General features: G+C 39.5%; 2 protein-coding genes and 1 non-coding gene across 6 annotated transcripts; 1 reads left to right on the forward strand and 2 right to left on the reverse strand.

Moving 5' to 3' along the window:
• Positions 1–17,923: 17,923 nt before the first annotated feature.
• On the reverse strand, positions 17,924–25,309 carry CLDND1 (claudin domain containing 1). Of its 4 annotated transcripts, none has more exons than XM_027556243.1 (6): positions 25,141–25,240; positions 23,966–24,016; positions 23,430–23,739; positions 20,962–21,072; positions 19,442–19,579; positions 17,924–19,321 (listed from the first exon to the last, which is right to left on the reverse strand). In XM_027556243.1, the coding sequence occupies exons 3-6, from the start codon at positions 23,719–23,721 to the stop codon at positions 19,101–19,103; spliced, it is 762 nt and encodes a 253-aa protein (XP_027412044.1). In that variant the 5' UTR covers positions 23,722–23,739; positions 23,966–24,016; positions 25,141–25,240; the 3' UTR covers positions 17,924–19,100. The 4 variants fall into 4 exon arrangements, with proteins under 4 accessions (XP_027412044.1, XP_027412321.1, XP_027412225.1 ...); XM_027556520.1 differs by having other exon boundaries at positions 23,966–24,031; positions 25,141–25,209; XM_027556424.1 differs by having other exon boundaries at positions 23,966–24,009; positions 25,141–25,192.
• Positions 25,310–34,422: 9,113 nt separating this feature from the next.
• On the forward strand, positions 34,423–37,137 carry GPR15 (G protein-coupled receptor 15). Its single transcript, XM_027556650.1, has one exon. It carries the CDS (start codon positions 34,458–34,460, stop codon positions 35,544–35,546), a length of 1,089 nt encoding a protein of 362 aa, XP_027412451.1. The 5' UTR covers positions 34,423–34,457; the 3' UTR covers positions 35,547–37,137.
• A 10,850-nt stretch (positions 37,138–47,987) lies between these two features.
• On the reverse strand, positions 47,988–48,150 carry LOC113899747. The gene has a single exon (XR_003512977.1). It is a non-coding gene; the product is annotated as a U1 spliceosomal RNA (small nuclear RNA).
• Positions 48,151–72,089: the final 23,939 nt, after the last annotated feature.

Raw genomic sequence — 72,089 nt, forward strand, 5'->3', positions numbered from 1 at the left:
TCTGATGAAGATGTCTGATGAAAGATCATCCTGAGGGCTGCACTGAATAGTTCAAGCCATGCAGTGCCGAACAGCATGGTACTTTTTATTTACTCTCCAAGATTTAAAAATCAGGAGAATATTTATGAAAGCAAAATGTAACTTTGAAAAACTGGGAGATCTGGCAATAATTATTTCTTTTTATGCCACCTGCCTTGTCTCTTTGAACATCTGAACACGTAACTTACATTACAAAATACTGCTTTTCATCATACTTCATTATTTCAATTTTGCAGTGAAAACATTCACCAACTTGCTACTATAAACTATAAAATATATTGATTTGAACAATTTCTCACTGTCTTAGTTCACCTTTTATAGTGAAAATGTTAAAAAGGAAAAAAATGAGCAAAAATGCCCAGAAGGGGTAATTTATTAGCTAATATATAGTTATATATAGTGGTTTTTTTAAAAGCAAAATAACCAACAATAAACAAGTTAAATATATTAATTCCATTTTTAAAAAGAAAATCTTACACAGTAGATGACTGCTAAGCTGTAAGTCCTTTTTTAAAAAAAGAGTTTTATTGGGCAGGATTTTAGGTATGAACTTGATAGAAATATGATGGGACAATAGTCAACATAATTCATTTTAAGCAAGTGTATGTTATCCTTTTATTAAATATGAACATACTGTTTCACTTAAATTATTTTCATGCTTTTTAAATACTTTTACGTGTTGTTTTTGCTGGTGAATCTATATCAATCCCAAGGAACTAAAGAAACAAAACTAGTTAATCCTGTTTAATGTGTTAACAAGAAAGTAAATTCTATTTTACAAAAGAAAGAAAGCCAAATGTTTATGTGGGGAAGAGTGTATTATCAAATTAGTATGCTAATTTTGGAGATATGAGTCACTGCATGCTAATATGACTTACAGATATATTTTGAAAGATTTTCTTTAGAAGATAAAGATAGAAGAATATGTATGTCATATAGAAAATTTGAAATAAAAATCCAAACCTTTTTATTAAGAGAAAAAATTACTGGGAGTTTTTTAAACTATGATTTCATGGAGAGATATGCATCTGTGTGAAACTAGTTCTTCACAAAACCAGAGATGGAAAATGAGAGGTAACACACCCTGAGACACTGATGGCCATCTTAGGGCATCTAAGCACAGGTACTTATGTCATCTACAAAGGTGGAAGTGAAGTGAAGTCGCTCAGTCGTGTCTGACTCTTTGGGACCCCATGGACTGTAGCCTACCAGGCTCCTCCGTCCATGGGATTTTCCATGCAAGAACACTGGAGTGGGTTGTCATTTCCTTCTCCAGGGGAACTTCTCGACCCAGGGATTGAACCTGGGTCTCCTGCATTGCTGGCAGATGCTTTACCCTCTAAGCCACCAGGGAAGCCCCAACAAAGGGGGAAGCTGGAGCTATATTTGGCATGTTTGCAATAAATCTGGAGATGATTATAATAAATCTTTAATAAATTAATACAATAAATTATTATAATAAATCCATAACAAGTAGACTAAAAGAGTTGCTTGACGTTATCACAGTTAGGGACGACAGGACAAATTGGTTTATCCATCTCTGGATAAAGATTAGCTGAATAGAGATTAGCTCTATGAGTAGGCAAAGAAATGTAATTTGAGGGGCTCTAAACAATTCTCCTAGTCAAAATATTTCTTCATCTCCATAGCAACGAAATATTCCACCATTAGAATGTTGAGACAAACATGGTGAATAGATTTTATCTTTCCTGACAAGTGAGCAAGTAAGAGCATGACTGAACGATTAGGGATGCTGTTCAGGGATTCAAAAATTAAATGTGTTATTCTCCCCTAGTTTAGAGGCAGCCCATGTTCCACATGACTTTCATGAAAGTAGGGGTGCAATCTGCATCCCCAGGGCCTACCTCAATGCCTAGCACCAGCTGAGGTGCTCAAACAGTATATGAAGAAAGGCAGGAAGGAAGGGAGAAAGACAAGAAGCAAAAACTTAGGATTACGGCCTTGAAAGTCCAGGTGTTAAAATGGAAATAACTTCCTCAGAAAGTGTGACTCATTTTCTCAGTAGCATAAAATCAACTCAATCTCTATTTTACCAGCTATTCAGCAGGAAACAGCCCAGAGCGGAGGAATGAGGCACAATTCTAGGAAGCGGTCAGTCCCACACACCAAGGCAAGACCGTGCCCTAAGTATGATACCTGGAAGACTGGGGCAGCCTGAGGATGCCAGGCTGCACGGGAAGAATCAGAGCTGGATGTGGCAGGGAGCAGGGCCCTGAATGCAGTTATCTTAGCTCTGTGCTGGCTGAACACAGAATGTGACTACCCAAAGAGTGCATCACCTGAGCACTCCCTTAAGAATCTCACGCTGTCACAAGAAAAAACATAAGGCTGAAATTTATCATGACAAGAAGTCTTGCAGGGCCAAGTTATGAGCACCAAGGAAATGATGTTTTTTGCATAATTTCCTCAGCAACCTGAAGGCTGTTACACTCTCCACTGTCTCCTCTTCATCTCTTCCTGTAAAGTGTGTCCTCTCTCTTCCTGTCATCATCAGGAAGGCATGCACTGAGTTTAACATTCTCTTAGTGTGGGAAATCATATAGAGCGACACACAGTGAAAAGAAATACACAGGTGCAATCTCTGCTCCTCACAAATTTACCTAATGAAGGACATTAAAATGGAGAAGGAAATGGCAACCCACTCCAGTATTCTTGCCTGGAGAATCCCATGGACAGAGGAGCCTGGCGGGCTACAGACTTTGGGGTCACAAGAGTCCAGCACAACTTAGCGACTAAGCCAGCCAGGACATTAAAAAAGAAAAGAAAATGGTATAAGCTATTTACAGTATATAAATTGAATAAAATTAACTAATGTGCATGAGTGCTGTGCTAAGTTGTTTCAGTCGTGTCCGACCCTGTGCAACCCCATGGCATGTAGCCTGCCAGGCTTCTCTAGTCATGGGATTCTCCAGACAAGAATACTGGAGTGGGTTGCCATGCCCTCCTCCAGGGGAATCTTCCCAACCCAAGCATTGAACCCCATGTCTCTTATATCTCCTGCATTAACAGGTGGGATATTTACCACTAGTGCCACCTAGGAAGCCCATAATTAACTCATATTAATTGGCTAATGTAATTGACTAATATTAAACTAAATAGTTTAATAATAGACTTTCTAAATAGATTTTCCCAGTGGCTCAAATGGTAATGCATCTGCCTACAATGTGGGAGACCCAGGTTCGATCCCTGGGTTGGGAAGGGTCCTCTGGAGAAGGAAATGGCAACCCACTCCAGTACTCCTGCCTGGAAAATCCCATGGATGGAGGAGCCCATTAGGCTACAGTCCATGGGGTCGCAAAGAGTCGGACATGACTGAGAGACTTCACTTTAAACTAAATAGGACTTCATTCTTCATAATACTTTTCCCTCTCAATTTTTTCTTCTATTTAACTAAACATATTTAAATATGTAGCCCCTACTTAGATGGAACTAATTTTTGAAATAGATTTATTACTCTCTTCCTGAGGAAATACTCACTAAGAAAATAAGTCTTATTTGAGGACTGATGAGAGGAAACGAGTCTCAAAATTTAATAATTATGTGTCCTTCTATGTACTCACATCTGAAAAAATGAGTATTGTGGTTAACCAGACTTACAAGCTTAGTTCAAATATTTCAAGAAAGATAAGACATTTATTTATTGATTCACACATCATTCAATAAATATTTGTTAAGCATTTTATTATATACTAGACACTGTGCCAAGCACTGTGTACTATGAGTTAAGTCAAACAAGACTTCTGCTCTCTTAGGTTTTAAGTAATCCAAGGAAGGAAAATGTTAAACAAAATTATTACTGTTTAATAATGCTTAAGAGGATTTAAATGTAATGTATTTTATTACTTCAGTCTCGTTTTATCAGAAGCTCCATGTTCCCTATTGAGATGTTAGACCCCTGAGCAGGATCTGCAGGGGGCAGTCTAAAAACAGATTCTTATAGCATTTAGCTCATCAGTCCCGTCAAAGATCTGTAAATGCCCTGGGGAGTCATCAGAGTATGGAGAAATAGGAAACAGACATCTCTGGGGAGATAAGCTGAAGGCTCTGGGCTTTCCCCCGTCCTACCCACTGTGGTAAGGAGGGGCTTGCCTCCCCCTCATTCTGCTTAGTCCCTTGAGAAGGGACACGTGCCCCCTGGAGCTTGAGGAACCTATGGAAGAATATCCGCTCCACCTTTGAAAAGTTAAAAGCTGTAAGGACTTGGCTAGATGAGGCTGGGCGAAGCCGCGAAAAGTTAGGTTGAGTTGGGAGAGACCTGCATTTCCACTGTCCAGGTATCCATTAGCCGTTCCTGTTACCTGAGGACTGAATGTCTTTCCCCACAGACGGAGCTGACCTGTGGTCCCAATAAAAGAGAACTCCTAAACAACCTGAGAGCACCAGGACCCCAACAGGGAGGAACCAGCCTGCCAGGAAGCCAGGCACTGAAGGGAGAGCGGTGAACAAGACAGCTGAAGGAGAGCACTGACTTCTCACGCTAAAGGAACCACACTAGAAAAGTCTGTGGAGGGCGGCGTCTGAGAAACTCCCCACAGCGGCCCTTAAAAGAGAAAGAGCAGCCCTGTGTGTGGGCCTCCATAGCCCCAAGGTCAGAGGACACCTGAGGCAGCCATACAAAACTGTACTTATTCCTAGTCTACTCTTCCCACGGTTTGACCACAGAGGAGTAGTCGACTGAGGAGGAAAAGTGACTGAGGGCAGAGAGAAGAGGCCGGTCAAGTCTCCTCCCAGCCAGAGGCAAGACTAAACCAGCAGAGCACGGAGTTTCAACTCGGAATGGTGTTTTAGTTTTAATATTTCACGGATTAGACTGATTATCAGACTGGACTGAACTTTTTTGGGTTGCTATCAAAAAGAACTACTTCATTAATTATTTGTATGTGCTCAGGTGCTTAATTAATTGTGTCCGACTCTTTGCGGCCCCATGGACTGCTGCAACACACCAGGCTCCTCTGTCCAGGCAAGAATACTTGGATTCTCCAGGCAAGAATACTGGAGTGGGTTGCCATTTCCTATTCCAAGGGATCGAACCCATGTCTCTTGCGTCTCCCGCATTGGCAGGTGGATTCTTTACCACTAGTGTCATCTGGTAACCCAAAAACCTACCCTAGACTTAATTGATGTGTGGGAAGAATGGATCAGTGGAGCTTAAACAGAGCGATGATAAATAGTCACTCTCAAACTTGGACTTTACTGCCTCCCACATTGAAGAAATTCAGAGCGCTGTGAAAACATAAGAGAGAGGATTAGCCCATGATAGATGGTCAGGAAAAACTTCGCTGAAGAAATAAATATTAAGTAAATTTTGATTAGAAAAACAAATAAGAATTCTTCTAACCAAGGCAACAAAAAATTATAAACATTTTCTAGTACAGCACTTCCCATGAAATGTGCAAAAATCACAAAAGCCTAAGTGGTTAATTTGACAAAAAAAAAAAAAAAAAACTGCCCCCTCTTCCTCTGTTAGTTCTGCTGCTGCTAAGTCGCTTCAGTCGTGTCCGACTCTGTGCGACCCCGTAGACGGCAGCCCACCAGGCTCCCCCGTCCCTGGGATTCTCCAGGCAAGAACACTGGAGTGGGTTGCCATTTCCTTCTCCAATGCAGGAAAGTGAAAAGTGAAAGTGAAGTCACTCAGTCCTGTCAGACTCTGTTAGCTCGAGGCAGGCGGGGTGGGGGGGGAGTCTCAAAGTTATCCTGAAGGATTCCTTACAGAGCTTTCTCTCCAAAGTATTGAACTTGAGCTTTTATCTATCAGTTCAATTTCTTGCATAGATAATCTAATTTCATATATACACTGTAAAGTAGGGTTTTCTAATAATTTTAAGGGTTATCCAATCAGAAACTTCCCTCTTGCTTTCTGAGGGACTGCTCTTTGCAAGGCTATGTGGGAGATGTTGGGAGATGCAAAGATTAAGTGGGCAATAAAATCAGGAGGGAAGATACTATGTATAGTAATCAATGTTAAACAAGGCAGAAAGTGACAGAAGCCACAGAAGGGGGCTACTCAGAGTGATATAAATGTTCAAAAGAATAATACATTTGAGGTGAACTTTATTCTATTTGGCAAATAAATGGTCATGATTTTTGAAATGATATAACTTCAGCAAGCCTTGAATAAGTGGAGAATTTATTCCAGAAATACAACATAACAAGAAGCACGGATCTAAGAAAGTGCAAACTGGGTACAGTTAACAGTGAGTCTTATTAAAGTAAAAGAATGGAACAGAAAATGTTTCAAAGATGGAACTAGCTAATGCTAGAGTTTGGAGGTGAGACTAAAACTAGACAACACCAGATTGCTTCTAGAGGAGTCACTTAATGTTTTCAGTAAAAGGTTGATGTGATCAAGTCTATGCTTTTGCAAATCAGACCAGCAGAATGTGTAAAATGGATTACAGGAGAGAGAGCTGGCAGAAAGGCTACTGTCACCATCCAGCAGCCTGAACCAGGGGAGGCCAGCAGGCTTCCAGTGAGACAGACATTATGTAGAATCAGAAAGCTTTGGTTAAGGCAAGGGAACAGGAAGAATCAAAGATGATGTCACCACCAAAAGTCCAGCAGATGGGGAAAACATGAAGAAAATGGGAACTGGAGAAATGATGAGAAGATGAGCTCTAATCTGGATATATTAAGTTTTAGATAGCATGAAAACTTAAATATATTACGTTTTAGATAGCATGAAAATATTCAAATGGAGCTACTTTGAAGATAGTTAGAAATTTAGACCTAAGGCACAGGACAGAAGGCAAGACTGAGGATCTGAAATCGTCTGCTGGTTAATTATGTTGTTGTTGTTCAGTCGCTCAGTTGTGTCTGACTCTGTGAGCCCATGGACTGCAGCACACCAGGCTTCCCTGTCCTTCTCTATCTCCTGGAGTTCACTCAAACTCATGTCCATCAAGTCGATGATGCCATCCAACCATCTCATCCTCTGGCATTTCCTTCTCCTCTTGCCTTGAATCTTTCCCAGCATCAGGGTTTTTCCAATGAGTCGGCTCTTCACATCAGGTGGCCAAAGTCTTAGAGCTTCTGTTTCAACATCAGTCCTTCCAATGAATATTCAGAACTGATTTCCTTTAGGATTGGCTGGTTTGATCTCTTTGCAGTCCAAGGGATTCTCAAGAGTCTTCTCCAACACCACAGTTCAAAAGCATCAATTCTTTGGTGCTCAACCTTCTTTATGGTCCAACTCTCATATCCGTACGTGACTACTAGAAAAACCATAGCTCTGAGTATACAGACTTTTGTTGACAAAGTGTTGTCTCTGGTTTTTAATAAGATGTCTCTGGTTTTGTCTAGGTTTGTCATAGCTTTTCTTCCAAGGAGCAAGTGTCTTTTGGTTTCGTGGTTGCAGTCACCATCCATAGCTAATAATGGTTACCATTTACTGAAAGTTTCAGATGTGCTAAACACCATGCTAAGTGCTTTACATGTGTTATCTTACTTAAGCCTCACAACAAACATGAAAAGTGAACCCACTGAGACGTAAGAAGTGCTATAACTTTCCCAAAATTTCTCAAGCAGTAAAAAGAAGAACTGAGGTTATGAGCAAATGTCTAAATCCAAAGCACATGGTTTAGATGTGAAAGTCATGAGTTAACTAGAGAGTAGCTCTGCTAGGGGCTTCCCTGGTGGCTCAGAAGTAAAGAATCTGCCTGCAATGCAGGAGACTTGGGTTTCATCCCTGGGTCTGGAAGATCTCCTGGAAAAGAAAATGGCATCCCATTCCAGTATTCTTGCCTGGGAAATCCCAGGGACAGAGGAGCCACATGGGGTCACAAAAGAGTCCAACATAACTTAGCAACTAAACAACAAGCTCTGCTTGTTTATCTAGAAGGTTCTCCAGTACCTGGGGTGGGGAATTCCTACCCACCTTCTGTGGTGGAAGGAGAGAGAGATCACAGCACCTTCTACTCAAAGACTCAAGGCCTTTCCCTCCCCTTCCTGCTTCCAGGCATCTTCTTACTGCAAATGGGAAGGGAGGGGCACCCCTGCCGTGGAGGTTGGTTTATAGTTAAGATAATGAAATTGGATTCTGCTGCCCCTAAATTGGTCCTGGAAGAAGTATTAATCCCAAGTGTTTGAACACCTTCTAGTTGTTTTTTAGATAATTTCCTATCGTTCGTATCTTTGAATGTGCCTTTAGGTCTTGAGCAAGAAAAATGCCACTCTGCAACTTATTTTAAGTGTTCATGAAAAACACTCATGACTGGCCCTATGGTGTGTGTCCCTGAAATCCACTGCCACCCTCAGTACTTAAAATGAACCGTCCAAACCAAATTGCATTGCATGTGGTAGCAGTTCATTTCAGGAGCCAGAGGACAAGCCACAGGAACCCAAGTTCCTCCTGTTCTCTCAAAGGACCTGGATCCACTCTAAACGAGATAAAGTCAGATTTTTTTGAGGCAGCTAATCTTAAACTGGCACCCCACTCCAGTACTCTTGCCTGGAAAATCCCATGGATGGAGGGGCCTGGTAGGCTGCAGTCCATGGGGTCGCTAAGAGTCAGGCACGACTGAGCGACTTCACTTTCACTTTTCACTTTCATGCATTGGAGAAGGAAATGGCAACCCACTCCAGTATTCTTGCCTGGAGAATCCCAGGGACAGAGGAGCCTGGTGGGCTGCCATCTATGAGGTCGCACAGAGTCGGACACGACTGAAGTGACTTAGCAGCAATCTTAAACCAACAACTGATGTTTAGCAAAATCATTGAAAGACAAAAAAAAACCCCTCAGTGGTGCAGTCTTATTTGGGAAAAAGCATAAAAACACAACTTTTTAGAAATTCTTCCATTTTGAGATGCAAGAATGGTCTATAATGAAGTGCTGTGTTTTGAAATAACCTTAACTGGAAACCAGACTTGCCCCAGCCCTCATCCCTGCTGGCATGCAGCCACAGGACAAGCCATGACAGCTCCACTCCTGCCCAGACTGGAGCCTAACCCCACAGGCCGAGCAGAGGCTGCCTCCTCCCCGTGGGCGGCCTTGTTTCCAAACAAAACCTCATAGTGTCTGAGCTCTTATGCTTTGGGAGCTATGTACCTGCTTATTAATATTTAACCTGCACAACTGTCTATTCTCATCTTTCATCCTCAAGCATTTCTGGCTTGTGTAGAGGTTAACATCAGTCTCATATCTCTGTACTTTCTGGTTCTAATCAAAAGAGAAGGAATGCAGTGAACTGACAAGCAGACAAGGATCAAAGTATTCATTTTCTCTATGGAGGCCTAACACCCTATGGGCTTCCCAGGTAGCTCAGCTGGTAAAGAATCCACCTGCAATGCGGGAGACACTGGTTTGATTCTTGGGTCCAGAAGATCCCCTGGAGAAGGGATAGGCTACCCACTCTAGTACTCTTGGGCTTCCCTGGTGGCTCAGATGATAAGGAATCCACCTGCAATGCGGGAGACCCTGGTTCGATCCCTGTGGTGGAAGATCCCCTGGAGGAAGACATAGCAACCCACTCAAGTATTCTTGCCTGGAGCATCCCCATGGACAGAGAAGCCTGGCGGGCTATAGTCCATGGGATCGCAAACTGTTGGACACGACTGAGCGACTTAGTACAGGACAGCACAATCACCCTACAGTACTTCTACTGGGGGTGGGAGTGGGGTGTGGGGGTGGGGTGGAGGGTTGTAGGTGGGGGTGGTGAAAGTACTCAATTAAAGAAACTAATTTAGAATGAAGCCAAAAGAAATGAGGCTACCTGTTAACTCCAGCCAAATCTGAACCTTAGGACCTGGACTGGAGGTCCTGGAGGTCTGAACTGGAGTGTCTTGGGCCAGCAGGCAAACCCTTTGTACATCCTTAAGCAGCAGTGGTATGATGGATGGGGGCCCATCTCAAAGAGCCCGGTTATCAGCAGAAGAGAGTGCCTGAAAGCACAGGAAAGAAATAGCTTCTAGAAGGCAGGCACCATGCCAGGTCTGTTTACAGAGCCTGTAAACACTGTCTCCTTTTAACAATCTGCCAAGAAGAGAATCTGATATCTTGCTTTTAAATATGGCTTTCAAACACAGTTTTCAAACATAGCTACTCACTGGAATCACTTGGTAGGGTTTAAAAAAATTATAGTGACCTGGCCACATCCCAGATCAACTGAATCAGAACCTCTAGAGAACAAATCTCTATTTTCTAAAGTTCTCCAGGCAATTCCAATATGCAGCCTAGGCTGAGAACCACTCCCTGGGTTGGCCAGGTCATTACTGGCAAACCCATCCAATCAATGCAGCCAGTCGTAAGCATTTTTGAGTGACTTATTTATGCTGAGAAATTTACATAATCCTCATTACAACTCTAGGAGGTAGGTCTGATAATCATAGCATTTCACAGATGGGACAAGTGGGACTTGGAAAGGCTAAGTGACAGACCTGGGATGACATTTTAGTATATTGAATCCTGAGCTGGATAGGATTCCCTGACAGCTCAGCAGTAAAGAATACATCTGCAAGGCAGGAGTTCCAGGTTCGAACCTTGGTTTGGGAAGATCCCTGGGAGAAAGAAATGTCAACCCACTCTCGTATTCTTGCCTGAGGAATCCCAGGGACAGAGGAGCCTGGAGGGCTACAGCCCACAGGGTCACAACAGTCAGACTTGGTGCCTAAACCACCAGCACTCCTAAGCTGGATATTTAAACATCATATACTTTGTTGCTATCATGCTTCCAGCAATCACTCCAATCAGAGAATACATTTTTTGTTTGTTTTTCTTTTGTAGAGAGAAGTATGCAAGTGTTGGAGAAATCGAAAGGGTTTGTTCTAATATGCTCTCCATAAAGAGAACAAAGTTGAAGAGGAAGAGTACAGGTTTCCAAAAACTAACATTTGTAGAGATTTGAAAAACATGTGTTATGGGACAATAAATAAACAGCCAGCAACAAATGTCAAATGGCAATTTTTAAAAACAGAATCAGCTTAATAGTTTTAAGCAGCCCTCCTTGGTATATTGAGACTAAGAAAACTGGATGGCATAGTTCTGCTGTGGACATAAGAGAAAGAACCATGAAGGTGCCATGAGAGATTATGCGAACAAGAGACTCAAAGCTGCTTGTGTATATCACAATGACAATACAAGCTGATCAGAGATAAACAAGAACAGAGGCAGAAAGACTGGGAGAGGCTGAAACACTGTAGAAGTGAGATAAAGTTCACATCTGAGACACTGAGTCTGAGGATGGAAGGTGATACAGCACCCCAAAACTCAAATATTTTAAAAGGTGAAGATGAGAGGGTAACAGGCAGGAAGGCCAGGGGTCTCCAAACGGAGGAAATAGCCTGCAAGTGTCTGACATTTTTATCTCTCCTAAGCAGCAGGAGGAAACAAACTAGTGATACTTTTTTCCTTCTCTATACAAATTTAAAAGGAGGTATCTCTTAAAATACTGTGTTGCCATAATGACACCTGGTTTCACCTGAAGTTAACTATTCTCAAACCTTGAAATAAACAATGCATTTTTCTTATGGAAATGTTTGCCTTAAGCTATGCTAATGTGCTATGATTTACCCCAAACTTTGTCTTCAAGTCAGTTCCAGCTCATGGCTCAGAACCCACTTGACAAACCAGTGTTATACTCAGATATTGTTCCCCTAATCTATGTAAATAAAACTATTTGTATGGTTTTATTTTCTACAAGATTCAAGTTAATCATTTTATGGCCCAGGATGAACCATTTGGTGCCAATATTATCCCAAAACACATCTTATGGGTAAGAGGCCTGGTGCCATTCTGAGTTTTAAGACATTCCTTTATGAACAGACTGCTAATGACTATATAACATCCAGCTGAAGACTAGCAGGGGGGTACTCTTTCTGTCCCCTTCTGATGCCTATGTCAGAAGCTTTCTCTATCTCCTTTATACTTTAATAAAACTTTATTACACAAGAGCTCTGAGTGATCAAGCCTCGTCTCTGGCCCCAGATTAAATTCTTCTCCTCCGGGGGCCAAGAATCCTGGCGTCTTTTTTCATTCAACAACAATCTTTCATCTTGGGGGCTCGTCCGAGATCCTTCAGGACAAGGTAAGGATGCTTGGAGCTCTAGTTCTTTGTTCTCTTAGCGAACACATTTTCTGCTGTGCTTTACTAACCCTATGGTGTGCTTGTGTGAATAAATGACATGCCCTGCGCTAAACAAGTGAAGAGCCCTGCTCTGCGGTTGCACGGTGATCTCATACGGCTTATGACAAAAACCTGTTGGGGATTTACACTGACCTGCCAATCCCAAGAGGCACCCAATGTCTCCTTCGGGAACCGACCAGAAATGGGCAAAGTGTGTAGACCAAACTCTCCTTTCTTGGTCAAGCTTTTTGGTCTCTGACCATTTCATAACTCCTTGGAAATTAGAAGTACTAACCTAATCTATCGGATCATAGGCTTTCAAGGGACTTGTGATCTATACTGTTACTGTGTACTGTGGCTTAGGTCCCAAACGGATTGGCAATCAGAAAAGTGCCTAGCCTCACTAGGAATCAAAAGTTCAAAAGCTAGATAGAGCTCTACTCCAAAAACATCTCTGAGGTTAAGGGTTACTCAGATTGGGACTGCAATGGTTTTTTCCTTTGGTAACGCTGGCTCTTAGTGGACCAGAGGAGGCTCTTATACTGGTGTGGTGATGGTTGGAAGGAACATCTCAGTTTTATGTTCGTATCAGTCTTATTGTGGTCAGGAATAAACTCAGGGTCATGCACAGGTACTCAGGTGACGAATGTTTCCCCCAGAGGTCTTAACTTGGGAGGCCTTCAGGAAGGTTACTCTGATTGCACCCCGGGTGGCATCAGAGGCAAGCAAGGTTAATGGTGAAGAGCTGGACTTTAGGTAGGGATGCTATCAGATCTACCCCTGGTACATCCCCACCCCATCTCGGTGGTAGAACCGGGAGGGACAAGGATGGTGCCTGCATCGGTAAGGGACAGACTAAGTCCGACCAGGAAAGAAAAGCTTTTGGTGTAGTCTGTCTACACCCCCATCTAGAGCAGGGAGGGACACCTCCGGTAGAAAGATGGCACTGGTCGCTTTTTTTCTGTCTTATAGAAGAGAGCTAATAATTCTAGCCTCACTCCTTTGAACTGTATCTTGAAAAACTGGGATAGATTTGATCCCCAGGACTTAAAGAAGACACACCTGGTCTTCCTATGTGATACTGCATGGCCACGGTATCCACTGGAGGACGGCGAATGGTGGCCAGTTGGAGGGTCTCTTAAGTATAATACTGTTCTACAATTAGACCGGTTCTGTAAGGAACAAGGGAAAAGTTATCTTAAAGGATAGATTTCTCACTCAGTCGGCTCCAGATATCCACCATGAGCTATTAAAACGGGTGTATGGACCAAATCAGCCTTTAGATACTCTGTTACAACTGGCTCAGACAGCCTATTATGGTAGGGACTATGAGAAAAAGAAAGAAAGGCAGAAAAAGACAAAGAAAAAGGAGGAAGCCTTGGCAATGGCTATGAAAAACAGCCTGAAAAAGATGCCCAGAGGGACCCAGGTGAAAAGAGATGGGCTTGCTATTACTGTGGAAAGGAGGGACACCTCAAGCGAGATTGCCCTTAGGCATCTAAGCCTCCCTGGCTCCATGTCCAGTCTGCAAGGGACCACACTGCAGGAGAGACTGCCCCCAGAGGCGCAGGTCTCCAGGGTCAGACTCTCAAAACAATCAGGACTGAAGGCGCCGGGGGGGTCCCCACACAAGCTCCCATCCTAATTACACCTCAGGAACCCCAGGTATTAATAATTGTGGGGGGCCAATCCGTCAATTTCCTTTTAGATACTGGAGCAACTTACTTTGTGCTTACTGAAGCCCCTGGCCCACTTTATTCCCGATCTGCTTCCGTAATGGGACTGTCTGGACGAGCCAAGAGGTATTATTTCAGTTATTCTTTATCTTGCAACTGGGATTCTGTGCTATTTTCACATGAGTTTTTGATCGTGCAAGAATCTCCCTCACCACTTTTGGGAAGGGATATACTGAGCAAGGTCCATGCCTCTGTTTTCATAAATATGGAGCCCTCCCTTTCTCTCCCTTTAGTTGAACAAAATGTAAATCCTAGAGTATAGGCTGATGGAAAATCTGTGGGTCGAGCACAAAATGCTATTCCTGTAGTTGTTAAGCTCTAAGACCTGCAAGTATTTCCACATAAGAAACAGTATCCACTAAAACCTGAGGTTAAGGAACGGTTAAAACACATCATCGAAAATTTAAAGGAGCAGGGACTATTAATTTCCTGAAACAGTCCCAGCAACACTCCTATTTTGGGTATAAAGAAATCAAATGGCAAATGGAGACTAGTTCAAGATTTACAAATAATAAATGAGGCTGTAGTTCCTTTACACCCCATGGTGCCTAATCCTTATACTCTATTGTCTGAAATTCCTGAATGAGCCAAATATTTCTCAGTAATTGATTTAAAAGATGCCTTCTATTCAGTGCCTTTGGCGGAGGAAAGTCAATTTCTATTTGCCTTTGAAGACCCTACACAGCCAGCTTCTCCGTTAACTTGGACAGTTTTGCCCTGGGGATTTCGTGACAGTCCTCACTTATTTTGACAAAGTTTGTCATGGGATCTACAAAACTTTAATAGCTCTAAAGCGGTGGTGTTACAACATGTAGATGATATTTTGCTCTGTGCTGAGACAGAGGAAGCTTGTTCACAAGCCTCAAAAGGTTTCTTAAACTTTCTGGCAGACTGCGGTTACAAGGCATCAAGAGAAAAGGCTCAGCTTTGTCAACAATCAGTTAAGTATCTGGGCCTAATCATATCAGAAAGGGACTAGGGCCATTGGCCCTGAGAGAATTAAACCTATACTAAATCAAAGACAAAAGAGAATTCTCTCCTTAGTTCATATTTTTAAAATGCTGCAAAGATAGAAAATAATATAAATTGGACCTTACAAGTTTGCTGAAAGTGTGCAAACGTTAATGTCAATGCTTTAATTTTGCTAACAGAAATTTTAAGACTAAAAAGGATTTGAATGACTCTTCTTGAAGAGAGCAAATAATTATTCTAATTCTTTATGCAATTTAGAATTTTCACATAATTTGAACCAAGGGAAAAATAAATCTCTTTACAACAGTGTGTTGGAACACCTGATGAGCAAAAGAAAAAGAATTCCTATACATAACTGTGTTTTCTTGTTTTATTTCTCTTTTCAAAGTATGAATCATCACTCCTTTATGAGAAGGGGGCTGAAAGGAGGACAAGAGACTCCACCTACGTGTGCCAGGACAGAGGTGAGCGGAGTTTGTGAAATAATAATTTTCATCTTCAGAACTGTACCCATTACCTACTCCTTTAGCTGTTGGGAAACTTTTCAAAGTGTTGCAGCTGGCAAAATCAGCTTAAGACAACAGGTTGTTTTCATTTCTGGTGAAAGCTTGTTGTTCCATCACTCAGTTGTCCGATTCTTCGTGAACCCATGGACTGTAGCCTGCCAGGCTCCTCTGTTCAAGGAATTTTCCAGGCAAGAATACCAGAGTGGGTTGCCATTTCCTTCTCCAGGGGATCTTCCCAACCTAGGGACTGAATCCATGTCTGTTACACTGGCAGGCAGATTCTTTACCACTGAGCCACCAGGGAAGCCCCTTCATGAGGGTTAAATTTTAAAATGCCCTCACATTATTTTACAGTAATTGAAAATGATTGGATCTATATTATATATGTTTCAACAGTGCTAGCCTGCAATTTAGCAATATCTCTGGGATAAAGAAAAACAAACTCTATTTATTTGGTGTATAGTCATCTCATTCTCACTGGGGTCACCAATCAGTTCACCTGTGACTTAACTCCATCTATCCTCCCTGTGCAACCCCCAGCCCCATACACACACACACACACACACACACACACACAACTAATACTTAGGTCTGGTAAAACTTGAACACATTACAGTTAAATTCTCAAGACCTTAATGTATCATGACCTAGACGGTAGGCACACAATGTTAATTGAACAAATAACTTCTGCCCTTTTTATTGCATCAACTTTTAACTGTGTTTATGTCTATCCTTAAAAATTTTTCTAAAATGAGTTTTTGCTCTAAAGGATATAGAAGACATTATTCATATCATGAAATGAGGTTAGGAACCATAAAATTAAGATCTTAAAACATGTTTCTTAATTCTTAAGTTGCCATAAAACTCACATTCTGAAAAATCTGAAAATTATTTTGCTTGGGGGTTGCTTTCAAAGATTAGCTGAAGAGATTAATAACACATTCTTTGGAGAAGGCAATGGCACCCCACTCCAGTACTCTTGCCCGGAAAATCCCATGGACGGAGGAGCCTGGTAGGCTGCAGTCCATGGGGTCCCTAAGAGTCGGACAGGACTGAGCGACTTCACTTTCACTTTTCACTCTAGTGCACTGGAGAAGGAAATGGCAACCCACTCCAGTGTTCTTGCCTGGAGAATCCCAGAGACAGGGGAGCCTGGTGGGCTGCCGTCTATGGGGTCGCACAGAGTCGGACACGACTGAAGCGACTTAGCAGCAGCAGCACCACATTCTTTGCGACTGATTTTATGTATTAGTTTAATCAAAAACGGTTAAATATCAGTAATTTCCTATAGTTCCACCTGATTAGAATCATCAGATAGCTGCTGCTGCAGCTGCAGCTGCTAAGTCGCTTCAGTCGTGTCCGACCGTGTGACCCCATAGACGGCAGCCCACCAGGCTCCTCTGTCCCTGGGATTCTCCAGGCAAGAATACTGGAGTGGGTTGCTATTTCCTTCTCCAATGCATGCATGCATGCTAAGACACTTCAGTCATGCCCAACTCTGCGCAACCCTATGGACAGCAGCCCTCAGGCTCCTCTGTCCACAGGATTCTCTAGGCAAGAATATTGGAGTGGGTTGCCATTTCCTTCTCATTAGATAGCTGAAAACCTGTAATATTTATACATCAAGTGAAACAATCCAAGCCTTTGTATTCCAAAGAAAAAAGCCTTCGAAGGAGAGAATGACCTTAGCTACTCTGAAATACACTAAAACTACAACACATATTCAGTACCGGGGTTTATTAAGGAAGGAATCTACTGGTGAGGCTCAGGAGTTGGGTTCTGACTGAGCTTCCTCAGTGCACGTGAAAGATGGGTATTAGAATAGCAGTTAGGTAACTCTGGGGTAACAAGAAGCAAAGATATTGTTTAAAATAAAAATCAAAAAATGTCATGTTGGTCATTAATTTAAAAATCCCATTCCCCAAAGAACGTTGTGCTTGTTCACCTAGCTTTTGTACCATCCACAAAACGTGCTGAAAGGCAGTGAAACTTCAAGAGTTAGGAAGAGGCAGAAAACTGAGTAATCAGCCATTTCACAGGCAATAATCTACTGAAGAGTAACATTGGGTTTAAGTCTGAAGCTAACTTAATTATTTTATATAGAACATAAACATCCACAGCCATTAAATGACTTTACGAAAACTAGCCATGTTGGGGCTTCCCTGGTGTCCAGTGGAAGTCCACTGGCTGACTTCAAGCAGCCAATCCACGGGGAAGGGGTTCGATCCCTAGCAGGGGAACTAAGACCCCACGTGCCATGTGGCACTGCCAAAAGATAAAAAACAGGAACAAAAAACTAGCCACGTTAGCAATGATACATAATATTATCATAATACATGATAAGTATCATAATACATGATACTTTGAAAACAGGTCTTAAAACTGAAACATTAAAAAATTGTCTCATTTTCTAGTGGGGGCATCCCACATTTTCTAGAAGAAAAAAAAGAGACCCAAACAATAGACATAAAGACAGGCCTTCAGAGCAACAATGCACTTCCCTCAGAAAATCACAGTAATCCTCATTCAGAATCCTGTAGTGCTTTTTATCCTAAGGTACTGAAATTTAATCAACTCAGACACTATACACAACTCTGAGTCTCTTCTCATTTTTTATTTTTTAAAAAAGACAGATTTAGGATTTCGTAAGAAATTACTGTTACATTTTTTTTAATCTGTCAAGTACTACAGTAATGGAATAAATAAATAAGATTTTTTTTAAGTTCAATGTTTATAGACATATTTATAAAAAAATGACTGAATTAGAAGACATTAAATAATGCTGACACACCAGGAGGGGTTTAGGCAAGGAAAGGCACATCATTCCACCACAAGAGATAAAGACCAGTCGGAAGTTAATGACCAGCCAAAGCTTTAGGTCTTGTGGTAGTTTTCCTAGCTCTGGAGGGTCATTACGGTGGAACCTTCTTTATGGTACTTAGCTGAAATAAACAGCAGTTGGAAAATTTTACTTGGTGACCTCAATGTATTATTTAAAAGAAAGCACTCTTGTAATATGTCTGGTGTGTGAGGAGGGAAGGAATAAAAATCCAAAAAGGTTTGCTGATACTGGAAATCCTATTGACATATTAAAGATTTTTTTTAAAAAGGTAAAATAAGGTTAATCGTCTTGACTCGCTGAACTGGAATTTTTGTAGTTAACAAAGTTAAAATTCCACGTAAACACTCCCTTTCTTTTAAACAGACAGTGTACAGATAAAAAAACTGCAGTATTTCACTTCAGATGAAACTATATGCCAATATTTAGGGAAAAGGATCTTAGATGATTTCCTTATTTTAGATAGCCTAAGTCCTTGAAGACAGCACTATATCTCTGGCTGACTGGCTGTCTACAATAGCAAAGCGAATATAAGTTTTGACAATGATAAGAGGTTTCCCAAAGAAACTGTAAACAGATACAGTTACATTACTGAAAAGTCTAATAGACGTTAGCAGAACTTGCTATGGGTCAACCTCCTACCACCAATTTTCCTCACAAATTTGTGCCAAGACTCTACCCATTTTTCTCTGTCTGGATTCTGAACCTAGATTAGTTTGACTAAAAGATGGAATCACCCAGGTTCCATTTAAATTTTAGTTGTGTTGAGAAACAACTGTCTGCATGAATAAATAAAATGGGTTTTCAGGATAAAATGGTATATCCACACAAAAAAAGTTAAATTAAAAACAATTCAGGGGGAGGTAACGGACAATATTAATATAAAAAAAAAATCATAAAAATGGCAACTGTAAAGCAGGCAGCTTCCCACTCATGCCACACGATATGCCTTCATTAAGGTGTACTCTTTCCGGTTGGTATGAGCAGCCCAGATGAAGAGAGCAGAAGCCATGAACTGTAAGGGAGCTGACACGCAAGCCAGGCAGAAGGACCATCCGAATTCACCAGACACGTCCTCAGGCAGCTCCAGTTTCTGGTGGAGTAGTTCAATTCCAGCAACGTAACAACTCACTGAGCCCAGTGTACACAGACCTTGGAGGAAAATTTAGGGGAAAAAAAACAGCATAGCTAGATAAGAGCATGATAAAAGGCAGCGACATGTGATCCCTAAGGCGACAAAGAGGTAAAACTAAGTTTGAAGAAGAGACCCACCTGCAAGGAGATGGAGAATGCCTGTGGCGATGGTGGGATACAAGCTTCGGCAGATACAAGCACAAAGTCCAATCAAAGCCCCAAAGCACATCAAACCTAGACTAACAAAAGGTAAAAGGAACTGGCAACGCCAAAGATCTGATTTCAAAAGAGAGAGAGAGACAGAAATGAAATGTTACCATTTCAGTTTTCTCACAATGGCAATTTCTTTCATATTCTATTAGAACTTTTCTCAAAAAGGTGAGAATGGGGTACTTTGATATTGAGGCTTTTTTCCTAAAGCACATTGTTCAAAACAGTGCTAACTTTCTTCTGACAAAAGCAAAAAGACACTAATAGTTAACTATTACTGAGGGCTTCCTATGTATCAGGCACTGTTCTATACATGCTTTGTGTATTAAACCTCCCAACATCCCTATGAAGAAGGTACTATTACCTCCATTTTATAAATGAGGAAACTGAAAGAAGATAACTTGTACAAGGTAACACAGTAAGTGGAAGAACCAGACTGGAAGCAAAACCTTCTGGTTCTACATACATATTTAAGTCCTTATAGGATCTCAAGGCAGGAATAACAAGTAAATGAATAGTGATTATAAAAGACCTGTTAAAAGAATATACACAAAGCACAAAGCAGAGGATCTAGTATATACCAGGCACTCAAAAAATGGCAGTTTTAATTATCATAAAGTCCCTCAACAACATTGGGAAAAAAGCTGATGACTTTCCAAAGCACCCCGTTACCTCTTCAAACTATATTAATTATTACCAATGTAGGAACATCAACTCTGAACCAAATTTTACCTTTTAGGGCTAGTTTTACTTTCTGGCACTACACCAATGTCTTTTTTCTAACTTCCCTTCAAACTCTGTTAGTAACAAACTTCCTATGCATTGACAATGCAAAATTGAATACTTGCCATTTATTCAACATCCCCTCTCATGAAACGGTCATTCTTCCGGGCACGTTCCAGTAACTCTAATAGCCTAGAGACTAGGTCCAAATCTGAAGATAGTATTTCCCAGGCAGCCTGACCATCAAGGAACAGAATGCTCTTAACAAGCACTTTCATTTTTGACATCTACACTTTTGATACCACCACCTAAGACTAGATCAATAGTTTTGGGAGGCCTGACACTTAAGTTGACTCATGTAAAGCTTGCAGTCAACTTTTTTCACATATCCCTAGCTGAACACAGAAAAAATGAAGTGTTTAACTTAAATATAGACATTTATATTTATTCCTATAAATTTCCTCTTTAAACAGGCCTATTAATAACATCTTTTTGTGAGTATAGATTCTGTCACCCAGTGTATTAGCTGCTCAACTTCTTATCTGCAATTTGTTAAGTACATATCTAACTTCTAAAATATATTATCAAGAAGACAGAGTTTGTTGGGATAACATTAAAGATCTTATTTCAAGTTGACACAATGTACAATGTCATCTTGTTCCAAAATCAGAGTTCAACAAAAGACATATAAAGTTATTTTCCTTTTTTCCCAACAAAGTACTCACAGGTTCGAAGCAGATCAATCCCACTATTGTGGTTTCCAGGCTCAACAAATTTCTCCATGAACTGCTCATTTAGTGTGAAACTCATGCATTTTGTGACCATATCAAATGACTCTGTAATAAGAAAAATGATTGCTTGTTGCGTTTTTGCTTGTTTTAATTTTAAACATTTAACAAAAATCTGTAATTATTCTCTGAAATAAAAGGTGACGTGGAAAAATGTTCTCAGGAGAGCACCCTCTTTGGCCCTGAGTGACACACAGGACGGACTAATGCCCAAGAGACCAACAGTTCTCAGCCGCAGGTGTGACATAGGTACAGGAAGGCAAAAAAAAAAAAAAAAAGGAGTAAAATGAATGAGAATAGACAGTAAGATGACTATGAAGGAGGAGGGGACAAAGAATAAAATAAACTTTGATCCTTCTCCCCCAAACCTATTCCATCAGTCTTGTTCCCCATCTCAGGTAAACAATAATTTCATCCTTCTCATTCCTCAGACCAGAAACTTTATAGAGTCATTCTTGCCCATAAGCATTTCATCAGGAAATCCCACAGGCTCTACCTTCAACATTTATCTAGGATCAGGCACTGCGCTCAGTACTACCACCCTGATCTGAGGCGTAACCATCTTTCACATGAACTGGTTCAACAGCCTCTTAAGTCTCCTGGCTTCCGTCTTGCCCAGCCACCTGTCTGTTTTCAACACATCTGCCTAGGTGACCAGATTATCTTTGCTCTGCACAAAGCCCCACAATGGCTCCATCACACTCAGAGTAATATCCAAAGTCCTCATCACACCTACAGAATCCTGCCTGATTTGCCCTACTCCCACTCCCAGAATACATCTCTGACAGTCTACCCAACTCTCCCCAGCCCCCTCCCTTCCAGCCTAGGGAATTCCATGCTGGTTCTTGAGTATTTCAGGCATGCTCCCACCACAGGGCCCTTAGAGTTGTTCCGTCCCTTCTAAATTAGTCTCCTTATTTCCACAATTACCCACAGGGTCAACTCCTTCACCTTTATCAAGTCTTTACTCAAGTGGTGTTTTCCTGCTGCAGCCTATCCTGCCTTTACTATTGAAGAACATAACTTATATGCCCACCAACATCCCCTTCCCTATGTACTTTCAAATCCCCTTTATTTTACTCTATTTTTCATAGCACATCACCTTCTACTACATAATTATTTATTCTGTTGATACTGTTACACCTATTTGTTGTTTATTGCCAGTCAGCTATTAGAATGTTAGCTCCCCAGGACTAGGGATTTTTGTTTTTTTCCTAACGTACACCTAGCTCCTAGGCCCTGAACATGAAAGTGTGCAATAAATATTTGTTGACTGAATAATAAATGATTGCTAAGATTCAAGTATCAAGTGTTCCTATGCTCTCATAAATAGAACTGAACATTTTAAATAAAATTCAACCAACTTTCTCTCTTTCCGATCACTTTCTTTTTTGTATAAAATCACACTATCATCCTTCTGATGTACAGTATTTTGAGCCTGTTGTGCTGTGATTTGAATACAATGCTCCCCACCAACAGGCCACCAGAACTAGTCATAAATGGAAACAAATTTATAAAGCTGTTACTTGCAAAGAACTCTAAAGCTTCCATCTTAACAACTAGAAATTAAAAATTTTCAATGCTAAGAATGCTTACAAAATAAACCTGAGAGGTAGTTTCTTAATTTTTTTTTATTCTCATAATGCATATTTTTAACCTAAAAACTCCATCAAGATTGTTGTAAACAGGTCTTAAACAAGGAGATTTAAACAGAGTTGGCCAAATTAAATCCTCAAGATTTAGAGGGCAAATGATAATATCTACTAAAACACAACTACATATAAATGACTATTAATTCATATGTGTTGACTTGATTTTGGATACTAGTACTTTTAACAATTACCAAGTATTTAAAATCTTCCAAAGTACTTTACTAATTATTTTCTCATGACATGTGTGAGATTAATACAACTATTTCAATGTGTGGTTAAATAAGTACAAAGATTAAAAATGGCTTTCTCCAAGATAAGGACAGTTACTCATTCAACCAATATTAATGAGTACAATATTAATGAGTACAATTAATTAATGGAAACTGAGGAGAGAAGGTGATAGGGAAAAAGAAATACATAAGATTTATTTCTTTGGGAAGAGAAAGAACCCACAGACATTCTTGTACATAACTGGCCATCATCGTATCACTTTCTCTATTATTGAGTAGCCATTGCAGAAGACGCAAGAGATGTGAGCTCAATTCCTGGGTAGCGAAGAACACCTAGAGTAGGAAATGGGAACCCCCTCCAGTATTCTTGCCCAGAAAATACTATGGAGAGAGGAGCATGGCGGGCTACAGTCCACGGGGTCACAAAGAGTCGCCCACAATGCAGTGTGTGCGCGTGCACGCGCACACACACGCAAACACACACACACACAAAGGAGACAAAAAGTTAAAATAAGACAAATACCTGTCCTTTCTGGCGGGCTATACCAGTACGTGTTTTGGGGTATAGTGATACACCGTCTCCACAATCCCACTGTGCCATTATATCGGAAAAGTGCATCACTGTAAGTCTTTTCATCTGCCTCATCACTAGCAAAGTCATTCCAGATGCTTTTGTTCAAATCGCTGGAATTTTCTTGAACTGGACTCCGATACTCATACCAGAAGTCTGTGCCAATTGAGGCTGCCATGTAGATGGTAGAAATGAGGCTAAGTACACAAGCAATTACAAACGCTGTAGCAAAACGGTTATCCATTCTGGCATTCAGACTGCTCTGTTTAGAAGTTGAAAGAGAAGAAAAGTTAGACTTCAAGGACAAGTACAGATTTTGAAAGGAATTACGTCAAAATCACCCTTTACCCTATTCCCCATCCCATGGCTCTTTAAAGTAATGTATAATCATTAATGAATTAAAAAAAAAAAAAAGAAGCAAGCATGTTTTAAATTAAGTTCAAAACAAAACTCATTATCATGAAAGTACTTATTGAATGCTCACATACCCAGGATGCTACGGAGACAGAAGTCTTGTTCTCTAGTCTATCACCTGCACACTAAAACAGACAACACTGAAATGGACATACACATTACAGATACAAACAGCAGACATGCCCAAAGTCAGCAATGTACCTTGCATACATTTTTAATGACAGACTGCAGAGCATTAAGTGTTCTGGGTCTGAGTGTGAAAAAGGCATAGGAAAAGGAAGCAGAGGAAATCGGCTCCTCCCAGTTTCCTCTGAACAGGGAAACCTTTTAAAACAAGGTAAAGAAAAGAGTAAGGAACTATTTAGAAGACAGCTGAAAATGTCTGTTAGCCCAGAGAGAAAGGTTGTTTCAGGCGCACGGAGGAGCAAAGAGAATAATAATATGCAGTAATGCTAGATACCAATCTGCCCCTAATCCATTAAAGCTAAGCCAAGCTCCCTTCCGCTGTCAAAGTCTTCACTCCTTCCTACCTACTCGCCCCGTTCCTTATACTTTTGAACCTTCTTATCTGCAAACTAAAAGATCCTCAGCCGGAAGGAAAACTCTGAATTAGGCAAATATTAACACTCCAAAGGCGTGGACTGGGCTGAATGGCAATAGTAAATGGCCGCAACACAATGACTCAAGGCGGATCAAGCTGAGTCAAATACTGCAAATATATACCATGAACCGCGCCAAACACCTTAAAAAGGAGCTCGAAAACAAGCTCGCAAACTGGGGTTGCTGAGTTTGGAAAATGGCAAGTGACTCAGGAGAGATCAGAGCAACCACAATCGTTAACGATGATAACTCCAGAAGTTGGGTTTGTATTTTTATTTTTTTAATTATTTTTCATCCTGATGCTCTCAAATGACCTTAAAAGGTCCCGAGCACCAGCAGCGGCGGTTCTCCCAGGCCGGACGCCTGGAGCTGTCACCTCGCGGGTCGCACCCTGGGGCTGGGGGTGGTCGAGACGAGCGGGCGGACTCTGGGGCGGGGCAGCCCTGAGCGGTCCCCGGCCAGGGGCCCCAGATACCCGAGAAGGCCCCTCCCCGGAACAATCAGCCAAGGGAAAAGCCCGGCGATAACCCCCCACTCAGGACCCACACGGTCCGGGCCGCGCCCAGGGAGGGGGCCCCCTCTTCAAACTGCTGGAAACCTCGAACGACTACACGACCCCCGCCCAGCGACGTCGGCCCCGCTCACTCACCGCCCATCCTCCTGCTCCGCCAGCTTCGCCCTCAAGCTCAAACCACAGCACCCTACTCTCTCCGCGCCTCCTCTGACGCACTTCCCTGCAGAGCCCGCCCCCTCCATAACTCCCGCGCCTCCGCCTCCGCCTCCACCCCGGGCCGGGCCTGGCCCCGGAGCCGAGGGGACTTGTGGGAGTTGTAGGAGGGACAGATGAAAAGCTGCGGGGGGCGGCAGACGGCATTCCTGGCGCTGGGCGCGGCGCATTGTGGGAGATGTAGTTCAGCTTCCGAGGTGCGCAGAAGGGAGGTCTGAGCTGATTGTTTCTTATATTTTACTACGAAGGTCCACCGAGTAAGGCGAGGTGTTTCGGGTCACTACGGATCATTAATTGTGACTAATGTGACTCAGATTTTTCCAGTTGTGCTTTCCCTACCACCACCCTAATTGTGAAACAACAATGCGATTATCCTTTTAAAATATTAACCCAATAATTTTAAAACTCTCCTACAGGCTCATTCCCATTGCACCAGGTAGTCTTTCTGGTTTTATGGCTTAAGTTTAGACTAAGAAGGATGTAACCTGACAGAGTCCCTTGGACTGCAAGGAGATCCATCCAACCAGTCAATCCTAAAGGAAATCAATCCTGAATATTCTTTGGAAGGACTGATGCTGAGCTTGAATCTCCAATACTTTAGCCACCTGATGTGAAGAACTGACTCATTTCCAAAGACCCTGATGCTGGGAAATATTGAAGGCGGGAGGAAAAGGGGAAGACAGAGGATGAGATGGTTGGATGGCATCACCGACTCAATGGACATGAGGTTAGTAAACTCAGGGAGTTGGTGCAATGGCACCCCACTCCAGTACTCTTGCCTGGAAAATCCCATGGACGGAGCAGCCTAGTAGGCTGCTGTCTGTGGGGTCACACAGAGTCGGACACTACTGAAGTGACTTAGCAGCAGCAGCAGCAGCAGCAGGGAATTGGTGATGGACAGGGAGGCCTGGCATGCTGCAGTCCATGGGGGTCGCAAAGAGTCTGACATAACTGAGAGACTGAACTGAACTGAACCTGACAGAAGGCATCCAAATAGAATGTAATGACATTCTTCAGGTTTCACATGATTTTTGGCTGCTTTCTCTTAAAGGCAAATGATGTTTTCTCTTTATTGTAGTAAAGCTTCCTTTTTAAATAAATTGGTTAAAATATTAATACTAAGCATCTCAGATATGTCAAAAAAGTGAATACTTTTTAAATTTAGTATGAAAAAGACTGAATTTTGGAGAACATTGCATTAAGTGGATAAGGTCATGAATGACCTCAGAGATTGCAGGTGACTTTACCACAAGGGGCAGCAGAGGATGAGGTGTTTGGTTGGCATCATCTGCTCAATGGACATGAATTTGAGCAAACTGGAGGAGATAGTGAAAAACAGGGAAGCCTGATGCTGAAGTCCATTGAGTCCAAAGAGTTGGACACAACTTAAGCGACTGAACAACAAGAAGTAGGGCACAGAGGCAACGAAAGGATTCTAAGCCTTCAAGTACTGCATAGAAATCCACAAACAAGAAACAGCGACGTCTCTTTAGTGACCCATGTGCACCCAAGAATGTGCTCTGAGAACAGCAAAATGTCAGATTTCTCAACAGATACCTACAGAGACTGGACTTGCCAGGTGGCTCAATGGTAAAGAATCTGCATGCAATGCAGGAAATGTAGGTTCAATCCCTGGGTTGGGAACATACCCTAGAGAAGGAAATGGCAATCCATTCCAGTATTCATACCTGGGAAACCTCATGGACAGAGGAGCCTGACAAGCTACAGACCATGGAGTCTCAAAAGAGTCAGACTCAGCCTATGTACCAAACAACAATCTACAGAAACAGCCAACTCAAGGACCAGCAGGACTCTCAAACACTTCCTCATCCCCCAAATCCCTTTGAATTTGGCCACAGCACAGGGAAAAGGTAGGAGCCCCAATCTGATACTAAATTTCTACCACCCTGATAGACTGAAGGTGTATCATTTGTTTTTCTATTTTTAGCCTTATTTCTTTTGCCAGAATTGGTGAACTGATATTCACATCCAGTACATAATTAAAATAAGGTAATAGCCAAATATAATATTCAAAATTACCGGATTTTCATGTAGGATATCGGATCAAAGGAGAAGTTTGTTAGAGGTACCAACTAGAGAAAATGGTGGAGGTGCTCAGGCAAATTGTTAATGCATAATAAAACTCCTCAATGCATTTTTTCACCAGGAAATGTTTTCATCCACTGGCTTCATTAGAAATTCCCTACCTTCTTTCTCCAGTGAAATGGAACTATCTCTCTAGAGAAGTTACATGGTAAATAAAACCAGGTCAAAGAGAAGTTTGAAAAAGGAAAAGGAAGACACTGCCTCAGTTCACAAACAAGGAAACTGAGCCCAGGGAACAACTGACTTCAAGCTTGAATACTGGGGTGAGCTGACTAGTTTTGTGACATTAGAGAATTTACTTAATCTCTTTAAGTCTCAGTTTATTTTTATCTAAATTATGATGTTGACAATAGCACCTATTCCATGTGATCATTGTGAGAATTAAATGAGAAAATACATATAAAATACCCAGTCTAGAGCCTGGGGCATACTAGACAATTGCTAAACTATTAGTATTTGCAAATATTTGTTCAACACCTATAATCTTTGAATAGGGGCAATATAAACACCTCTTTAAAGCTCTCAGTTCCCCTGGAGGCCGGAAGTAAGCCGTTTGTGTTGGTCCCTGCTCACTTCAGAAGGTTTAGCAACACTGTTTGTTGTTGTTTGTTGTTTAGTTGCTCAGTCGTGTCTGACTCTTTGTGACCCTAGCCCACCAGCTCCTGTGTCCATGGGATTTCCCAGGCAAGACCATTTCCAACCTCTGGACCAACTTCCAAATGGCTAAGAAGGATGCCAGGACCAGATTTTAGGCATCCTCGCTCAGCTTCACTCAGGAGATTCCCAGGCTGGGCTCATGGCATATGAAAGTCCTCATGATTCAGGAGATGGATGTATCTGGAGAGACCTTCAAAGGAGGATGACGCTTTCATCTATCAAATCTGCAGAATGCCTAGAAAACACAACACATTTCAGTCAGCAGTTTAGCATGGACCTGGGAGTGTCTGCACACTTGAGGTTGTGACCTTCCTGCCCACTCAGCCCAGAGGACTTGAACCACTCCATCACACCCAGTACCACCAAGCACACAACCATGTTTCTGGCCTATCTTTACATCTTGGGGTTTCTGTCTTCTATCTGTGCTTGCTGCTCATGTGAATAAGCAAAATAAATACTTAATAAATTCATGCAGTTAAATTTGTTTTCATTTCATACCGCACTGTTTGGGAAACGGTAGCTTGCCTGATGTATTTTCACATAAAGATGATTTAGTGCAACCAAGTACAGATTATGAAATTTAGATTTAAAAGCAAAGTTGGGCTAGTCCTCTGGCTTAATTTGTTAAGGATGGTTCTAGTTTCAGCAAGAAGATATTGTAATTACACTCTACTTTAAATAAACCAAAAATCTAGTTATGTAGATATTATAACTTGTTTTTATTATGTGCTTACAAAAACAACTCTTTATGTGAGAATTCCCTCCAATACAAAACTCCCTAATACACTTAAATATTACTTTTAATTGTACTTTTTTAAGGAATTAAAAACTATATTAAGCAAAATATACATTCCTTGTATTTTTCTCATATAGTTTTGTCCTGATTGTTTTCATTATGAACTTTGGAGTGCAGAAATAAGGAAAATAGAAAAATATCAAGTTCTGGGCTCTAATCAATAATGATCCTCAAACAGATGTATCAATCTTTGAATTTCTTTGTACCAATTCACTATAGAACAATGCAAAGTTAATCAAGGACAAGGCAAATAAAAAGTATGTCCAAAATAGCTCTTTCCTTTTAGTAATTCCTGTCAGATGTTACACAGAAGAACAAAACAAACTATAGCTGTTCAGATATCCATGTTTCTGAAGGACAGAGAATGGACCATGTGTAAATGAGAAGTTTAATTTGTCCTTTATTTTAAAATCATCAATGTGAATCTTTGGTAGATAACCTCTTTCTGGGCCCCAGTGTCCTCATTAGTTAAATGGTTGTACTAGATGATCACTAATGTCACTTAAAGCTGTATAATTTATGAATCATAATTCTGCTAGAAGAAAATGGTTGCTATAGGTCCACAGAAGTGCAGTTTCACTGGAAAATGCATGTATTCTATACCTCCAGCTAAAGTAAAATACAAGACAGAGAGAGTGGGAAATGTAGATGGACAAAGAAAAAGGATGAAAGCTGCATGCATGCTGATTAGAAAAGATACAGCAGTTCAGACCTTTGCTATTTCAACAAAATCAGTAATGATGGAAAATGGAAGCTGTTGGAGAAGTTTGTGAAAAATACTTATTCATCGCAGATGATTCAAAACTCAAGCTAATTCAGTCAAGTTCTACAAACACTTATCGACCACCAATTGTATGCTTGGTACCAGAGACACCAGTGTAAATAAATACAGTTTTTGCTGTACACAGCCTAAACCCAGATTAAATCAACAATTATGAAGAAGCCTGAAGTGTAGGTGCCTAGAATACTAAGGTACTACTGTTTAGGTAAATATGAGATACCAAGAGAGAAAAAAATCCAACAAATGAAGTTGGGGATAATAGCAAATAGGTGCCACTTAATTTGCACTAAATATTGCACTAAACTCTCCTGTCAGAATAAAAATAAATAAATAACTCAGTATAAACAGAGATTTTAAACTGGACTATTTAAATGGTCATACATGTTATGATACTCAAATAAGAAATGGACAAGCAAGTGTTTCTAACAAATGAATATACAATCACTTTATCTGATAAGATTTATCAAAAACAAATAGTTTGCTTCATGATCTTTGCCATTTACCCTGGGACAAATCAGTACAGCATATATGAAGAGATTTCTTTCTACTAGACCATCTGCTACGTAATCTAGTGAATCCTAACTAATATGGGGGTCAGAATGGTTGATAGAGAAGAAACAGAAGTAATATATCACAGTGCCAGTTGGGGTGGCTGTATTCACACAAAACCTCCAATCCACCCGTGAAGCAGTCTGTAAGTCACAGGTATGGCTGAATGATGATAGTAGATCCACTCGGGCAGATGCCTCAGTGACAAAAACTTACTCTCTCTCCATTTTTAACATTTAAGTCAGTTCTGAACATATCTCAGGAATTAGGACACAGAGTAAGGGAGGGTTTAGAAGTCTAAATTAATTCCTAAAAATTTCTGAGATCCAGGCCAGAAGACTTCTAAGAAGTTCAAACTAAGAGGTGATTTTTAAACTTTTTAAAAAAATTAGCCAAAATAATAACAAACATAATGTATAAAGATGGTTAAGATCTGTGAATTACAACAGTGGCCCTAAACTTTAGTGTATTTAAGAATCACTGCTGCTGCAGCTGCTAAGTCACTTCAGTCATGTCCAACTCTGTGCGACCCCGTAGATGGCAGCCCACCAGGCTCCCCCGTCCCTGGGATTCTCCAGGCAAGAACACTGGAGTGGGTTACCATTTCCATCTCCAATGCAGGAAAGTGAAAAGAGAAAGTGAAGTCGCTCAGTCATGTCCGACTCTTCACAACCCCATGGACTGTTGCCTACCAGGCTCCTCCGTTCATGGGATTTTCCAGGCAAGAGTACTGGAGTGGGGTGCCATTGCCTTCTCCGAGCCACTCCTAATGACTCTGATTCAATAGCTCTGGGACAAGGTTTAGAAAGCTACAGTTTAGTAGGTATCCCAGGGGACTCTGACATGAGTAATGTGGTCTAGCATCCACAAATTCAAAACAATGACTTTAAGGGGCCAAAAAAAAGACTACAGTTGGATAACTACTATAACCTTGAGGTAGTGGAATGATATCAGATGGTCTCTGCCTTTAAGTTGCTCATGATCAGCTCAGGAGGTCAGACACCAAAAAACTTACCATGTGAGATGAGGTAATAAGTAGTTTACAAGTAGCATTGTGAAAGGTCTTAGAACATACAAAGGTGTAGGCAATAATCTCTGTTATCAGAAAGGATGAGGGAGGGAGTATTTCTTTTCTGGAAAAATAATTCTTAAGAAGTGACATGTGTGCTGTAATTCAGTTACTGATATTTATAGCTTACTCTTTTTTATTTCTGGTCATCGCCTGTTCATACTGCCTTTTCATATGCTTATGGTGTCCAGTGTTGTTTTTGAGTTTTGGTCTATTTGGTTTCTTCATGTTTATTTCAAAGGGCGTTCAAGGTTAAAAGTGATCATCATTCAGAACTTATTTAGAACTATGACCTCCCCTACTCTATCTAGTCAGCTTTTATCGTGGGTTCTGTCTTATAACAGCTTTATACTCTTTGAGTTATTAAAAGACCAGTACTATGCTGTTTGGGCTTCCCTGGTGGCTCAGCAGTAAAGAATTTGCCTGTACTGCCGGAGCTGCAGGAGACTCAGTTAGATCTCTCTGAGTCTGGAAGATCCCCTGGATGAGGGCATGGCAACCCAATCCAGTATTTTTGTCTGGAGAATCCCATGGACAGAGGAACCTGACAGAGGAGTCCTTAGGGTCACAGTTGGACATGACTGAAGCAACTTAGCATGCATGCTCACAGTATGCAATTTGTTCCCTTTTTTGGCTCAAAACAATTTTCTAACTCAAGTTCCAAGATACTGTTGATCTGTGGTGAGTATTCTCATACTGTAGCATTCTACCACTAATTACCATAATCCAAAGTGACTATATGATAAAGCAAATCATTTTGCCTACAGGTGCTTCAAAGTTTACTGAGGAAGTCAGACTTATTTGAGATAATTGACATCAGCAGGCCAACAAATTTGGAATGCTGAAAGAAAATTTAAGGCCTGAAAAATAAATGTACAGTCAAATGTGATCCTCTGGAGTATGAGCCTAAACTCTTTTCCATTGTTATAATTGTATGCAGAATTCCTGAGATATATCTAAAATTTGTTTAACATTTTAGGCCTACAATCAACATTATCTCTTTAAATAGCAGAACTTCTGGCTGAAGAATGTGAAATTCTAATAGTACAATTAACGTACAAGTAAACTTTAAAATATATATATATATAAAATTGCTTCTTTAATGCAAACACACACACACAGTGTTTAAATACTTGAATATTTTACGTTTACCTCATCAATCCTTGTCAAGTAAACATTGTCCTACTTCAAACTCACAGACTGAGTTATTCTATTAAATATTTAAGGCTTGCCCAGTGGGAAAGATTTCTATCCCAGAAATGTCAAAAAGTTAATTAGCTATATCTCCTCTGCAGCCTATACTTAGGGAAGGATATGGCCTCCCACACTCCCTCAGGGACAACACAGAGCAGCCTAGGACACAAAAGAAAACAGACTGAGGCCCATAAATCAACTCCCTAGTGACTTTCTGGAGCTGCCCCAGATCAGGGGAGCCCTCCCCCTTCCCTGACCCAGACTACAGGTCTGAGACTGAATAGAATATGGCAATAGAACATGGCAGGAGGGAACCCAGCAGGCAGGATCGTTCTCTACAATGTGTTAATTAATTGTGGAAGAAACAAAAATTCAGTGGAAAGGACTTCGAATGTTTAGCAATTATATTTTCTTCTACGCAATAGTAATATCAACCCAAAACTGTAATTTTGAGGGTGACATGAGATGGAGGGACAGTGAGAAGGACACAAGAGTGTGAGGGAGCCTTGAGCTACTTCAGCCAGTAAAGAATTTAAACAGGAGTCAACTTCAGAATTTGTCGTGTTTTACTATGGTCTTCCTAAACAAAGGGAACAGGTGAGAGAAAAATATGATAGAATCCTTCTGCTACTAGGCTGTCCCTCAAGTGTTTTGAATGAACCTCAAATCTTCCTTTTGTAGTGCTTTCCTTTTATACTGGCCACTGTATCGTAGTGTCAACTAATATATGGTTGTCTGTTGCCAAGTCAGTCATTCCAAAAGGGAAGTTCACTGATGTGTGGAGGCACTTATTGAAAAGTCAGAGTTCAGAAGCTAAAAAATCAGTCCTATCAAAGTGAAGTGTAAAAAAGAGTAGATCAGAGGGAATCTAGAGACCGGTGGAGGATAGTTATTTGAGGGTTCATAAGGAGAATTCCTTCAAGGATATTATTCAAGGATATTAATGCTAACAAAAGGAAACCACGTTTGTTGAATTACAGTAACAGAAAACAATGGAAAAATAGCAGTTTGTGCCTTTCAAACCTGTGTTTGTAAGCTGCATAAATAACAACAGTGCCTGCAATTAAACCCCAATGAATTCATCCTTGCTAAATTATACTGGATCAAAGTAACATTTCCAAAACACCTACTAGGTGCAAGGTACTATGCTAATTGCAGTGAAAAACATTTTAAATAATAATAAAAATACGAGACGTGGTCCCAGCATTTTGGGTATTTTTTAAAACTTACTGAACAAGACAGGATCTGTTATGCATGAACTGAAAGAGCCAAATAAATGAGAAGAAATTAATTGGAATCATGTTTGCCATAGATGCAGACTGGTATGATTTGGGAAAATTTCAGTTTACTCTCCATGCAATGGAAGACTATTGAAAAGTCTTCATATTCCACCAATGATATGATTGAAAAGAGTACCTTGAGCATCACCACCTTAAAATTCTAAAAGTAACAGGAGGCTAGATCAAAAGGGTTCTCAATGTTAGAAAAGCAAAGATGTCTTTAAATTTAAGTAGGTAGGAGAAAAAAAGTTAATTCATCTCCTAACTTTTGAATTTAAAGAAATAAATTGAATACTTTGAAGAAAAAAGCCAAAGAGCACCTCAGTTTTCTGTGTGTGTATGTGTGTGTGTTAGTCGCTCACCCGTGCCTGGCTCTTGGCCGACCCCATGGGCTGTAGCCCACCAGGCTCCTCTGCCCATGGAATTCTCCAGGCAAGAGAATCCCTGGAGTGGTTGCCACGCGCTCCTCCAGGAGATATTCCTAACCCAGGTATTGAACCTGGGTCTTCTGCACTGCAGGCAGATTCTTCACCATCTGAGCCACCTCCTGGGCAAATGCAAATAAAGAAAACCATAACCACAACCACCCAACACCTATCAGGGTGGTGTTCCTTGTGGGCCCTTTCTGAGGATTGGTAGAAACTGTGTTTTTTAATCTCTGTTTTTATGCTTGTCCCAAGATCTTTTAAGGAAGGGGGTGGGGCAGGGGGAAGAGGCAGACGCTGTATAAAAGAAGCTGCCTTGAGAATATTCTAAAACACATACAAAAACTTCCTAGGTTAGGAAACTTACCAGATTTGGCAGCTGATGGACCCAGTGATGGACCCAGAAGCAACCACGGTTTATTTGGAATATCTCTTTGTTACAAGTCACAATCCTGATATTGAAGAGACCCACTCCCATGTTCCTTATACATCAGTCTTCCTTCCGGTCTTCTACACAGCTGTGTTCCTGATTGGAGTGTCTGGGAACCTCATTCTCATGAGTGCACTGCATTTCAAACGGGGCAGCCGAAGACTGATTGACATCTTTATAATCAACCTGGCTGCCTCTGACTTCATCTTCGTCATCACTTTGCCTCTCTGGGTGGATAAAGAAGCATCTCTGGGACTGTGGAGGACAGGCTCTTTCCTATGCAAAGGAAGCTCCTACGTCATCTCAGTCAACATGCACTGCAATGTCTTCTTGCTCACCTGTATGAGTGTGGACCGCTACCTGGCCATCGTGTGTCCAGCCGTATCCAGGAAAGTCAGGAGGAGAGACTGTGCCTATGCAGTCTGTGCCAGTGTCTGGTTTGTCTCCTGCCTCCTCGGGTTGCCTACCCTTCTGTCCAGGGAGCTTACCCTGATTGATGGTAAACCATACTGTGCAGAGGAGAGGGCCACTCCCGTCAAACTGACTTGGGCCCTGGTGGCCTTAATTTTTACATTTTTTGCCCCTTTGGTGAGCATTGTGTCCTGCTACTGTTGCATCACAAGGAAGCTGTGTGTCCATTACCAGCAGTCGGGAAAGCATAACAAAAAGCTGAGGAAATCCATAAAGATCATCTTTATCGTTGTGGCAGCCTTTGTTCTCTCCTGGCTGCCCTTCAATACTTTCAAACTCCTGGCTATTGTCTCTGGATTGCAGCAAGAACTCTACCTGTCCTCAGCTTTTCTCCAGCGGGGGATGGAGGTGTGCGGGCCCCTGGCATTTGCCAACAGCTGCGTCAACCCCTTCATTTACTATATCTTTGATGGCTACATCCGTCGGGCCATCGTGCGCTGCTTGTGCCCCTGCCTGAAGAACTATGACTTCGGGAGCAGCACTGAGACATCAGACCTCACGAAGGCTCTCTCCAACTTTATTCACGCAGAGGATTTTGCCAGAAAGAGGAAGAGGTCTGTGTCACTCTGAAAAGGACAGTGACATTTCAAGCTCTGTTGATGGGATTGAAGGGTTCATTTGTGCCCACGACAAAGAAAGAAGAAAAGTATTGCTAATAGTATTCATATTGCTTATGAATACAAAGAAGTGTTAATTTTTAAAGAGACATCTAGAAAGTCTCGGTGTTCATGGATATAATTAGGTTATATGCTGTTTTTTTGTTTTTTGGTTTTGTTTTTTTTTTTGGTTTGAGCTGAATAGCCTTATTTGACCCTTGCCAGTCAAGTTCACTGGGCAAAATACAACTCTCCTAAGTCTTGAACTCTGAGATAAGGCTCTTGCTTGGACCAGTTCCTTTCTTCATGGGTGTTAATGCACATTCCAGCCTTTTCCTCTCTCAGGAAACTTGATCCACACCACCCTTCATACTGGGCTCCAGAGTGGACTGCATGTAAAGGATTCCACCCAGTTGTAACTGGTGAGAAATATGGTGACAATGCAGATAGTAAAAAACTATAATATACCTGTGCTCAGTAATTACTTGTTCCTGAGTAATGAAGTCAGGTTCTGGCCTTAATCTTTGATCACGCTTAATTTGGTGATTCCATACCACCTTCCAACCTTATCTTTCACCCTATACCATTCACAGTGACTTTGGGCTGGTGAAACCTCATGGGGAAAAAATCGTTCTGTATTGTGTTTATAATTTAGGACTTACTTTACCACTTGGTCTTCAAGAATATTTTGACATAGAATAAGCTTTGACTTTTGTTTTCCTTATAAGATATATTGGTTAAAATGTATCTCATTATAATGGTATAATAACTACTTTTCAATGAGGTTTTACTGTGCTCTTGTTTTCCTTTTAGCCTTTATAAATTAGGATATGATTTTGTTTTAATTACGTTTTTAATTACCTAGTTATCTAGTTATCAAATAAAAATGTTACTACTACTATAATTGGAGGTCATCTAATGCTTAGCTACACCCTCATGCAGATTATCATTTTGTATTTTAATTAAAATGTTAATGCTGCACATTCCCTAGAGCATCATTTGCTTGGTGTATGTAATTTCACAATTTGATCTGATAATACAGGAAGACAGGATGCTCAGTATTCAGGTGAAGGGAAAAATCTGTAACAAAAATGTTACTGATATTTTATATGTAGTTTTTTGAAACTCAAAAACCTTCGAGAACTCGCTCAACTGATAAATATTTACTGAGCCAATTCATACCTATATTCCTTTCAAAACTTTGAAGTTAAAATGTAATTAGCAGCAACCACAAAAGACTTTGCAGCAGCAAGCCTACTATTGTAAATACCTTTTGATTCAAGATAAAGTAGTTTTTTTACCTCCACTGTTGACACAAATGAATTACTATTTTAGTTTTAAATGTTAGGTTTGAAAATCAGAGAAAGCTTCAAATCTTTTCAGAGACGACATAATTCAGGATCATCCTATGTACCTTAATATTAAGAGAAATCTCAAATATTGGGCATCTTCCTATAGTCTGTCTAGAAGTTTGGGTTTGATAAATTGGTTAATTTATTAATTTCTCTTAAACTTTTATTAAATAAAAATATAATTTCATTATAAAAGTGTTCATCTATGTTGTATTAATTGCTATTAACATATCAATTAACACTGATACCCTAACAGTGTTTTAACAAATTATCATAGATATAGAAATAAAAAGACTGTAAATCATAAGAAATAAATTTTCTTGGAAAACTTCAAAAGTGAATTAAATTAATTATTAATTAAAAGTATTAATTTAATTAAAAATTAAATAAGTAATTAAATAGATTGCCAAGCGTTAAGTAAAAACAAAATACCAGATATTTACTTTTCAGAAACAAATCAACAAAAGCACTGTAACTAATCAATGCCTTTGAGAAATGCTACCTTTAGAAAACAGCCCAGTCAATCAGCTGCAGTATTTGTTAGGAAATGAAAAAACCTGGGTTACTTGGTTTAACTTCACCTTTAATGTTGGGACATTGAACAAATCATTTTAATCTTTCATATCTAAATGTCCTGGGTAATATCCATGCCCATAGTATCCTTAAGTTTAAGACTAATAAATACAAGTAAAAAGTTCCTTAAATATTAAAAAGTTATGTAAAATGATTGTTTCTATCATTAATTATTGAATGTTACATAAAAATTTCCAAACTAGATTATTAAATGACTCTTAATCATTTTCATTTAACAAATATTAGAGTTTATCTTACTTCTGTATCATCCCTTTTATTTTTCCATTTTAACACTGAAGAAAATATACTGTTGTACTTTTAAATATTTTAAGTGGATATGCTGTGTGCCTTATAAAAATCTTAGCATATTTTATATTCATAAGGTACCAGTGATGGAAGGAATATAGGCATAATTCTACAGATAGCATAACTGATAGAAAACATTATAAATGTAATTAATATGTCACTATGAAAACTTACCACAGAAAAGCTCTCCATTAAAGCCTGGATAAGAAGTTGTCTGATAACTTATAATTAATTTAAAAATTAAGGCACACACAGTCACAAACACACATTTAGTCCATTTGGGCCATATAGAAAGATGAAAACTAACCTGACATTCCTGGGAGTCCCACAGTTCGTCCTCTCTAACAAGTCAAGATTACCCCAGAGTGAGAACAACACTAAGTAAGAACAGTCTTGAAGGAAGCTATGTGCGTGACTGAAAGGGGACATAAGTTACTAGGGGTCACAAGTTAATTTTTAAATAGATGCAGAAATACACAGTATGATGGGAAGCTGAGTAAAAGAAATCTTCCTCTGATTCATCTCAACTCCTCAAATCATTCTCTATCCCCCCAAGAGATATCAGAAGTGAGAAATGACTTATCAAATGTGCATGCCACAGAGAAAAGTGAGCCTCAGTTTTCCTGCACAGCTCATTCACAAAAGTCAAACAATAATAAAAGAATTACAAATTTGTTTCTCAAAGAGCCCCTGATGGAGCCTGCTATCAAGATGATGCCTCCACCATGAGAGAGAGCAGTGCCATCCAGAGGAAAAGCAGAAGGATAATTCTAACTTGTAAACAGTACTGGATTCAACTGCTTCCCACAGAGCTTGTAGGTTGGATTATCCCTTGCAAATGCCTGTTCTTATTTTCCGTTCTTTTCTTTGAGTCAACATTCTTTGCTTTTATCGATTCTGTGAGTAAGCAGTTACGACTAGACTTTACATGTCAGTAGACAGAGAAAAACTACTCCAGCTCTGACTTTTAATTGCAGATGAGTGCCTCTTGTCTCTTATCTTTGTCAGTTTCTTAACAGAACTACATTAGCAAAATGTATCTGATAAGTGGAAATTTCATCCTCAGATTGATTAAACTTCAACATTTAAACAAACCTTTAAATATCCAATGTGTCAAACTATTAGCAAAGTGAAAGTTCTTATGACAAGTTGAAATACCATAGTATATAAACTCAACTGAAATGTTCATTTATTAATCTAAAAGTGGAAGGAGATATTCTGTTACTTGACAAGCATTATTAACCTAAAAAGTTCTTGGTTTATGTATGTGAGTACCAAATTTCTAAGATTCAATGGCACTTTAAAATTACAGTGGCACCTTTTCTGAGTTGGGCACATATAACTAAGTTGAATTGTCATTGTTTTAGGCAAGTGGCCCATTTGAAGGATTCATATGATACAGTGTTCGTATTATTTTTGTAATGCTCTGCAGACCGAGTAAAGATATCATTGCAGGAGGATTCTTTACCAGCTGAGCCACAAGAGAAGCCCAAGAATACTGGAGTGGGTAGCCTATCCCTTCTCCAATGGATCTTCCCGACCCAGAGTCTCCATTGCAGGAGGATTCTTTACCAACTGAGCTATCAGTGAAGCCCTAAGATATCATCAATCTGACATTATTCAGTGATTTTTTTTCTTTTCTAATTAAGAGATTCAATAATTAGCTAGTTTACTATCACTTCCATATTAACAAGAGTTAGGCTTCCTCTATGAGTACTTCATATTTGTCAATATTGGTGGAAAATTTAGCGTTTTTATCTGCTAGCCTCTATCAACAGAGTCGGACATGACTGATGCAACTTAGCATGCATGCATGCATGCATTGGAGAAGGAAATGGCAACCCACTCCAGTGTTCTTGCCTGGAGAATCCCAGGGACAGGGGAGCCTGCTGGGCTGCCGTCTATGGGGTCGCACAGAGTCAGACATGACTGAGGTGACTTAGCAGCAGCAGCCTCTATCAATTATGATTAGAAAGATTTTATTTCCTTATTACTATTAGTTTAAATGAAATATAAAAGGTACTTTTTGCTAGAATACTTTGTATTTGCAGAAGCTATAGATATTCTTGTGATGTTCTTAGATCAAATAAAATTTTTTCATCAATAATTGTGTGAGTAAAGACTTTTAAATTTTTTTTAAAAAGTTTCTGTGGCAGAGTCTTTAGCAGACAATTCTGCTTTTTTTCCATATAGACAGTGTGTAAGAACTGTCTGTTGTAAAATGCTCACAAATTCTTAAATCTGAAAATTCCAGTATAGCATATAAAATACTCCATACAAATTTTGTAAAGTTTAACCTCTTCAGAGATACTGTATGATGTGTAGAAAATAAAGCAAAATTGAGATCTCAATTCTAAGTATTTAGCCTAAACTGCTAATTAAGTCATTACTCATCCCATCATAGGTCAGTGGTTTAATTTTATACTTTTATGCCTAGACCAGTGGAGTTTCTTGGAAAATAGTCAATATCTCAAACATCAAAGTGTGAGTGCAACGTGTCTATTGTACACAATGCATTATGACAGCCAGAAATTTGTTAATCTAACTGATGGGTTCCTCATTATAATTTATGGATTCTGAAGCAGGTGTACTGCAGTCATCCACTCACAAAACCTCTCTCTCTCTCCCCTCCCCTCAACCCCACATCTCCATCTCTCTCTCTCTCTTTCTCTGTCTCACACACACACATGCAAACACACAAACACATAATGTACAAATACAGCTGATAAATACCCACTGACTTCTGTTGCTAATATTCAGTCTAAAGTACTTGATAGAATGCAAGAAAGGGAAAAATAAGGCAAAGAAAAAATATAGTAAACATAAAATACAAAAGAAAATGTCATATATAAAAAATAAACATATCAACTAATACAATAAAATAACATAATATTATATTGTAATAAGACAATTGATATTGTAATAATACAATAAAAACACAAATGAATTAAAATTTCCTGTTAAAATTGAACCAGTAGCTCATTCTCACAGTCATCTAATATATATGTGGCACTACTAGACTCTGTAGAATGTAAAGAGATAGAGGTAAAATTTACTTCCTCATGGAGTTTACAAGCCTCTAGTTATCTTTTAAATCAAAGAATGGAGTATTACCATCCAACAAGAACTTGATATATGCAGAGAAAATGACAAGTCAAATCACTTTATATAATCTTTTCCAATGTTTAGGGAAAAACCAGTATTTGTCCATACACAAGTTTCTTCATGCAACTGCCATTTTGATATGGTTATTTCCTAAATATCATCCATATTTTCTTAAAGAAAGTGCATCCCCATCACTGGCATCCCCCAATGAAGATACTTTTACTGATCTTAAAGATTTTTAGGTGTAAAAGATTATTTTAAACATAAGAACACCTCTGGTTTCAATTTATTTTCAAACAAATTTAAAAAGTTATGTAAAGTAGATAAATCTACTCTAACCTTGCCCAAAGACCGTGATTTAATGAGATGCCCTCTCTCTTAACCCTCTGTTTAGACCAAAAACAAAACTGACAACTCAGGTGGAGAAGTGGTAAATGAGAAACGAAACTTCCCCCGTGGTTTCATGTTTAAAGCAAAAAAAAAAAAACAGATTCAGAGGAGCTGAAGGTAGATGGAAATGGCAACTCTATTTCTAGTGAAAAAGATGTTCATGCAATGCAGATCTGACTTGTATGCATTAATAAAAATAGTTTAAATTAGTAAAGAATTGAAAAATGAAGTCAATGCAGAACTGCAGAACTTACACAGACTTTAGGATTTTAAATTACAGTAGTTTCACTTAGATAATTCAAAGTACTGCCAGTAAACTTATGAAAATATTTAGCATGATAATCAAAGATGACCAAATTAAAATTAAAAAAATAATTTTACCTATTAAGTTAGCAAATATTTAAACATTAAATACTGAAGCTTACCAGAATTAAAGGTGTGGAGTGTGGGCAAGACTTCTTGGGCTATTGATTGAGTATAACTTGATTAAGATTTCTACAGGATTTAGAAAATCTATGAAAAGAAATTTCACTTCTAGGATTTTACCACGCAATGTAATTATGGCAAAATGCAAAGATATAGATTCATGCATTTTTATTGCAGCACTGTTTGCAAAAGAGACTGGTACATATTAAGAGCTTGATAAATAATAGTTGATAAATAACTCCATCTTAGATTACAGATGAAGAAAACAGAATTCAAAGAAATCAAGTTTCACATAATTCTTAAGGAACTGAATAAAAAATGAAACCTGATTTCAGTCAAACTGAAGCCTATGCAATTTCAAAGCTCATGCTTTTTCCACGATGCCATATTTTTTTCCTCTGATTCCCTTACTCTTTAATAGACTCTGTTAACAACCTTCACTTGTTTATTATTTTTTCCAATGCAAATCTCTCAAATCACCAAACCCTTTGTCTGTTCTTGACTAACATTGCCTGAGGGAGAAGGAAGTTCATTTTACTGAAAGTTTGTGTGGTTTTTTTTTTTTTCAAAAGAAAAACATTTTCTTGTAACAAGTTTCCCATGATCTCTTAATTATGACGTTTCAGAAACAGCATCTTCCATCCAACAGTCACTAAAAATCCTTATCTAGAAAAACAGATACAGGCTGCATGTAAGAAATGGACAATTATCTATTTTACTCCCCCTCCCACCCAACCCCACACTAAAGGATAGTAGCATTATGACAGAGGTTTTCACAGGAAAACACTTTTTTTAAGCGTGAATAGGTACTAAGTAAGAATCATAGTTTCATTTTCTTTATCCTTCAAATGTTTCTAGTCCCAGATTTCTGAGAATATACCCATAGCAAGAGTCTGAGTGAACTCCAGGAGTTGGTGATGGACAGGGAGGCCTGGCGTGCTGCGATTCATGGGGTCGCAGAGTCGGACACGACTGAGCGACTAATCTGATCTGATCTGACCCATAGCAAGAAAAAAAGTAAATCTAATGCCAAAGCTCACGCTATAGACAGTGTGGGCAATGCAGCCTAACCTGGTCCAGAAATTGAAGTTTCACCCATCTTTCTTATTAAGTGCTATTCATTATGCCAAGAAGCTGCCCTGATCCGTGTGCAGAAGACATTCAGTAGCCAGTGCTCCTGTCTTTCAGGAACTTTGTTTACACTTTTCAGAAGGCACATTTATATAAATGGCTTCCTGATTTCAGTAGGGACTCTCCAATGTAGCTTTGAGAAACACAGAAGTTTCTCAGATTAGGAACATTATTGTTGTTGTTCAGTCACTAAGTCATGTCTGACTCTTTGCAACCCCATGAACTGTAGCATGCCAGTCTTCTTGGTCCTTCACTGTCTCCCAGAGTTTGTTCAAACTCATGTCCATTGAATAGGTGATGTCATCCAACCATCTCATCTTCTGTCACCCCCTTCTCCTCCTGCCCTCAATCTTCCCAGCATCAGGGTCTTTTCCAATGAGTCAGCTCTTCACATCAGGAGGCCAAAGTATTAGAGCTTTAGCTTCAGCATCAGTCCTTTCAGTGAATATTCAGGGCTGGTTTCCTTTAGGATTAACTGGTTTTATCTCCTTGCTGTCCAAGGGACTCTCAAGAGTTTTCTCCAGCACCACAATTCGAAAGCATCAATTCTTCAGTGCTCAGCCTTCTTATAAACACTGTAAACTTACAAACATTATAAACTACCCCAAACATAAGGTAAAAATTTGATTTAAATTTACAATAAATAAGAAATAATATTTACCATGCAGCATTTTTAGGAAGGGGAATTAAGAATGTTACAACGTAAAATGATAATAAGGTTAATAATTACTGGCCCACAATTAAGGAAAAATAAAATATGATTTTTAAGCATAAGAGAGCATGGTACTCAAGTATTAAACCTGCTATTTATTTTTAACGCAAAGAATAATTACTTCAGCTTGCTTTATTTAGGGAATATATTAAAATGTTAATAATGGTTTTTTTATATAGTAGAACCAAGGACAGATTCACTTTTAATTTTAATTTATTTTTCTTTACATTTTATGAATATTCTATATTTCCTATAATGAATATGTATTTTCTTTTTTAAACTTTAAAATAAAAGATGCTGGAATAAATGGTCACATGTGGCATAAAATACACATTAATATTTTGGTACAACTTTGCGTCTTCCTCTACAGTCAAAAATAGGGATTTTTTAAATGTCATGTTCAATTTTAAATTCCTTATTCGTAACTGGGATGATTTGACTCTGGACAAAGTCTTACCAAATTAAAGCTCAGCCAAGTCGCATTTGTTCTCATATCAAATGCAGCAAGTAATTATTTGGGTCAAAGATTCCAATTTCCTTTCCTAAATTGACTTGCCCATTAAGTTAAATGTCAGCCTAGTTTGAGTACGTAGGTGCAGTTTTTACATTATTTTTTGCGTATTTTAACTTTTTGATTAAGTGTAAATTAGAACTGGTTCAACAGAATGATAGTTGACTATAGGTCTTGCCAATTAATTTCAAATGCTCTCTTTCAGAACATTTGCAAATAATATGATATTTCTGGAAAAAGTGAAAATATTTCCAAGTGAAAACTTTCTGAAATACAAGTAATGAACTTTTTATTTGAGCAGTCATACGAGAATGAATGGTGACTTTAGCATTTTTCTACTTCACTCGGATTTACCTACAAAGTATTGTAGCATCGTTGACATCTGAATATTGTTTACTAAGCTCTCAAGGAAGGAGAACCACTGGCCTAACATCAATTTTCCATTGTAACAGTACAGCTCTATTACCAAGAAAAATGCACAGGGAAGATGACTCATAATAAATATCTACAACTCCCAACGATCTATAAAGTGCTTCACATGTATTAACACACTTAATTTAATCCACGCCACCCTCCTCCCTTCCCCTCTTTTCTCATAGCAGTCAGACCCTCCATCTCAGTCCAAAGGTCTCTCCCTACCTTCTCTAGCTCCATCTCCAATATATCTCTTGCCTATTCTTGTCTTGAGGTCTGCTTCTCTGCAAACTAGAGCTAACATAGGAAGAAAACTTCTTTTTTCTTCTGAGAGAATAAAATTTTCTGAAGGTTCAAGAATTCTTTGGGGAAGTGCTTTCCTTACTGACATGTCAAAATAGAGCATGCTATACAATGGAATAACAAGCATTTTATGCATTTTCATACTTCATATATAAAATCATACATAAAGCAGAGAATTATAAAAGTGTGCCTCTGATAAGTATCTTGATTATCTGGCTTAAGGAAAGTCCTCAATGACACCTTAAGTAATAGGTAATAATTCTTAGTGCTATAATGATAAGTAATATTGTGGCTATTATTGGAGTTTTCTTGCACCTTTCTCCCACTTCCCTGGAAAATTCAAAAGAAGAATGCCTTAAAATAATGGCATAACTACAAAAGTATAAAGTAATATAGTTGGAAACATAAGGGCTTTAAAATCAGAAAATTTGAGTTAGAAACCATAACAACAGACCACTAGTAACATCGATATGAACTTGGACAAACTATTGACATTCTCTGCCTCAAGTTTTTACCTGTTAAATGAGGATAACACTGTTTTCCATGGAGTTGTTGAGATAGGTCACACAAATAAAGTCTATTTTGTTTTTATATTATTTATTGATCCTATATGCAGGAACATAAAAATATATATTTTAACAAATTTTAATTTTTAGTAATTTAATTATGAGGACTTAAAATGTATCAAGTTGTTGAAGTGTATATAAATGTCATGTAACATTATATATTAGTCATAGTATATACATACCTAAACAGGTAGACCCAAAAAATCAGCATCCTCATTCACAGCTAGTAAATTTATTTTCGCTCTTGGGCAACAAATTTTATCAACTATGTTTGAGAACTATTTTTATTCAAAGCATTATAATATATTTATTATTTAGTTCTTGCTAGTGCTATAACAGAAAATATCTTTAAAGCAAGAAGAGGATCAGACATAGATGTCTTTCCTTAGAAGTCTCTGTAAGTAAGGTTTTTCAGCTGGGTTAATTAACACAGTTGTATATGTATATCTATAACTCTATCAGAAATTATATATAAAGAGGGAAGGAGGAACTTAAGGATTTACAAAGCCACGGTTTTGCTCTGAAGATAGAAGAAAGTGCTAGCTACAGGCAAGAAGTTCCCTCTGTGAAAGTCAAAGCCTTTCTTGGCTTTGACATTTTTGATGAGTTAAAGTGCAGAAAAACCTACAAATGTAGATCTGCAAATGTTTAAAGTACTTCATCAAACAAAGATCAAAATATCACATATATTTTATTTATGTCTCTATGTAGAGAAAATAAGAAATATAGTAGTCTTCCCACTTGCCTATAATTGTGGTGCTTAACAACATTGCCCTCTGGGAGAAACAACTCTGTTTTGGGGCAGGGGGTGTGATTGGCAGAGGGACAAGTAAGGGAGTGGAAGATAGGGAACAGCATCATCATTGTTGCTGATTTTCCATTTATTTTAGCAAATAAGATGACTAGCCAGCTGAGAATGTACAGTGTTGGGAAGGCTTCTCAGGGAGAGTTAGAACAGACAGGTGGAGCCTAGGAGAAAAATTCACCTTCTCCAACTGCACTTCTGCTGCTGCTGCTGCCAAGTCGCTTCAGTCATGTCCGATTCTGTGCGACCCCATAGACGGCAGCCCACCAGGCTCCTCTGTCCATGGGATTCTCCAGGCAAGAACACTGGAGTGGGTTGCCATTTCCTCCTCTAATACATGAAAGTGAAAACTCAAAGTGAAGTCGCTCAGTCGTGTTCGACTCTTAGCGACCCCATGGGCTGCAACCTACCAGGCTCCTCCTTCCATGGGATTTTCCAGGCAAGAATACTGGAGTGGGGTGCCATTGCCTTCTCCAGCTCTACCCTATAAAGACACTGACCCAGTGGGAGAGGGGAATGACCTCAGAGTCATTAACCCCTCTATATCCTCCACCATTGGATAAGCCTGCCATGATTGGCTTACTTCAGCCACTGAACCATCTTCACATGAATGCATGACTTCCATCTTCAATTTTTCTTTAATCATTTCTGTTTTTGTGCTGCTCCACTTTCCGTTAAAGTAAAAACAGCACTAACTTTTTAACTAAATCAAAGATGCTTTAAATTCTATGAAGGCTTTACAATTTGCAAAAGTTTCACACACATGATTTCATATAATCCCATAATAATGTTTGTTTGTTTGTTTTCTCCTACCCTATGTTGCCACTCCCCTTTCCCTCTCCCCACTGGTAACCACTGGTTTGTTCTTTCTCTGGGTGAATCTGCTTCTTTTGTTTTATTCACTAGTTTGTTATATTTTTTAGATCCACATATGTGATACATTCAGAGAAGGCAATGGCACCCCACTCCAGTACTCTTGCCTGGAAAATCCCGTGGATGGAGGACCCTGGTGGGCCGCAGTCCATGGGGTTGCTAAGAGTTGGATACGACTGAGCGACTTCACTTTCATGCATTAGAGAAGGAAATGGCAATCCACTCCAGTGTTCTTGCCTGGAGAATCCCAGGGACGGGGGAGCCTGGTGGGCTGCCGTCTATGGGGTCCGCACAGAGTCGGATAGACTGAAGAGACTTAGCAGCGTGTGATACATTGTACTTTTCTTTGTCTGACATATTTCACCTAGTGTAATGCCCTCCACTTCCATCCACGTAGCTTCAATGGGCAAAATTTCATTCTTTTCTATGGCTGAATAATATTGTATCACGTGTGTGTGTATTCAATTGTATGTATGTATATATATACATACAATTGAATCTTCTTTAATCCATTCATCTGTCGATGGACATTGTTTCCATACCTTGGCAATTGTAAACAATCCTGTTAAGAACATTGGGTTGCATGATCTTTTCGAATTAGTGTTTCTGTGTTTTTCAGATATGTACCCAGGAGTGGAATTGCTGGGTCATATGGTAGTTCTATTTTTAATTTTTTGAGAAACCTCCATCATGGTTTCCATAGTGGCTACACCAATTTACATTCCCCCCAACAGTGTACAAGTGTTTCCTTTTCTCCACATCCTTGACAACATTTGTCATTTGTCTTCATTTTGTTAATAGCCAGTCTGACAGATGTGCAGTGACAGCTCACTGTGATTTTGACATGCACTTCCCTGATGATTAGCAATCTTTTCAAGTGCCTGTTGGCCATCTGCATTCCCTCTTTGGAAAAATATACATCCACTTCTTCTGCCCATTTTTTCCCCTTCGGGGAAAGTGTAAATGCAGTCCCCTCTACCACAAGTTATGCAGCCGAGTTTCCCATGTTTGGAGAAATCAGAGGGGTCAGCACACCCAGAGTGCAATGGGTAAGTCTCACCTGGGGCAAACCACATTCGTGATCATGGTAACTCCCCTGCCAGGTAAGTATCCCATTTTTCAATTTTTTTAAAAAATTTCTTTTTGTATGAGCTATTTATATGCATTTAATATTAACCCCTTATTTGTCATATCATTTGCAAAAATTTTCTCCCATAACCCCTCCTATTAAGTAGATGGTCTTTCTGTTTTGTTAATGGTCTCCTTTGCTGTGCAAAATCTTTGAATCTTAATTAGGTCCTATTTGTTTATTTTTGCTTTTATTTCCTTTGCTTTAGGAGAAGGATCCAAAAAACGTATTGCTGTGATTTATGTCAAAGACATAAATCTGCCTATGTTTTCCTCAAGGAGTCTTAACATGTTAAAAAAAAAATGAGTTTTTAATATGATAAATGATTGTTTTTCCCCCTTGCTTTACTATAAAACACAGAGTGAGACACAATAAGAGAATCCTCATGGCCTTTAAAAGTAATGTATTCAAAATTTTCAATGTAAAAATCTAGTTAAATTCAGATCCAAATTGTTAGATTTATTGTGCCAAATTTCAAATGGAAATGTGGTTCTCTGCATTTTAAAATGTATAACAACTGTTTATAATATTCTGTATAATACAGACATATCACTATGTGCATGACAGAGTTAAAGGCTTATTTATGCAATTTTTATAGAATACAACATAAACATTTCTGTCAAAAGGACTTGTAAAATCATCTACCTCAACCCACTCATTTTTCAAATGAAGAAACTAAGTGTAGAGTCTTATTCAGAAGCAAAAGTCCTTTGTGTTATTTTAAAAAATCATTAAGCTGATACACATGGGTACTATTATAAATGTTGTTAAGATAGTGATACATTTCTGTTGCTGGTGGTAAGTAGCCACCCCTGAGTACTCTAAGTGCTCACCTCTCCTGGCCTTCGGTCATCTTTCCTAGGAGCTCCTGGGCCCTTCAACATCAACCAACTAAAGGGTTAACCCTGTGTAAGCAGGAGGCCCGTGGGAGACAGGTTCCTCCTGAAGTGGTGCCCATGAAGATGCAGGCTGTTAAACAGTTGTGAGCATCACCCCTGCCTGCAGTCAATGACAGAAACTTAAAATTCCCAGCTGCATCGGACACCTGTCAATTGAGCCAGTGTCCATTCCGATGCTTTACCCCCACCCTCAGGCAGTCATCTGCTCCTTCCCACCCAGCTCATGTGTTTTGGTAAAAGCTGAACCTACTCTCAGGCCCATAGAAAAGCCTTAATAGACTTCAGCTCCTCGGTTCCTTCCACACCTAGGCCACAGCCACCACAGGGTGAGCATGTGACCAGTTAACTAGGCAGTTCAGAGTGTCGGGTCAGCATTGCTATCTCCCCAGCTGGGCTGCATGGAAACTTGCAACCACCTTATTAACAGCAGGGGGGCCAGTCAGAATAAAATTAACGTGGTTAACAGTTAAGAGACAAGACAGAAAAACAAAGCAACACAAAACAAAATTTTAAAACTGAGTTTTTACTGGCATGGCTGAGCTGCTAGTTCAATGAACCTAGGTCCTCCCTACATCTGGACTTTCCAGTCACCTGAACTTTACTCTGTTGGTTGTTTTCTCTTGTTGTTTAAGCCCATTTGAGTTGAGTTTTATTTCAAACCTCAAAAGACCTCAAAGTTCCTCCAGCAGTTTTGCGAGAATTCTACAGTACAGCACTTAAGTTAAATATATCACAAAGTTATAAAACAAAACAGAATTTCCCAAAATGTGTTCCAAAGAACATGAACTGTAAGAGAAGTTAATAGTTATTATGGTCCTGGAGAGGAACAGCTCAATAAAGTCAACTAAAATAGACCTGGATCATCTCACAAAGAAGATTTGTGGTGTACTCAAAATATAACTTTTATTTTTTATTCTTACCTAATCTTTTTCAAATGTATTCATTATAGTAATTGCCCCTTGCCTGAAGACCTTGGGAGATTTATTGACTTTTCTACTTATTTTGGGGGGAAGACTTTTACATCTCAAATCACAACATTAATTCAGAAAACAAAATAACTTTGTTCTTTTCTTCTCACCATTCACTTAATAGCCAGCTCTTTGGGGAAAGTTGGGGTGGGGTAAGTGCCAGATTTAATAGATTAAAATATGAGATGCCTAGTAATATTTGAAATTCAGACAAATGACATATATTTTTTAATATAAACATGTCCCAAATATTGCATGGGATATACTTATATTTATAATTAAAAGTGTTCGTTGTATACCTGAAATTCAAATTTAACTGAAGATCTTGATTTTTTTCTAGGAATGGTAAGTAAAAGCAAGGAGAAAAGGCAAGGGGAGTTATAGTTCTTTGCTGAATGACTATGTTCTTTGGGCATGGGGGATGGTGAAGGTGACTCATATGAGCCAACATTCATGTTCTTTAAATGTTTCTTCGTAGGGGAACCTCCCCAGCATCAATACTCAAGACTTGAGTGATACTCCTCATTCCCTCAGGATGTCTACGTCCCCTAGTCCATCAGCTGGGAGATATAGATTTGTCCGCACCAGATATAGATTTGTCCCCATACATCTTTGGCCCTACACAGCCTGGCCTCCAAAGTGGCAAAGCACTTGAAACAGTGCCTGACACAGAATATGTGCTCAGTAAACATCAACTGTTATTAATAGTAGGAGTTATCAGCATTAGTAGCAGTATAAGCAGTAGTACTGGGGTTGCCTAGGTGACAATTTAAAAATGGCAAACTGAGTTTTGATTACATTGAGACGTGTCATTTTGCAAATTCATGTGTTTCTGATTTTACTGGTCTAAAAAAGTAAATGTTTCCATACATTTGAGTATGGCTTAGTGAATCAAAATGCCTGTAGAGTCCTTAAATAATACTATAATTTTCGTATCCTCTTGTATTGAGTTGACCAAAAAGTTCATCTTGGTCTTTCCATAACATCTTACAAAAAACTGAAATCAAACTTTTTGGCCAACCCAATATTTTAGCCATGTAAAACCTTTTTTGAAATGTAGACATTTTCACATAGTTAGAAGATATATAATTAGAAATTATTTTGTATCTTTTATTTTTAAATAAAGTGAGATAAAGTGTTAGTCACTCAGTCATATCCAACTCTTTGTGACCCTATGGACTATAGCCCACCAGGCTCTTCTGACCATGGGTTTCTCCAGGCAAGAATACAGGAGTGGGTAACCATTCCTTTCTCCAGGGGAATCTTTTCTACCCAAGGATTAAACCCAGGTCTCCCTCATTGCAGGCAGATACTTTACCATCTGAGTCACCAGGAAAGCCCCATCCTCTTTTAAAGACAGGAGGGTGCTTAATCCAAAAGAAACAAATATTATTAGTAACTTTGGATAAAAATATAATCATTACAAAACACAACATTGTCTATCTTCTAACCAAATTTCCAAAAAAGTGCACTTTTGTTTTGTGATTTTTCAACTTTTGCAGCTCTGCCTGAAGCCACAATCTTATGACTTGGATCACAAGATAAGCATCCCGCTGTCATTAATTTTTAAGCAATGTCTCAGTTTCACATGCAACCCAGAAAGGGCAGAAAGAAAAACAGCAAGCCCCACCAGCATGTGCCTCAAGATCACTCATTTTAAACACACAGTTGTATCCTAATTTGCCATAAGCAGCACGCCAAGGAAAGGTGGGCTCTAGATGAGCTGGTGAAAAATCCCCATCAGAACGATTGGGTCTGAGTAGTTCAGCAATCTTGAGAAGCAATTCCATTCAACTTCAACAGACTATTTTGTCACGGTATGAGCTGTGTCCCCCTCAAAAAAGATGTGTTGCCGTCTTAACCCCCAGCACCTTAGAATGTGACCTTATTTAAAGAGAAGGTCTTTATAATCAAATTAAAATAGGGCAATTAGGGTAGGCTTTATTCCAGTATGACTGATGTCGGTATAAAGGGGGGAAATTTGGACACAGACCCAGAGGGCTTTCCCAGTGGCACAGCAGGAAAGAGCCTACCTGCAATGCAGAAGATGCAGGAGATACAGGCTTGAGCTCTGGTTCAGGAAGATCCCCTAGAGGAGGGCATGGCAACCCACTCCAGTATTCTTGCCTAAAGAATCCCATGGACAGAGGAACCTGGCGGGCTACAGTCCATGAGAACACAAAGAGTCGGACACAACTGAAGTGACTGAGCATGCAGATGGACTATGATGTGAAGTGACTCAAAGAGAAAATGGTCATCTACAAGCCAAGGAATGCCAGAAGCTAGGAGAGAAACCCCCAAACAGACACTTTCCTAGACCCTTCGGAAGGACCATGGCCCTGCTGACACCTTGCTTTCAAACTTCAGGTCTCCAGATCTATGAAACCACAATTTTCTGTTTCTCTAAGCCACCCAGTACTTTGTCATGCTAGACCTAGGAAACTAATACAGCGTATGAAAGTATGTCCTTCCAAACATCCAAATTACTAAAAGTAGCTGTTCTATACTTTTTTCTGCCAGCTTTTGATAGCTCATCAAATCTCAGGTTCTGCCCTTTGAAGTTAGTAGAAATGTATACACAAAAGAACCCTACAAAATGATGATACAAGGGAGATAAAATGAAAGAATGCCATTTCAGTATTTCTAATTTTTATTCAAATGGTTAAGAAAAGTATCTCTTTTACTGAAGGGGGTCACATGCATATTCTGCCTCTGAGATTGCTAGATTAAAAAAAAAGTACTCTTCACTCTTTATTTATTTGGGGGCAGGTAGGGTATTACTTTCCCAAGCAGGGAAACCTGTGCCCCATGCAGTGGAAGCATAGAGTCATAACCACTGGACCACCAGGGAAGTCCCCAGACTGCCACATTTAAAAGTAAAATATTAGTGTTAGAGACCAGGTATATTACATTAAGAATAAATTTTAATTATAATGAATAATCCTGGGATCCAAGGATTGACAGCAATTCTTGAACATTTATTGGCTCCACTCAGAGGATTATTTCCAGTAACTAACAGGTCAGAGCTTAAGTCCAGCTCAGCCTTGCACACACGGCCTCTGAGTTCCCCTGGAGCCCTCATTTACTGGGCGTGACTAAAGCAAAGCAGGGGAGGAAGTGCACAGCTTTCTTAAGCTCCCTGCCTCATGCATAACCCTGACTATTTGCTGAAAACATCCACACTATTGGAAAAAATAGCAAGAAGTTTTGTTGGCTGGATTGTGGTAGGATTCCTGGAAAAGCACAGTCCTCAAAGCTTACCTGAGAAAATTCTCACAGGAGTTAAAACAGTTTCCCTGTTTTGTGTTTTTCTCTTCTCCCTATTTATTCTGCAAAACTCCCCATGGAGGCCTTTGTCCCTCAGACCTCTAATCTGAATAGCATCACCTGTTAAGCCCAAAGTGTCTGGACAGAGAAATTAGACCAGGGAAAACAGGACTTCAGGTTTCTAAGACTGGGATAACCACAAGCTGTGGTGGGGCTTTGCACGAGCCCCTTCCGCATTGGCTACAGAAACCTCAGATTCTTATGTGTGAAATGAGGAAGTTGTACTACATGGCTTCAAATAACTCTTACAACTTAAAAACCCTTTGACTTTGATTCTTTTTTTTTGTTTTAATCTTTATAGACATATAGTTGATTTAGCTTCCATGGTGCCTCAGACTGTGGAGTCAGTCTGCAATGCAGGAGACCTGAGTTCAATCTTTGGGTTGGGAAGATCCTCTGGAGAAAGGAATGGCTACCCAGTCCAGGATTTTTCCTGGAGAATCCCATGGACAGAGAAGCCTGGCGGGCTATAGCCCATGAGGCTGGGAAGAGTCGGACACAACTGAGCGACTAAGCACACACACACACGTAGTTGACTTACAACGTTGTGTTAGTTTCTGCTGTACAGCTAAGTGAATCAGTTATACATATACATGTATGAATCTTTTTAAGTTTCTTTTCCTATATAAGTCATTACAGAGTACTGAGTGGAGTTCCCTGTGCTGTACAACAGATAACATATGATATCACTTATATGGATATCTAAAAATGGAATCCAAAAAGTGGAGTCTAAACAAATGATACAAATGAACTTATTTACAAAACAGAAATAGAGTCACAGATGTAAAAAACAAACTTGTGGTTATCAGAGGGCAAAAGGGGGAAGGAATAAATTGGGAAATTGGGAAATTGGGATTGACATATACACACTACTATATATAAAATAGATAACTAAATAAGGTCAGACAAATATCCTATGACTTTTATTCTAAACTCACAAGGGAGCAGGGCGTGGGTGCTACAATGATGCAATGACCTCACAACTTAGGCTAATTTTAAGAAGAAAAGGAAGAACCCTGACCGAAGAGATGGTGATGTTACCAAAGGAAAGTTAGAGGGGTTTGTGGTAGATTCCCAAGGAAAGTGCTACAGTATTAAATGATCCTACCTGGAAATAGAGAAGTAAGACTTCCAGCTGCAGCAGACCAAGCCATTCCCAGGGAGTGGGTCCCACTGAGCCAGCAGGAATCATCACATGTTGGGTGATCCACCAGTGAACTCTCTCTCTGTCTCTGTCTCTCCCTGTCTTTCCCAGATTGCTCTTACTTACAAAACTCTCACCTCACACTGAGAATGACTCATATTCTTTCATGAGCTCAAGTAATATATCAGGATTCCAGGAGGAAAAAGATGGTAACTTCAAATTAAGATAATTTAAGAGGGGCTTAATAAAGAAAGATCACAAGGTATAGGGCAGTAGCCTGGGATTGGTACCAACAGAGCTTATCCATTCAGTTCAGTTCAATCGCTCAGTCATGTCCAACTCTTTGCAATCCCATGGAGGATAGCACACCAGGCTTCCCTGTCCATCACCAACTCCTGAAACTTGCTCAAATTCATGTTCATCGAGTCAGTGATGCAATGCAAATTTTTTGGTGTGGGATAGGTATAAGTATGAGAAGTGGACGACAGAGGATGAGATGGCTGGATGGCATCACTGACTCAATGGACATGAGTTTGGGTAGACTCCAGGAGTTGGTGATGGACGGGGAGACCTGGCATGCTGTGATTCATGGGGTCACAAAGCACTGGACACGACCGAGCGACTGAACTGAACTGAACTGAAGTATAAGTATCTAACAAGATTCCTTAACCCCAGAACCCCACATTGTTCCTCCACCAGAGATGGAAGAGTTGGTAAAAAATAAAAAGTTCTAAAAGTTTGCTACTTGTTATTCTTTGTAATTAAATACATGAAAGACTGGTTTTTCTTTGGATACACTCTGTGTTTATATTAATACTTAACCCGTGACCAAACGTCTAGACTTAAAACTGGGGGGTGAGGACTTCCCTGGTTGTCCGGTGGTTAAGAATTCGCCTGCCAACCCAGGGGAAACAGGTTCAATCCCTGCTCTGGGAAGATCCCACAAGCCACAGGGCAACTAAGCCCATACGACACAATTACTGAGCCCAGGCACCCTAGAAGCCATGCTCCACAGTGAGAAGCCCATGCTCTGCCACTAAGAGTAGCCCCTGCTCACTGCAACTAGAGAAAGCCCGCATGCAGCGGTGAAGACCCAATACAGCCAAAAATTTGAAAAAGCAAAAACAAAAAACTGGGGGAATTCACTCTAGAATTCATTCTCTCACAAATGCCCAGCATTGCTTCAGGAGGCCACCAGGGTCAAACTTCTACAGTCTTACCACAGGTCTTCTTTAATCTGAGAATCTTTCACTGTGTCCTGCTTTATCTGGTATGCTTATCTTAAAACCCCAGCTGGATCAATTCTCTTAGTTGTATTTCTACCCAAAAGAATAGCAAAATTACTCGATATCTAACCTAGGATAGCAAAACGCTTCCATTCTTCACTCTCATATACGCTCAACTGATGTGACTAATCGACCGTTTCTCATTCCTGGAAACTGTAAAATATGGTACTGAGTGTCTCTGTCAACAAATTCTGCTTCTGTTTCCTCCCTTAGGAAACAGAATTTTCAAAGTGATATGAATATGTTCTATAAAAGCCTTGTTAAGACCTATTGCAATAAACCATTACCATATAATAATAGCTCACTCCCTGTAATCACCTTCTGCCAGCTTACTTATATATCATGCTTCTCCTTCTCATCTGCTTCTCTTAATCTTGTAACATCCCTGGTGTTAAGGACTAGTCACAACTAATTAACATTTATCCTTCAGGTAGCGTATGCTGTAATCACTGTGGTAATCAGTGTGTTTTCTTACCGGAACGCTGTTTATAAACAAAGGCAGAATTCTTCCACTTCTGACTGAAAAGGGCCAACTGAGGCAGGGAGAACATCGCCTAGGGGGATATAGCACTCCTCTGTGTCTTACGCTTTGTTGTTGCTCAGTCCTACTCTTTGCAACCCCACGGACTGCAGCATGCCAGGCTCCTCTGTTCAAGACCAATCAAATCAAATCCTGGAATACCAAAGCTGGGGCTGGGGCTGGGGGTGGGGGTGGGGTGGCCGGGAACCTTTCTTGATGCTAAAAAGAGGTAATTTTTAAGATAATAAGAGACAGTTAAAACAAAGAACTTGTCATGTACAATTGGTAACATAAACTAAGATTAGCTCCAAAGGAGCATAGATAACTACGTGCTGGTTGACTTCATGCTTATTCATTTATTCAGCAAATATTAAGTACTCCCAAGCCAAATATTTGCCAGGCACTGTTATCAGCATTGTTTACAGGCTCTTCCTAAACTTCAGAAGTTGTCTGGAGGGCAATCACCAGGTCATTGCACACATTAACCCTGAATCAGTCTGCATCAGATGGGTGGATCATAGATTTGCCATAACTTAATAACATTAGGAGAAGGCAATGGCACCCCACTCCAGTACTCTTGCCTGGAAAATCCCATGGATGGAGGAGCCTGGTAGGCTGCAGTCCATGGGGTCGCTAAGAGTCGGACACGACTGAGCGACTTCTTTCGCTTTTCACTTTCATGTTAGCAGCAATAAATTGATTTCTTCAATTACATAAGCATAATGCATCTAATACAAACCTTTTGATCTGAGTTATTACAAAGAATGTATAAATAGACAAAAATAAATACTGAAGTCCTACTTCTTTACCTGACTAAAATTCCGTTTTTTTTTTTAAAGGCAAATGCTTTGGAAAAATACATAGTTGGCTTTGTCTATGCTTTGTGCTGGGCTAAACCAGTTCCTCTAATATCAAAGCTTCCTTTTCCACCAACTTGATCCACTGTCCTGTTGCCCAAAGTTCTTGTCCCCACAACTTCACTTTACCCAGTCTGATGACAAGACACTGAACTCCTGCAAACAAGAAAGAATGCTTGTGGGATACTATAAGTGACTAAATAATTTCAAAATGCTATTGGTTTGTTTTCTTTCTAGAGTATACATAAACAGTAATGAAATTTCAAAGGAACTAAAATCCTTCTCCCATTCACTACATAAGTTAACACCTCCTTTTCATACAAGTGATCATGTACAAAGCTGTTCAAAAAAGTAGTTTAGATATGAGTTTCATTTAGAATTTCTCAGCTGCATATTTTGTCTTTCACCTATTATTTGACAATTATTTTAATATATACACCATTCCCAGTACTTAAAACAAGAAATTATGATTTTTTAAAAAACATAGTTAGAAAAACAACAGAGGAGAAACCGGTGGGTGAAGAAAAAGTCATTGAAACAAAATTTATCTCAAGAAGAAAAGGAAACCAACAATGCAGCATTAGCAAAAATGTCTTTCTAGAATTATACTTGTTGATGAGGAAATGACTGAAAATCAGGAGAATAAACATGCCTGCCTTCTTCTACTATTCCAAATACCTTCTCTTATACATAATTATGCAGAATCTTACCTTAAAGAGGAAGATCACAGGCTACTATATCACTGCTTTTTTGTTCAAACTAAAAATCATATCTTTGTGTTTTTTTTTTTTTTTTAAAGTTAAGTGAAATTCAGAAAGACAGATACAAGGCAAAGAGAGAGAGCAAAGAAGCCAGATTCCTGCCTGTATGTCTGAAAGAAGGATTTCTGAAAGGTTTTATTGTATTTTATTTTTTTGAAACCTTTTCAGCTCTAGCTAAAGCTGAAGCTAGCCTGAGCATCGCGTGCCATTCTTGAAGGGTCCTTGGGGCTGACTCATTTGTTTTATCATTTCTTGTGAAAACGAGAGGTGGCAACTATCACTGGAGAGCAAAGGGTGACTTGGTGACTGATCTCTTTACCAAGCTGAGGGAAGCAATCACACGCGAGGTTCAGAAGCTCCCCACTCCCTGAGAAACCCAGCAGCTTGGTAGAAAGGGAGTAAATTCTATACAAGCAGACAGGTGGTAACTGAGAATACAAACATGAAGAAAAGAAGAATAAACATCTTTTTCAGAAATATATACTGCAGTAACAATCAGAATTATTCTACTTCTCATTTATACCCTATGCTCTTAACTGTAAATAGTGCAATTTAAAATAGAATTGATCGTTGCTCTGTGTTTTAAAACTTTGCTCCCTTTCTAAATGCATCACTTCACTTTTAACTGTCCTTAGAACCTTCATAGTTTACTTCCTCTAAAATAGGTGCACTTTTAATAGAACGGTGGGGGCAAAAGTCACAAACCCACCCATAGGACCAAGGAGTGAGCAATGGGAACAATGAGCAGGGGAAGATAAAAAGTAGTAAATGCCCTAAAAGAAGTCACGGGAAAGTCAGGGATTCTTCTTTCCAGAGTCAATGGGGCTTGACTTCTGATTGAGCTGAACTTCAGAAATAGACAGTAATGTCTTCTCTCATGGATTTGGGAAGGAAATTCTTGTTGTTCTTTAGATGCTGAGTCATGTCTGACTCTTCAGCCCTATGGACTGTAGCCCACCATGGGATTTCCCAGGCAAGAATGCTGGAGGGAGTTGCCATTTCCTTCTCCAGGCAATCTTCCTGACCCAGGGATTGAACCCACATCTCCTGCATTGGCAGGTGGGTTCTTTACCACTGAGCCACCAGGGAAGGGGAAGCCCTGGAAAAGAAATGACCAAAACATTTGTGGAATACTTCTTGGGATAGGAGTGAGGACAGACAGACACTTTACAGACATATATTTTTAATCTTTAAAATATCCTGGGGAAGTAAATATTATCTCAATTTTAAGATGATAAAGTTCAGATGCATAGTTAATGGAAAAGGAGAGAAAAACAGGTAGACTGACTCCCATTGTCAATCTGCAGACTAAATGTTTCAAAAGCACATCTGCTTTCTTTGTGACTAATAACCAACATATTTTTATTAATTCAATTACTGAAGCATGTCCTCCTATAGTAACTGAATTTATCTTCATTAAAGCACCGATAGGATGTTCTCTCAGGTGAGAAAAACGAGTCTCAGGGTGTTCTCAAGATCACTCATCCTGGAAATTATAGTGCCAAAATCAGAGCATAAATCCTGTGCCCTCAATTCTTCTGCTTTTTCAATCTTTCCCTTTGCCTTTCATCTCTGCTCCCCTCCTCTCCTTATGATTCATGAGAGGGCTGTGATGTTCTTAAACTCTCACATCCACTTGCAGCCAGAATTGAAGCTTCAGCCCATCAATTTTACAGCTTGTCTCCCTGTTGAAAGCCAAGGGTCCTTACGAGAGACAGCACTTTAATCTTTCATCCATCATTTGCACTTTAGTATGACAAAGGGATATCAGTTTGTCTTTAATAGACTTATTTCTTAGGGTATTTTCAGGTTCACAGCAAAATTGAATGGAAGGTCCAGAGATTTCCCATGTACCCCGTCCCCCACCCATGTTATGTTTTCAACATCCCCTACTAGCGTGGAACATTCGTTACAATTGATGAACATAAATTAACACATTGTTATCACCCCAAACCACAGTATACATTAGAGTTCACCCTTGGTGCTATATATTTTGTAGGTCTGGACAAACGTATAATGACATATATCCACCATTATAGTATCCTCCAGTGAGGTTTCATTGCCCTAAAAATCCTCTGTTCTCCGCCTATTCCCCTTCCTTCACCCTAGCCTTTGGCAACCACTGATCTTTATACTGTGAAATTAGTTTTTGATGGGAGGGGGGAATGAAAACTAAAACAAATGAACAATCAAACACAGAAGACAAGAGCATTTAGACTCAAGGTACACGGGTTGATGTGAGTGGGGAAACTGAAGACCTAGACAGAAACTCAAGCAACTTTATAAGTAAGTTAGACACACCTTTCGCTACCCCACCCATCCTCACATCTTGCTGAAGACTCAGCTCAGTGGATTTGAAACAGTTTTAACAGTGAAAACCTATGTTGAAATAAAAGCTTATATTTTTATACATAATATAATAAGAATGTAAATGATATATGTTAGCGTGCACATTCAGCAATTTTAATGAAAGTTATAGTCTTACATGCCCCCCAACATCTACCTCAACTGACAGCATCCAGTCTATTTTTAAAATTTCAATTTAGTTTAATGGTATTGAGATTAAAATCCAATTCATAGTAACAAATATTTGCAAATGGTTCTTTAAAGGAATTCACACTGCAGTCTAGGACTACATCCATTAAACTGAATCAGAAGTTTGGAACAGCTCTAACAACTTGTTTGCATTTTTTAGTATAAACATAAAAGTCTAAGACACGCCTAAAAATGTACAGTCAGTATTAACAGCATTTATGTCAAAATATTATCAAAATATGTGTTCAGTTGCTTTTATCCAATTGTATCACATTGCACGGGAGACCCTGGTGGGCTGTCGTCTGTGGTGTCGCAGAGTTGGACACGACTGAAGTGACTTAGCAGTAGCAGCAGTGCTAGTCCTTAAGGAAAGAATTCACCAAAAAGCATTCCTGAGTTTTTCCAGGAACATGATCACTTAAGTATTATTATGGTGTAGTCTTAGTTGTGCATAGTCATAGGCTTAAATTTTTAAATGACTAGTACAAAGCTATAAACCTTTCTAAGCCAAGGGTACATCTGTAAGAACTACATATGAACAGAGCCAGGGAAAACTCTGGGAAAGAAGACTATTTACAAGAGCTAGCCTTGCCAAGTATTAAAAAATACGATAAACCTCTAGTAATTAAACTGTGTGGTGGAACAGATAATCAATGAAAGAGGCCACAGGGTATAGACATAGACCCAAATACATATAGAAGACATGAATATGATCAACTTGAACCCTTCAGTATAGAAAAAAATGAATTTGACACATGGTGGGGAAGTTACATGGGAGCAGGGTGGAAAGCTGGATTTCCCACATTCCTTATGTCAAAATTCATTTCTGGTGCAGGGATGCACTGAAACTGGCATACAGCCAGCTGACAAGAGGCAACTGTGCACATCTTTTTCTAACTCTGTGTTAAGTAAATTTACATAGATAGCTTGTAATTGATCATGGTAGGGTGTTTACACTTCAGAAATTGACAAATATTACAAATCAGGGCTTTTCTTTTTGTTTCTTGAGATTCAATTTTCCAGTCACCAGTTCTGGGAGGTTAAAAAAAAAAAGTAAGATATGAACCAGAAGATAATGTGAGTATTTTTCTCTTAATAATTTTAAAAATGGTAGAGAAAACTTTTTACAAAAATCCAAAATACAGTTTACTACAAAAAGTAAAACCTTCTACTCTGAAAAACTTCTGTAAGTAATACCAAAGTTAAAATGTCAAAATGGGTGAAAATATGTACACAGATAAAACAGGGCTAATTTTCTTAATATACAAAGAGTGCTAACAAATTAATAGGGAAAAGAGTAATTCAATGTAAAGATGATTGAAAGACATCAATTGACAGTTAACAGAAATATTAAACTGTTCAATAAATACATGAAAAAACTGCTCAACCTCACGCCTAACTAAAAAATCCAAATTGAAAAAAAATTTTAAACCTATACAATGGCCAAAATTTAGTGTGGGTTGTGATGATGAGGGTAGATACAGGGAAGCTTATTCATTCACTGTGAGACATGATTAAATTAAATTTTATATTGTTAAGTGAAATTTAAAATTCACATTTGTTTTAATTTAATAATTCTACTTCTAGGAATTGGTCTTAAAGACTTTCATAGACTCACAAAAGTAAGACAGGGATGATTGTTATGACTGTTTGGATAAAAGTTATGTATCACAGCCTAAGAAATTACCCTGAAACTTAAAAGCTTAACATCATAACAAACATTTATTTCATGCAGTGTCTGTGTGTCAGGAGCTGGAGAGCAGCTTAGCTGGGTGGGTATCTCACGAGGTTGTAGTCATGGTATGAGTGGAGGCTGCCATCATCTGCAGATTGACTGGGGCTGGAAGATCCAGTTCCAATGTGACTCACATTCATGGCTGACAAGTTGTAGGAGACCTTAGTCCATCACCCCAAAGACCTCTCAGTAGGACTGTTGCAGTGTCCCCAGCACAGGACAGCTGGCTTCCATCAGAGTGACCGATCTGGAAAACAGCAAGCAGAAGCCACAGTGCTTCATAGGATCTAGTCCTGGAAGTCACACCTGACCACTTCCACAATATCCTAGTTACACAGGTCAACCCAATTCAGTTAGGGAACTGTATACAAGACGGCACAAAGACCAGGAAGAAAGGTCATTGGAGGCCATCTTGTGAGGCTAGTTTACACCATTTGGACTAACAAGAGAAAAAAATTAAAAAGAATCTCAATATTCATTAATAAAATACTGGTTAAGATTTTAACTTAATAAAATGTTATAGAATCATTGAAAAGAAGGAAACACCCTATCTCTGCTGTGATGGAAAAATGCCCAAAATATAAAGTATGTAAAGCACATATCTATACTTTTATAATAAGATTCCCTTGATATTCTTATAAAAATAGGCATGTATGTACAATTACATGCATAGGAGCATGAAATATCTGCAACAGTTTACAAGGAGAGCTATCAGTGGGCAGTGGAACTGGGTGATAGTGGTTAGGTATATATAGCTTTTTATTGTATGCTCTGAACATATAATAGAAATGCTTGAAAAAAATCTTACTGTGCACATATATCACATTTATAATTTTTAAAACTAGTTAACAATAAACTCCACAGATATTACAGGACAGACAGCCAAAGGGGGACATTATTTTACCCAAGCTTAGGCAGACTTCCTTCAGATTCTAGCTCCTGCTTGGAAGAGCTGAGTAGATAAGCAGGGCAAACATAAGATGGTTTACTGAGCTGAGGACTGAGTACTGCCAGTCTTCCAAGTCTTCCAGTCTCCAGCCTCTGCAAAGCTGGATTAACAGGAGACAGGAACTGTCCCCAAAGTAGAAATGTGTTCTGTGGTGGATGGCTTCCTATCTGAGGCCACAGGGGCCTTTGGAGCGTCTGGCAGCTGAGATGTGCAGAAATGGTAGGGTTTGCAGTAGGCAGCTGTGACACAGGGTCACACCACCCCGGAACACCTCTTAACACCTTGATGTTAGCAAACCTTGGCTCCAGTGGATTTCCAAAGTATCTGCTACCCGCTGGGGCATGTGAACACCTGTCCTGGAAGATTTTCAGCTGCTGGAAGTTGAGTGATCACTCCTGCTGGATTATCTTGAATGGGTTGAAGCCCAGGAAAGCCCATGCTCAGTTTATTATAAGGCCAAGTTTGGGCTTTGAAGCCTAGAAGACGTCCTCCACTGGGTTGATAAAGAAGATAGCTGAGAATTGTCTACAGCAACATGAGAAAAATGGAGTCATAGGGTTTTAAGGGAGCCTCCTAAAAGCTTATATCAAATGCCAATAATACAATGATAATAATTATTAAAGGTGCATCTGACATTTGTGTGGTGGTTGGGGTGGGGGGGTGTTAGTCGCTCAGTCATGTCTGACTCTTTGCAACTCTATGGACTGTAGCCTGCCAGTCCCCTCTGTCCATGAAATTCTCCAGACAAGAATACTGGCATGGGTTGCTATTCCCTTCTCCAGATCAGATATTTATTAAGTGGTTATTGTTCACTTACTAGTCATATCCATTTTCCAAGTTAAAAAGCTGAGAACTGGAGAGGCTAAGCAAACCTCCCAAAGATATTATGCACCCTTTTTTTGAATTTCGGTTTGACAAATAAGGTGTATAACATACTTGGGAAAGTTGGTTAGCCTCTCCAGTTCTCAACTTTTTAACTTGGAAAATGGATGTGATTAGTAAGGGAATAATACTGATTAGTAAGTCAGCCAACAGCTGATTCATTGGTTAAAGTCCCTGATGCTGGGAAAGATTGAGGGCAGAAGGAGAAGAGGGCACCAGAGGATGAGATGGCTGGATGGCATCACCGATGCAATGGACATGAACTTGGGAAAACTTTGGGAGATGGTGAGGGACAGGAAGGCCTGACGTTCTGCAGTCCGTGGGGTCACAGAGAGTTGGATACAACTGGGTGACTGAACAACAACAAAGCAAACTTCCCAAGGATATTATGCACTTTTTTTTTTTGAATTCTGGTTTGGCAAATAATTCAAAAATGTACTTAAAAAAAAAAAAAAAAACATGGAATCAAACATTTTAAGAATTCATGAAGCACTTCTGCCCAAGGAAATAGAAGAATGCTGCTAGTTAACCCATGACTGGAAACCATCAGTGGAATTCACAGAAGGGGAGATTTCTGTTCAGTATAAAGCATAAGCTTATTCAGAATTAAACTAGATTTAATTAAATAGGTTAATTTTCCTGAGAGGTAGTAGGCTCTCCATCACTGGGAATGTTTAAGCAGAATCACAGTTACTACTTGTTAGGTATAATACAGAGAAATGTGAGCAGCATACCATTGGCTTCTATTTCAAATCTAAGTTTCAATGTTCCTATGAGAATAAAGGCTTCACTTTGTTATGCTTTGGGTTGAATTGAATTGAAGCTTCTAATTGCACAAGGCTGGATAGAGTATATTTCTTGAGATTGAGAGTATAAACATTTAAGTACTTATTATATGCATGGCATTGTTTAAAGTGCTTTACATAGATTAACACAGGTAATCTTTCATAACACCCTAGTGAGGTACATGTTATGTACACAAGATTTACCTAAAGATTCTAACCTCAAATTCTGGGTACCAAGTCCATGCTCTTCAGCACTCCGCAATGTTTATGCTCTGCGTAGTGAGATTGTTGCAATTACAAGACCCTTCAGGTAGAGAAGGTTTAGCTAAGACACTGCAGATAAATGAATAAACAGACACAGGAAGTGGTTTGTTGCATAATAGGGAGTTTCTATCCATGTTTCTATAGTTACACCACCAAACCACAGACTGATACCAAGAAAAAAAATCAGTGCGAGAAAACCCTCGATATCATTAACATTCCTTGATTCTGAACTCAGCACAGATCAGCTTAATCTAAAATTTTTAGTTTAGTATGGGAAAAGGAAAATAAGGAGAAAACAATGAAAATAGCATTAGTAGAACATAACTTTCCTACCTTTTGTTTCTTTATTTTTTCCATAACAATAGGATTTCTTTTCATAGAGCAACATCCATAAGACATTTACTGTCCCTTATTGAATGCAAATCACGGTGAGTTGCTGGTGGTACCGGCAATGAGAGGCAAGGTCTTGACTGACATCTCTGAGCTTCCAACAACTCAGTAGTTCAGTTCAGCCTCAAAACCAGACCTCTGGAGGCCTGAGGTCGGAAGAACCAGAACACTTGGCTCTGGGGTGTTGAGCAAATACTTCATTCACCCTTCAGTTTTTCTAACATATGTAATAGAAATAATAGTACCTCTCTCAGAGGATCCTTTCAAATATTGAATAAGTTAACTTGTGTAATTTTAGAACTCTGCCTGGCACATAGGCACATAGAAAATCCTCAATTAGCGTTAGCTATTAATATTAGCTGGTGTGAGGGGAAATGGAACATTTAAGTGTAAATCTAAACTTGCAAAGAGATGTTATGTTACTGAGTGGCATGTGAGAATCAGATGAGAGTTACAGATACTAAATACACCTGGGTTCAAAGTGGAGTGAGATGGTTACCGGTGGGAGTGGTAGGGGCCACTGGGGCAGACTTTCAAGGCGAGGAGAGGAGAGCCAAGAAACGGATTCTTTTGCCCACTTTTGATGTGGCATACTTTCAAATTCTGTCACAAGTAAAATTTTCTCAGCTAATCTAAGGTGGTCTATGATATAACACTTGACCACAAAGAAAAAAAAATAGAAGAGAATTAAAAAGTTAAACAATAGGTGGGAAACAATGATACACAAAAGAATTAAAATGCACTAAGAAATAACATGTTATTTCCTTCCCAAATAAAATATATGTACATATAAAAATATGTGCTTAATATTGATATTTTGATATACATGTTAATAAATACCTATCACTGAATAGTTTTTCACTCTTCCAGCTAAATTACTCCATCAGATTACTCAAGTTTCTTAGCTTTAAAAATAATTATTATTTTTGATGTTGACCTGACAAAGTGAAAAGCAATTGACTGAGGCATCTGTCTGTATAATCTAAACATATGCACATCTATATTTTTTACTGGGAGGGGAGTAAGTAACCTGCAAATGACTAAACTCTTCTTCCTGACTCATCTCATCTACTCTTCTTCTGACTTTTAAAATGATAACTAATCATTTACTTTGTTTTCTTTTTATGAACTATCTGACTTGTTTTAATGTCTTCAGTACACCTTAACAGATTTACTAAATACGTACTGTCTGGATGCACTCGACAGTTTACAGAACTCTTTCCCATGTACTCTATCAGTTACCTCTCACAGTAATTTTGAGAGGAACACGTTACTCATTTGGTTTTACAGATGTGGTAACTAGAGTAGAGTCTATGTGACTTTCCCTGGATCCCACAGCTTTGACTGGTCTGAGATCTGGGCTCAGGTGGTATGGGAATATTAGCAAAAGTTTCAGAAATGATTGGTATGCCTTGAAGAGTCCTCGTCAGTTGACTGGTTAAAAAAAGAAAAGGGGAGAACAGTACAGACTTATATTTGAGTCTCTGTCTATAAATTTTTTGTGTTGTTATTTGTCTTTTTTTTTTTTTTTTGCTTTCCCTATTGAAAGTTATTTTTCCTCACAAGCTTCCGAAGCCTGCCAGAATTAGCAACTAATTCCTGCAACTCCCGATTATGGTCTGGTCTCTATTCTTCAGGTGAGTAAGAAGGGGAATCAAGCAGAGACAAACTGGACTGCTGGGCCCTTGGAAATCTTCCCAGGAATTGTCCTATTGTTTATCCTTATAGCTTTATCCTCATATCCTTTATAGCTTCCCTTGTGGCTCAGCTGGTAAAGAATCTGCTTGCAATGTGGGAGACCTGGGTTTGATCCCTGGGTTAGGAAGATCCCCTGGAGAAGGGAAAGGCTACCCACTCCAGTATTCTTGCCTGGAGAATTCCATGAACTGTATAGTCCATGGGATTGCAAAGAGTCGGACACGACTGAGTGACTTTCACTTCACTTTTTATCCTCATTAGGGATGAAAGTAAATTGTTAAAGCTGCAGGCCTGTGTATTGGCATCATTGGCCCCAGAAAATGTGGCCAAGGCTGGCAAAGCTGCTTCCTACTGTACAACTCTTCAGCATAAGTGGTGGCTCATGACAATAGACTTGCAAAATGTAAGGAGTTTTTACAAAGAGCTGGGCACCAGGGTTGTTGGAGGAGAGATTAGCAGGAAGCCCAAGATAACTTAGGAGCCTATTCATAAGCAATTTTTGGCCACCAGAAAGAATGTTCACCCAATTCTGGAAATAGGACCTCATGGCCTGATGAACTATGGACTTCTGAGTCTCATGAGTGGAAGGAGTAAGAAGAGTGGATGAAGAGAAACTTCATGGTTTAGGGGGAAATGGGAGAGGAAAAGTAACCCCTTAAAAAGGCAAGTGGATGGTAAAGGCAAGGAAGGAGAAGATTTCAGTGGTATGATAGTTAATTTTATGTATCAACTTGGCAGGGCCATGGTGCCCAGTCATATAGTCAAATATTATTCTAGATGTTTCCATAAGTGTGTTTTTCAAATGAGACTAACATTTAAATGAGTGGAGCTTGAGTAAAGCAGATTGCTCTCCATAATGTGGGTAGGCCACTTCCAATCAGCTGAAAGCCTAAACAGAACAAAAGCCTGACCTTCCTGAGCAAGAGGAAATTCTGCCAGCAAATGGCCTTCGTTGTTCTTTATTTATTTAGTTTCACCAGGTCTCAGTTAAGGCATGTGGGGTCTAGTTCCCTGACCAGTGATAGAACCAGAGCCTCCTGCACTGGGAGCATGGAGTCTTAGCCACAGGACCACCAGGGAAGTCTTGGCTTTCATTTGACTTGAACTACAGCACTGTCTCTTCCCTGGGTCTGCAGGCTGATGGCATTAAAACTTAAACTGCTTAGATTTGTCAGCCTCCATAATGCCATTATGGAGCCTATTCATTAAGTTTCTTAAGAGATAAAAGATATGTATCTCCTAGGCAATGGCACCCCACTCCAGTACTCTTGCCTGGAAAATCCCATGGATGGAGGAGCCTGGTAGGCTGTAGTCCATGGGGTTGCTAAGAGTTGGACATGACTGAGCAACTTCAATTTCACTTTTCACTTTCATTCATTGGAGAAGGAAATGGCAACCCACTCCAGTGTTCTTGCCTGGAGAATCTCAGGGACGGGGGAGCCTGGTGGGCTGCCGTCTATAGGGTCGCACAGAGTCGGACACGACTGAGGCGACTTAGCAGTAGCAGCAGCATAGGTTCAGTTTCTCTGGAGAGCCCTCATACAGGTGGGTTATAGTCCTCAGCCTACAAGGAGGGGATTTAAAACTGGTGAACAAAAACCAGGGATTGTGCACCAAGCCAGGTGTGACTCTAATTGGCAAGTATTTGTATACTGATCTCACCTTTGGCTTCTTAATTTTCCAACGTTAGTTTTTCCTTGCCAACTTTTCTTACTTTTAATTGAATACATCCTATTATACTTCATATGTTATTATAAATCCCCTTCATTCCTTTTTAGGATGTTAGAAGTATAAATAAGTTAATAGATCCTCATCATTTGAAACCATGATTTAAGGTTTGATTTAGATTACTACCTATAAGGAAGAAAGGAGTACATCAAGACTGTATATTCTCACCCTGCTTATTTAACTTATATGCAGAGTAATCATGAGAAATGCTGGGTTTGATAAAGCACAAGCTGGAATCAAGATTGCCAGGAGAAATATCAATAACCTCAGATATGCAGATGATACCACCCTTATGGCAGAAAGTGAAGAAGAACTAAAGAGCCTCTTGATGAAAGTGAAAGAAGACAGTGAAAAAGTTGGCTTAAAGATTAACATTCAGAAAACTAAGATCATGGCATCCGGTGCCACCACTTCATGGCAAATAGATGGTGAAAAAGTGGAAACAATGACAGACTTTATTTTGGGGGGCTCCAAAATCACTGCAGATGGTGATTGCAGCCATGAAATTAAAAGACACTTACTCCTTGGAAGGAGTATTATTAAACAGCATATTAAAAAGCAGAGACATTACTTTGCCAACAAAGGTCCGTCTAGTCAAAGCTATGGTTTTTCCAGTAGTCAAGGATGGATGTAAGAGTTGGACTATAAAGAAAGCTGAGCGCTGAAGAATTGATGCTTTTGAACTGTGGTGTTGGGGAAGACTCTTGAGAATCCCTTGGTTGAAGATCCAACCAGTCCATCCTAAAGGAAATCAGTCCTGAATATTCATTGGAAGGACTGATGTTGAAGCTGAAACACCAGTACTTTAGCCAGCTCATGCGAAGAGCTGACTCATTGGAAAAGACCCTGATACTGGGAAAGACTGAAGGTGGGAGGAGAAGGGGACAACAGAGGATGAGATGGTTGGATGGCATCACCGACTCAATTGACAGAAGTTTGAGTAAACTCCAGGAGTTGGTAATGGACAGGGAGGCCTGGCGTGCTGCAGTTCATGTGGTCTCAAAGAGTCAGACACGACTGAACAACTGAATTGAACTGAACTAACTGAAGAACAAAATGATGAGGAAATACAGAATTCCAAGTGCATGTGCAAAGGAAAGTATTTTGGTAAAAGAACAGAAAGAATTGAAATTAATTCAGAGGATAAACATCAAACCACAGATATGGAAGCAAGAACCAAAAACTCTATATTAAAAAAAAAAAAGATGAGTAACAAAAGGGAAATGAGTTGTTAGTAGGCCTACCTAAATTTTTATAAAAATTATATAATTAAAAATATTTTCTGGTGTGAGAAAAATTAAAGGGTTCAAGGATATGATACAAGTAATGAAAACATTGCTATGTTGTCTTCATACATATGCTTTTCAAAATGTGTATGCTTCTTATTCTAAAATATTTTTCTAAATTAAAAAAATGCAGATAAAATTTCATGCTATGTCAATAAGAGGACTTTAGGGCTTTTCTGACTATCTGTGATTACAGAAAGACACTAGAAATCACAAGGAACAAACAACAGTGAACTCAGAATGTCATACCACAAAAGAAGAGTAGGAATCACCCACCTGCCCACGCGAGGATCTGGCCTGGGTGAAACATTGAGAGTAAGCCCACATTCAGGAAGAAGCACTCCCCATCTAACAACTCATCTTTCCTAAATAGAAAACATCTTTCAGTCTGATTTCCTTGCTCTCCTGTGGTGCATCTCACACCGATCCAACCGTGAATTAATAACATTATAGCGGCAGCACACAGATTGTTTGATCGACAGTCCAGGGAGGAGGCCAGATTACTTGTTCCAAGTCCCATGCTGGCTCATTACTTCCACTGAATTTCCTCTAATCTGGAGGGGATCAAGGAGGAGCAGTCAGGAGTCATGAGCTTTTCATTAGGTAACTTTCCTTTCATTTCCATTTCATATTCTACTGATTGCCAAGGAAACCATGTTGAGGTTTTCAGCCACTGGTAGCAAGTCCTTCAAGTTGTCACTAAAACATAATTTGAAGAAAACAAAGTAGATCTATAAAAACGGAAATGTTTATTATTTTTTTTAGGTTTCTTTCTTTACAAATACAACTCTGCTCAAGTTCCTCTATAACTCATGAGATGCTTCTGTGGTTAAGCCAGAGGGCTGCTATGTTTAAAAAATACAACCCCAGAAACAGTGGTCAAGTTGTTAGATGGCCACTGATTTCAATATAACTTCTAATCTCCCAAGCAGAACCTTTAAAGAAGTCACACATCTGGGACATTGTCTAGCACCCACCCTTTGAAATGCCTTCCCTATATACATTGATATGTATGAAATCTGTGATTTTTTATTTTATGACAAATAGTTTTACTTATTAGTATAGACAGAAAAGACACTTTAGTACCACACTGAAAGTTCTATGGATCTTGAGTATTAGAACCTGTTAAATAATTCTTTCCTAGCATATCTGACTCTTAAACTAGTTAGAAGATTCCGTGCATTTAATGAATCTTAACACGAAGTTAAAAACAGGAAGAGGTCTTTAAAACACTGATAAGGTAATGGCAACTCACGATAAAAAAAATCAATACCAAGGAAACCAGAATTGAAAGAGACACATGTACCCCAATGTTCATTGTACCACTGTTTACAATAGCCAGGACATGGAAGCAATCTAGATGTCCATCGGCAGACAAACGTATAAGAAAGCTGTGGTACATATACACAATGGAATATTCAGTTCAGTTCAGTTCAGTCGCTCAGTCATGTCCAACTCTTTGTGACCCCATGAATCGCAGCATGCCAAGCCTCCCTGTCCGTCACCATCTCCTGGAGTTCACTCAAACTCATGTCCATAGAGTCAGTGATGCCATCCAGCCATCTCATCCTCTGTTGTCCCTTTCTCCTCCTGTCCCCAATCCCTCCCAGCATCAGAGTCTTTTCCAATGAGTCAACTCTTCGCATGAGGTGGCCAAAGTACTGGAGTTTCAGCTTTAGCATCATTCCTTCCAAAGAACACCCAGAACTGATCTCCTTTAGAATGGACTGGTTGGATCTCCTTGCAGTCCAAGGTACTCTCAAGAGTCTTCTCCAACACCACAGTTCAAAAGCATCAATTCTTCAGCGCTCAGCTTTCTTCACAGTCCAACTCTCACATCCATACATGACTACTGGGAAAACCATAGCCTTGACTAGATGGACCTTCCTTGGCAAAGTAATGTCTCT

Source organism: Bos indicus x Bos taurus, chromosome 1 (genome assembly GCF_003369695.1).
Source record: "Bos indicus x Bos taurus breed Angus x Brahman F1 hybrid chromosome 1, Bos_hybrid_MaternalHap_v2.0, whole genome shotgun sequence".
Lineage (NCBI taxonomy): Eukaryota > Metazoa > Chordata > Mammalia > Artiodactyla > Bovidae > Bos > Bos indicus x Bos taurus.

Excerpts from the sequence above, each read along its gene's own strand:
- CLDND1 (XM_027556424.1), bottom strand. Across the intron at positions 21,073-23,429 it reads TAGCCCGCCAGAAAGGACAG|AGTCATTTGATATGGTCACA; the intron begins GTATTTGTCTTA and ends TTCTTATTACAG. Across the intron at positions 19,322-19,441 it reads CATTCTCCATCTCCTTGCAG|GTCTGTGTACACTGGGCTCA; the intron begins GTGGGTCTCTTC and ends TTTTCCTCCAAG.
- GPR15 (XM_027556650.1), top strand. The coding sequence starts at position 34,458 with ATGGACCCAGTGATGGACCCAGAAGCAACCACGGTTTATTTGGAATAT.